At 45.7% G+C, this 72,089-nt stretch overlaps 1 protein-coding gene across 1 annotated transcript; it reads right to left on the bottom strand.

The window, feature by feature from the left end:
- Window positions 1-18,487: 18,487 nt before the first annotated feature.
- On the bottom strand, window positions 18,488-38,733 carry LOC142193996 (ecto-ADP-ribosyltransferase 5-like). Its single transcript, XM_075263022.1, has 5 exons — window positions 38,668-38,733; window positions 28,364-28,451; window positions 21,780-22,473; window positions 21,348-21,394; window positions 18,488-18,562 (listed from the first exon to the last, which is right to left on the bottom strand). Exons 2-4 carry the CDS (start codon window positions 28,424-28,426, stop codon window positions 21,357-21,359), a joined length of 795 nt encoding a protein of 264 aa, XP_075119123.1. The 5' UTR covers window positions 28,427-28,451; window positions 38,668-38,733; the 3' UTR covers window positions 18,488-18,562; window positions 21,348-21,356.
- Between the last annotated feature and the right edge of the window lie 33,356 nt (window positions 38,734-72,089).

Raw genomic sequence — 72,089 nt, forward strand, 5'->3', positions numbered from 1 at the left:
TGACATCTTCTCCTGATGATTCTAGATGTTCTCGTTCCTTTTCTTCTCCCTCCACCCCAGACCACCATAACATCTTCTCCTGATGATTCTAGATGTTCTCGTTCCTTTTCTTCTCCCTCCACCCCAGACCACCATGACATCTTCTCCTGATGATTCTAGATGTTTTCGTTCCTTTTCTTTTCTCTCCACCCTAGACCACCATGACATCTTCTCCTAATGATTCTAGATGTTCTCGTTCCTTTTCTTCTCCCTCCACCCCAGACCACCATGACATCTTCTCCTAATGATTCTAGATGTTCTCGTTCCTCTTCTTCTCCCTCCACCCCAGACCACCATGACATCTTCTCCTAATGATTCTAGATGTTCTCGTTCCTTTTCTTCTCCCTCCACCCCAGACCACCATGACACTTTCTCCTGTGATTCTAGATGTTTTCGTTCCTTTTCTTTTCTCTCCACCCCAGACCACCATGACATCTTCTCCTGATGATTCTAGATGTTCTCGTTCCTCTTCTTCTCCCTCCACCCCAGACCACCATGACAACTCCTGATTATTGTAGATTTTCTTTTTCCTCCATCTGCCCAGACCGACCACCATGACGGCCTCATCTGATGATTGTGGAGTTTCCAGCAACACAACACATTCTGACCAGATGTTATCTAAATTCGGACCTTATCTATAGCCACAGCACCGTGACCTTCAGTGCTATGTGTGTATTCTTGATAACACCCTGTAATTCTCTGTCCGTATCCTTCAAGCCCCCTTCTTCTCGCACAGCCAATACACCACATTTATCATAGGCTTTGGTCTTTGGTGTGGTCTGGTTGGTTTAGTCCTGGGCTGTCATGGTCTGCACTGGAGCATGGTCATGGTGGGCTCAAGTCTGTTGTGTACATTGACCAATGCGTGGAAAGTTGATGTAGCTAGCTGGTGTCTATCTAATATAGATGTGTCCTCACCTCTCCTCTGGTCTCGAGATATTCTGAGGTCACGACCACTGGTGAGCACACACAGACATTGATAGGAGAGACATCTCGTGACAGAGTATCAAAATCTAATTATTTCTATAGCTGGTAGGGTTGAGCGATCGGGATGGGGGAACATCGGATCCCAATCGGAGATCGAGCAAATGTTGCGATCGGGATCGGCTGAAAAATGATCGAAAATCAGATTTTAAAAACGATCCTGAAATCTCAAGATCGCCTCAACCCTAATAGATGGTTAAGCGACGCCTTCACTATGGTGCTGTGCCATTTTGTATGATTAGATAAGACATGGAAACTAATAAACAATATAATGTCCAGAATTAATCAGGCTCCCGATTTGAGATGATTTGTTCCCAATTCCAATCTCCCGATACTCTGTGTCAGTTTTCACTGTACTATCTGTCATTTTATTCCTGAACCAAGATTCTGTCCCAGGTACCTCAGTAGCCGCCCTCTATATATGAGTGCTATAGAGCAAGGAATTGTGGGAAGAGCTGAGTATACGAGGACTCTCTCCCCCCTCCCGTGTTCAGTAACGCCGCCGCCCCCCTGTGGCCGGGGGTCTCTGGAGCTCATCAAAGAAGTGAAAATGTCATAAAAATGAGTTTAAGAACAACAGACGGGAATGACGGAAATGCTAAATGTGGGTCCTGCAGACGTGAGCGGGGTCAGAGCAGAGCTGGTGTGTAGACTCTTCATATACAGAAAAGAGGCCTCTAGAATCATCTACTGTGAAACCACCGACACCCTGGGGAGGCGCAACGTCTCAGCGCAGGCACAGCCAGGCCTCTTATTGGTCAAAAAGGTGTGAAAAACTGAACGTTGTTCTATAAAAGATCTTCAAATCACACTTGAAGTTCAGGCTCGGTGAACCATGTATATAGACAACCAGGTGTATATATGTCTATACATATCCTTGTATATTGACGTCACTCACACCGCGCCTACAACTCTGTGAGTGAGACTGCGGAAAGAGCGGCGCAGGAGCGTTGGAAGGTGAGTATCAGTGTTTTTTGTGTTAAATATTGAGGGGGAACATAATGAAGGGGGCCCATGAAACTGGGGCAGATGAAGGGGGGTATGGCATGACACTGGGGGCAGAGATGGAGGGGGGACATGAAAAAGGGGGCAGAGATGGAGGGGGGACATGAAACTGGGGGCAGAGATGGAGGGGGACATGTAAATGGGGGCAGAGCTGGAGGGGGAACATGACACTGGGGGCAGAGATGGAGGGGGGACATGAAAAAGGGGGCAGAGATGGAGGGGGGTTATGAAACTAATAATCTATGTTTGTAGTGTACTGAGTGGATCACTGTTGTGATCTATTCATGCAGTGGGGTCAGCGTAGAGACAGGAGAAGAGGAGCTGAGCTGGTTACTATGTGCTGTGATCGGTTGCTATGTGCTGTGATCAGTTGCTATGCGCCATCACTGGTTGCTATGTGCTGAGATTGGTTGCTATGTGCTGTGATCGGTTGCTATGTACTGTGATCGGTTGCTATGTGCTGTGATCGGTTGCTATGTGCTGTGCTGGTTGCTATGTGCTGTGATTGGTTGCTATGTGCTGTGATTGGTTGCTATGTGCTGTGATCGGTTACTATGCGCCATCACTGGTTGCTATGTGCTGTGATCAGTTGCTATGCGCCATCACTGGTTGCTATGTGCTGTGATTGGTTGCTATGTGCTGTGATTGGTTGCTATGTGCTGTGATCGGTTGCTATGTGCTGTGATCGGTTGCTATGTGCTGTGATCAGTTGCTATGCGCCATCACTGGTTGCTATGTGCTGAGATTGGTTGCTATGTGCTGTGATCGGTTGCTATGTGCTGTGCTGGTTGCTATGTGCTGTGATTGGTTGCTATGTGCTGTGATTGGTTGCTATGTGCTGTGATCGGTTGCTATGTGCTGTGACTGGTTGCTATGCGCCATCACTGGTTGCTATGTGCTGTGATCAGTTGCTATGCGCCATCACTGGTTGCTATGTGCTGTGATTGGTTGCTATGTGCTGTGATTGGTTGCTATGTGCTGTGATCGGTTGCTATGTGCTGTGATCGGTTGCTATGTACTGTGATCGGTTGCTATGTGCTGTGATCGGTTGCTATGTACTGTGATCGGTTGCTATGTGCTGTGATCGGTTGCTATGTGCTGTGATCGGTTGCTATGTGCTGTGATCGGTTGCTATGTGCTGTGCTGGTTGCTATGTGCTGTGATTGGTTGCTATGTGCTGTGATCGGTTGCTATGTGCTGTGCTGGCTGCTATGTGCTGTGATCGGTTGCTATGTGCTGTGCTGGTTGCTATGTGCTGTGATTGGTTGCTATGTGCTGTGATCGGTTGCTATGTGCTGTGATTGGTTGCTATGTGCTGTGATCGGTTGCTATGCGCCATCACTGGTTGCTATGTGCTGTGATCGGTTGCTATGTGCTGTGATCGGTTGCTATGCGCCATCACTGGTTGCTATGTGCTGTGATCGGTTGCTATGTGCTGTGATCGGTTGCTATGCGCCATCACTGGTTGCTATGTGCTGTGATCGGTTGCTATGTGCTGTGATCGGTTGCTATGTGCTGTGATTGGTTGCTATGTGCTGTGATCGGTTGCTATGTGATGTGATCGGTTGCTATGTGCTGTGATTGGTTGCTATGCGCTGTGATCGGTTGCTATGTGATGTGATCGGTTGCTATGTGCTGTGATCGGTTGCTATGTGCTGTGACCGGTTGCTATGTGCTGTGATCGGTTGCTATGTGCTGTGACTGGTTGCTATGTGCTGTGATTGGTTGCTATGTGCTGTGCTGGTTGCTATGTGCTGTGATCGGTTGCTATGTGCTGTGATCGGTTGCTATGTGCTGTGATCGGTTGCTATGTGCTGTGATCGGTTGCTATGTGCCGTCACTGGTTGCTATGTGCTGTGATCGGTTGCTATGTGCTGTGATCGGTTGCTATGTGCTGTGATCGGTTGCTATGTGCTGTGCTGGTTGCTATGTGCTGTGATTGGTTGCTATGTGCTGTGATTGGTTGCTATGTGCTGTGCTGGTTGCTATGTGCTGTGATCGGTTGCTATGTGCTGTGATCGGTTGCTATGTGCTGTGATCGGTTGCTATGTGCTGCGATTGGTTGCTATGTGCTGTGATCGGTTGCTATGTGCTATGATTGGTTGCTATGTGCTGCGATTGGTTGCTATGTGCTGCGATCGGTTGCTATGTGCTGTGATCGGTTGCTATGCGCTGTGATCGGTTGCTATGTGCTGTGATCGGTTGCTATGCGCTGTGATCGGTTGCTATGTGCTGTGATTGGTTGCTATGTGCTGTGATTGGTTGCTATGTGCTGTGATCGGTTGCTATGTGCTGTGACTGGTTGCTATGTGCTGTGATCGGTTGCTATGTGCTGTGATCGGTTGCTATGCGCTGTGATCGGTTGCTATGTGCTGTGATTGGTTGCTATGTGCTGTGATTGGTTGCTATGTGCTGTGATCGGTTGCTATGTGCTGTGACTGGTTGCTATGTGCTGTGATCGGTTGCTATGTGCTGTGATCGGTTGCTATGCGCTGTGATCGGTTGCTATGTGCTGTGATCGGTTGCTATGTGCTGTGACTGGTTGCTATGTGCTGTGATCGGTTGCTATGTGCTGTGATCGGTTGCTATGCGCTGTGATCGGTTGCTATGTGCTGTGATTGGTTGCTATGTGCTGTGATTGGTTGCTATGTGCTGTGATCGGTTGCTATGTGCTGTGACTGGTTGCTATGTGCTGTGATCGGTTGCTATGTGCTGTGATCGGTTGCTATGTGCTGTGACTGGTTGCTATGTGCTGTGATTGGTTGCTATGTGCTGTGATCGGTTGCTATGTGCTGTGATTGGTTGCTATGTGCTGTGATCGGTTGCTATGTGCTGTGATCGGTTGCTATGTGCTGTGATTGGTTGCTATGTGCTGTGATCGGTTGCTATGTGCTGTGATCGGTTGCTATGTGCTGCGATCGGTTGCTATGTGCTGCGATCGGTTGCTATGTGCTGTGATCGGTTGCTATGTGCTGTGATCGGTTGCTATGCGCTGTGATCGGTTGCTATGTGCTGTGATCGGTTGCTATGCGCTGTGATCGGTTGCTATGTGCTGTGATTGGTTGCTATGTGCTGTGATTGGTTGCTATGTGCTATGATTGGTTGCTATGTGCTGTGATTGGTTGCTATGTGCTGTGATTGGTTGCTATGTGCTGTGATCGGTTGCTATGTGCTGTGATTGGTTGCTATGTGCTGTGATCGGTTGCTATGTGCTGTGATCGGTTGCTATGTGCTGTGATCGGTTGCTATGTGCTGTGATCGGTTGCTATGTGCTATGATTGGTTGCTATGTGCTGTGACTGGTTGCTATGCGCCATCACTGGTTGCTATGTGCTGTGACTGGTTGCTATGTGCTGTGCTGGTTGCTATGCGCCATCACTGGTTGCTATGTGCTGTGATTGGTTGCTATGTGCTGTGATTGGTTGCTATGTGCTGTGATTGGTTGCTATGTGCTGTGATTGGTTGCTATGTGTTGTGATCGGTTGCTATGTGCTGTGATTGGTTGCTATGTGCTGTGCTGGTTGCTATGTGCTGTGATTGGTTGCTATGTGCTGTGCTGGTTGCTATGTGCTGTGACTGGTTGCTATGTGCTGTGATCGGTTGCTATGTGCTGTGATCGGTTGCTATGTGCTGTGCTGGTTGCTATGTGCTGTGATCGGTTGCTATGTGCTGTGATCGGTTGCTATGTGCTGTGATTGGTTGCTATGTGCTGTGATCGGTTGCTATGTGCTGTGACTGGTTGCTATGTGCTGTGCTGGTTGCTATGTGCTGTGATCGGTTGCTATGTGCTGTGCTGGTTGCTATGCGCTGTGATCGGTTGCTATGTGCTGTGATCGGTTGCTATGTGCTGTGATTGGTTGCTATGTGCTGTGATCGGTTGCTATGTGCTGTGCTGGTTGCTATGTGCTGTGATCGGTTGCTATGTGCTGTGATTGGTTGCTATGTGCTGTGACCGGTTGCTATGTGCTGTGATTGGTTGCTATGTGCTATGATTGGTTGCTATGTGCTGTGATCGGTTGCTATGTGCCGTCACTGGTTGCTATGTGCTGTGATCGGTTGCTATGTGCTGTGATCAGTTGCTATGTGCTGTGATTGGTTGCTATGTGCTGTGATTGGTTGCTATGTGCTGTGCTGGTTGCTATGTGCTGTGATCGGTTGCTATGTGCTGTGATTGGTTGCTATGTGCTGTGCTGGTTGCTATGTGCTGTGATCGGTTGCTATGTGCTGTGATTGGTTGCTATGTGCTGTGATTGGTTGCTATGTGCTGTGATTGGTTGCTATGTGCTGTGCTGGTTGCTATGTGCTGTGATCGGTTGCTATGTGCTGTGCTGGTTGCTATGTGCTGTGATCGGTTGCTATGTGCTGTGATTGGTTGCTATGTGCTGTGATCGGTTGCTATGTGCTGTGATCGGTTGCTATGTGCTGTGATTGGTTGCTATGTGCTGTGATCGGTTGCTATGTGCTGTGATTGGTTGCTATGTGCTGTGATCGGTTGCTATGTGCTGTGATTGGTTGCTATGTGCTGTGATCGGTTGCTATGTGCTGTGATTGGTTGCTATGTGCTGTGATCGGTTGCTATGTGCTGTGATCGGTTGCTATGTGCTGTGCTGGTTGCTATGTGCTGTGATTGGTTGCTATGTGCTGTGATTGGTTGCTATGTGCTGTGATCGGTTGCTATGTGCTGTGCTGGTTGCTATGTGCTGTGATTGGTTGCTATGTGCTGTGATCGGTTGCTATGCGCTGTGATCGGTTGCTATGTGCTGTGATCGGTTGCTATGTGCTGTGATTGGTTGCTATGTGCTGTGATCGGTTGCTATGCGCTGTGATCGGTTGCTATGTGCTGTGATTGGTTGCTATGTGCTGTGATCGGTTGCTATGTGCTGTGATCGGTTGCTATGTGCTGTGATTGGTTGCTATGTGCTGTGATCGGTTGCTATGCGCTGTGATCGGTTGCTATGTGCTGTGATTGGTTGCTATGTGCTGTGATCGGTTGCTATGTGCTGTGATTGGTTGCTATGTGCTGTGATTGGTTGCTATGTGCTGTGATTGGTTGCTATGTGCTGTGATCGGTTGCTATGCGCTGTGATCGGTTGCTATGTGCTGTGATTGGTTGCTATGTGCTGTGATCGGTTGCTATGTGCTGTGATTGGTTGCTATGTGCTGTGATCGGTTGCTATGTGCTGTGATTGGTTGCTATGTGCTGTGATTGGTTGCTATGTGCTGTGATTGGTTGCTATGTGCTGTGATCGGTTGCTATGTGCTGTGATCGGTTGCTATGCGCTGTGATCGGTTGCTATGTGCTGTGATTGGTTGCTATGTGCTGTGATCGGTTGCTATGTGCTGTGATTGGTTGCTATGTGCTGTGATTGGTTGCTATGTGCTGTGATTGGTTGCTATGTGCTGTGATCGGTTGCTATGCGCTGTGATCGGTTGCTATGTGCTGTGATTGGTTGCTATGTGCTGTGATCGGTTGCTATGTGCTGTGATTGGTTGCTATGTGCTGTGATCGGTTGCTATGTGCTGTGATTGGTTGCTATGTGCTGTGATTGGTTGCTATGTGCTGTGATTGGTTGCTATGTGCTGTGATCGGTTGCTATGTGCTGTGCTGGTTGCTATGTGCTGTGATCGGTTGCTATGTGCTGTGATCGGTTGCTATGTGCTGTGATCGGTTGCTATGTGCTGTGATCGGTTGCTATGCGCTGTGATCGGTTGCTATGTGCTGTGCTGGTTGCTATGTGCTGTGATCGGTTGCTATGTGCTGTGATCGGTTGCTATGTGCTGTGATCGGTTGCTATGTGCCGTCACTGGTTGCTATGTGCTGTGATTGGTTGCTATGTGCTGTGACTGGTTGCTATGTGCTGTGATCGGTTGCTATGTGCTGTGATTGGTTGCTATGTGCTGTGATCGGTTGCTATGTGCTGTGATTGGTTGCTATGTGCTGTGATCGGTTGCTATGTGCTGTGATCGGTTGCTATGTGCTGTGATTGGTTGCTATGTGCTGTGATCGGTTGCTATGTGCTGTGATTGGTTGCTATGTGCTGTGATCGGTTGCTATGTGCTGTGATCGGTTGCTATGTGCTGTGATTGGTTGCTATGTGCCGTCACTGGTTGCTATGTGCTGTGATCGGTTGCTATGTGCTGTGATCGGTTGCTATGTGCTGTGATCGGTTGCTATGTGCTGTGATCGGTTGCTATGTGCTGTGATTGGTTGCTATGTGCCGTCACTGGTTGCTATGTGCTGTGATCGGTTGCTATGTGCTGTGATCGGTTGCTATGTGCTGTGATCGGTTGCTATGTGCTGTGATCGGTTGCTATGTGCTGTGATTGGTTGCTATGTGCTGTGATCGGTTGCTATGTGCTGTGATTGGTTGCTATGTGCTGTGATCGGTTGCTATGTGCTATGATTGGTTGCTATGTGCTGTGATCGGTTGCTATGTGCTGTGATTGGTTGCTATGTGCTGTGATCGGTTGCTATGTGCTATGATTGGTTGCTATGTGCTGTGATTGGTTGCTATGTGCTGTGATTGGTTGCTATGTGCTGTGATCGGTTGCTATGTGCTGTGATTGGTTGCTATGTGCTGTGATCGGTTGCTATGTGCTGTGATTGGTTGCTATGTGCTGTGATTGGTTGCTATGTGCTGTGATTGGTTGCTATGTGCTGTGATTGGTTGCTATGTGCTGTGATCGGTTGCTATGTGCCATCACTGGTTGCTATGTGCTGTGATCGGTTGCTATGTGCCGTCACTGGTTGCTATGTGCTGTGATTGGTTGCTATGTGCTGTGATCGGTTGCTATGTGCTGTGATCGGTTGCTATGTGCTGTGACTGGTTGCTATGTGCTGTGATCGGTTGCTATGTGCTGTGATCGGTTGCTATGTGCTGTGATCGGTTGCTATGTGCTGTGATCGGTTGCTATGTGCTGTGATCGGTTGCTATGTGATGTGATCGGTTGCTATGTGCTGTGATCGGTTGCTATGTGCTGTGATCGGTTGCTATGTGCTGTGATTGGTTGCTATGTGCTGTGATCGGTTGCTATGTGCCATCACTGGTTGCTATGTGCTGTGATCGGTTGCTATGTGCTGTGATTGGTTGCTATGTGCTGTGATTGGTTGCTATGTGCCATCACTGGTTGCTATGTGCTGTGATCGGTTGCTATGTGCTGTGATTGGTTGCTATGTGCTGTGATTGGTTGCTATGTGCCATCACTGGTTGCTATGTGCTGTGATCGGTTGCTATGTGCTGTGATCGGTTGCTATGTGCTGTGATTGGTTGCTATGTGCTGTGATTGGTTGCTATGTGCTGTGACTGGTTGCTATGTGCTGTGATCGGTTGCTATGTGCTGTGATCGGTTGCTATGTGCTGTGCTGGTTGCTATGTGCTGTGATTGGTTGCTATGTGCTGTGATCGGTTGCTATGTGCTGTGATCGGTTGCTATGTGCTGTGATCGGTTGCTATGTGCTGTGATCGGTTGCTATGTGCTGTGATCGGTTGCTATGTGCTGTGATCGGTTGCTATGTGCTGTGATCGGTTGCTATGTGCTGTGATCGGTTGCTATGTGCCGTCACTGGTTGCTATGTGATGTGATCGATTGCTATGTGCTGTGATTGGTTGCTATGTGCTGTGATTGGTTGCTATGTGCTGTGCTGGTTGCTATGTGCCGTCACTGGTTGCTATGTGCTGTGATCGGTTGCTATGTGCTGTGATTGGTTGCTATGTGCTGTGATCGGTTGCTATGTGCTGTGATCGGTTGCTATGTGCTGTGACTGGTTGCTATGTGCTGTGATTGGTTGCTATGTGCTGTGATCGGTTGCTATGTGCTGTGATCGGTTGCTATGTGCTGTGATCGGTTGCTATGTGCTGTGATTGGTTGCTATGTGCTGTGATTGGTTGCTATGTGCTGTGATTGGTTGCTATGTGCTGTGATTGGTTGCTGTGCTGTGATTGGTTGCTATGTGCTGTGATTGGTTGCTATGTGCTGTGATTGGTTGCTATGTGCTGTGATTGGTTGCTATGTGCTGTGATTGGTTGCTATGTGCTGTGATTGGTTGCTATGTGCTGTGATCGGTTGCTATGTGCTGTGATTGGTTGCTATGTGCTGTGATCGGTTGCTATGTGCTGTGATTGGTTGCTATGTGCTGTGATCGGTTGCTATGTGCTGTGATTGGTTGCTATGTGCTGTGATTGGTTGCTATGTGCTGTGATTGGTTGCTATGTGCTGTGATCGGTTGCTATGTGCTGTGATTGGTTGCTATGTGCTGTGATCGGTTGCTATGTGCTGTGATCGGTTGCTATGTGCTGTGATCGGTTGCTATGTGCTGTGATTGGTTGCTATGTGCTGTGATCGGTTGCTATGCGCTGTGATCGGTTGCTATGTGCTGTGACTGGTTGCTATGTGCTGTGCTGGTTGCTATGTGCTGTGATTGGTTGCTATGTGCTGTGATCGGTTGCTATGTGCTGTGATTGGTTGCTATGTGCTGTGATTGGTTGCTATGTGCTGTGATTGGTTGCTATGTGCTGTGATTGGTTGCTATGTGCTGTGATCGGTTGCTATGTGCTGTGATTGGTTGCTATGTGCTGTGCTGGTTGCTATGTGCTGTGATTGGTTGCTATGTGCTGTGCTGGTTGCTATGTGCTGTGACTGGTTGCTATGTGCTGTGATCGGTTGCTATGTGCTGTGATCGGTTGCTATGTGCTGTGATTGGTTGCTATGTGCTGTGATCGGTTGCTATGTGCTGTGATCGGTTGCTATGTGCTGTGATTGGTTGCTATGTGCTGTGATCGGTTGCTATGTGCTGTGACTGGTTGCTATGTGCTGTGCTGGTTGCTATGTGCTGTGATCGGTTGCTATGTGCTGTGATCGGTTGCTATGTGCTGTGATTGGTTGCTATGTGCTGTGATCGGTTGCTATGTGCTGTGATCAGTTGCTATGTGCTGTGCTGGTTGCTATGTGCTGTGATTGGTTGCTATGCGCCATCACTGGTTGCTATGTGCCGTCACTGGTTGCTATGTGCTGTGATCGGTTGCTATGTGCTGTGATTGGTTGCTATGTGCTGTGATCGGTTGCTATGTGCTGTGATCGGTTGCTATGTGCTGTGATCGGTTGCTATGCGCCGTCACTGGTTGCTATGTGCTGTGACTGGTTGCTATGTGCTGTGATCGGTTGCTATGTGCTGTGATTGGTTGCTATGTGCTGTGACTGGTTGCTATGTGCTGTGATCGGTTGCTATGTGCTGTGACTGGTTGCTATGTGCTGTGATCGGTTGCTATGTGCTGTGATTGGTTGCTATGTGCTGTGATCGGTTGCTATGTGCTGTGATTGGTTGCTATGTGCTGTGATTGGTTGCTATGTGCTGTGACTGGTTGCTATGTGCTGTGATCGGTTGCTATGTGCTGTGATCGGTTGCTATGTGCTGTGATCGGTTGCTATGTGCTGTGATCGGTTGCTATGTGCTGTGATCGGTTGCTATGTGCTGTGATCGGTTGCTATGTGCTGTGATTGGTTGCTATGTGCTGTGATTGGTTGCTATGTGCTGTGCTGGTTGCTATGTGCTGTGATCGGTTGCTATGTGCTGTGCTGGTTGCTATGTGCTGTGATCGGTTGCTATGTGCTGTGATCGGTTGCTATGTGCTGTGCTGGTTGCTATGTGCTGTGCTGGTTGCTATGCGCTGTGATCGGTTGCTATGTGCTGTGCTGGTTGCTATGTGCTGTGATTGGTTGCTATGTGCTGTGATCGGTTGCTATGTGCTGTGACTGGTTGCTATGTGCTGTGATCGGTTGCTATGTGCTGTGATTGGTTGCTATGTGCTGTGATCGGTTGCTATGTGCTGTGACTGGTTGCTATGTGCTGTGATCGGTTGCTATGTGCTGTGATCGGTTGCTATGTGCTGTGATCGGTTGCTATGTGCTGTGATCGGTTGCTATGTGCTGTGATTGGTTGCTATGTGCTGTGATCGGTTGCTATGTGCTGTGATCGGTTGCTATGTGCTGTGATCGGTTGCTATGTGCTGTGATCGGTTGCTATGTGCTGTGCTGGTTGCTATGTGCTGTGATCGGTTGCTATGTGCTGTGCTGGTTGCTATGTGCTGTGATTGGTTGCTATGTGCTGTGATCGGTTGCTATGTGCCGTCACTGGTTGCTATGTGCTGTGATCAGTTGCTATGTGCTGTGATTGGTTGCTATGTGCTGTGATCGGTTGCTATGTGCTGTGCTGGTTGCTATGTGCTGTGATCGGTTGCTATGTGCTGTGATTGGTTGCTATGTGCTGTGATCGGTTGCTATGTGCTGTGATTGGTTGCTATGTGCTGTGCTGGTTGCTATGTGCTGTGATCGGTTGCTATGTGCTGTGATCGGTTGCTATGTGCTGTGATCGGTTGCTATGTGCCGTCACTGGTTGCTATGTGCTGTGATTGGTTGCTATGTGCTGTGACTGGTTGCTATGTGCTGTGATCGGTTGCTATGTGCTGTGATTGGTTGCTATGTGCTGTGATTGGTTGCTATGTGCTGTGATCGGTTGCTATGCGCTGTGATCGGTTGCTATGTGCTGTGATTGGTTGCTATGTGCCGTCACTGGTTGCTATGTGCTGTGATCGGTTGCTATGTGCTGTGATCGGTTGCTATGTGCTGTGATTGGTTGCTATGTGCTGTGATCGGTTGCTATGCGCTGTGATCGGTTGCTATGTGCTGTGATTGGTTGCTATGTGCCGTCACTGGTTGCTATGTGCTGTGATCGGTTGCTATGTGCTGTGATCGGTTGCTATGTGCTGTGATCGGTTGCTATGTGCTGTGATTGGTTGCTATGTGCTGTGATCGGTTGCTATGTGCTGTGATTGGTTGCTATGTGCTGTGATCGGTTGCTATGTGCTATGATTGGTTGCTATGTGCTGTGATCGGTTGCTATGTGCTGTGATTGGTTGCTATGTGCTGTGATCGGTTGCTATGTGCTATGATTGGTTGCTATGTGCTGTGATTGGTTGCTATGTGCTGTGATTGGTTGCTATGTGCTGTGATTGGTTGCTATGTGCTGTGATTGGTTGCTATGTGCTGTGATTGGTTGCTATGTGCTGTGATCGGTTGCTATGTGCTGTGATCGGTTGCTATGTGCCATCACTGGTTGCTATGTGCTGTGATCGGTTGCTATGTGCCGTCACTGGTTGCTATGTGCTGTGATTGGTTGCTATGTGCTGTGATCGGTTGCTATGTGCTGTGATTGGTTGCTATGTGCTGTGATTGGTTGCTATGTGCTGTGATCGGTTGCTATGTGCTGTGATTGGTTGCTATGTGCTGTGATCGGTTGCTATGTGCTGTGATCGGTTGCTATGTGCTGTGACTGGTTGCTATGTGCTGTGATCGGTTGCTATGTGCTGTGATCGGTTGCTATGTGCTGTGATCGGTTGCTATGTGCTGTGATCGGTTGCTATGTGCTGTGATCGGTTGCTATGTGATGTGATCGGTTGCTATGTGCTGTGATCGGTTGCTATGTGCTGTGATCGGTTGCTATGTGCTGTGATCGGTTGCTATGTGCCATCACTGGTTGCTATGTGCTGTGATCGGTTGCTATGTGCTGTGATTGGTTGCTATGTGCTGTGATTGGTTGCTATGTGCCATCACTGGTTGCTATGTGCTGTGATCGGTTGCTATGTGCTGTGATTGGTTGCTATGTGCTGTGATTGGTTGCTATGTGCCATCACTGGTTGCTATGTGCTGTGATCGGTTGCTATGTGCTGTGCTGGTTGCTATGTGCTGTGATTGGTTGCTATGTGCTGTGATCGGTTGCTATGTGCTGTGATCGGTTGCTATGTGCTGTGATCGGTTGCTATGTGCTGTGATCGGTTGCTATGTGCTGTGATTGGTTGCTATGTGCTGTGATCGGTTGCTATGTGCTGTGATTGGTTGCTATGTGCTGTGATCGGTTGCTATGTGCTGTGATCGGTTGCTATGTGCTGTGATTGGTTGCTATGTGCTGTGATCGGTTGCTATGTGCTGTGATCGGTTGCTATGTGCTGTGATCGGTTGCTATGTGCTGTGATCGGTTGCTATGTGCTGTGATTGGTTGCTATGTGCTGTGATCGGTTGCTATGTGCTGTGATCGGTTGCTATGTGCTGTGACTGGTTGCTATGTGCTGTGATTGGTTGCTATGTGCTGTGATCGGTTGCTATGTGCTGTGATCGGTTGCTATGTGCTGTGATCGGTTGCTATGTGCTGTGATTGGTTGCTATGTGCTGTGATTGGTTGCTATGTGCTGTGATTGGTTGCTATGTGCTGTGATCGGTTGCTATGTGCTGTGATTGGTTGCTATGTGCTGTGATTGGTTGCTATGTGCTGTGATTGGTTGCTATGTGCTGTGATTGGTTGCTATGTGCTGTGATTGGTTGCTATGTGCTGTGATTGGTTGCTATGTGCTGTGATCGGTTGCTATGTGCTGTGATTGGTTGCTATGTGCTGTGATTGGTTGCTATGTGCTGTGATTGGTTGCTATGTGCTGTGATTGGTTGCTATGTGCTGTGATCGGTTGCTATGTGCTGTGATTGGTTGCTATGTGCTGTGATCGGTTGCTATGTGCTGTGATCGGTTGCTATGTGCTGTGATTGGTTGCTATGTGCTGTGATTGGTTGCTATGTGCTGTGATTGGTTGCTATGTGCTGTGATTGGTTGCTATGTGCTGTGATCGGTTGCTATGTGCTGTGATTGGTTGCTATGTGCTGTGATCGGTTGCTATGTGCTGTGATCGGTTGCTATGTGCTGTGCTGGTTGCTATGTGCTGTGATTGGTTGCTATGTGCTGTGATTGGTTGCTATGTGCTGTGATCGGTTGCTATGTGCTGTGATCGGTTGCTATGTGCTGTGATTGGTTGCTATGTGCCGTCACTGGTTGCTATGTGCTGTGATTGGTTGCTATGTGCCGTCACTGGTTGCTATGTGCTGTGATCGGTTGCTATGTGCTGTGATTGGTTGCTATGTGCTGTGATTGGTTGCTATGTGCTGTGATTGGTTGCTATGTGCTGTGATCGGTTGCTATGTGCTGTGATTGGTTGCTATGTGCTGTGATCGGTTGCTATGTGCTGTGATCGGTTGCTATGTGCCATCACTGGTTGCTATGTGCTGTGATCGGTTGCTATGTGCCGTCACTGGTTGCTATGTGCTGTGATCGGTTGCTATGTGCTGTGATCGGTTGCTATGTGCTGTGATCGGTTGCTATGTGCCGTCACTGGTTGCTATGTGCTGTGATCGGTTGCTATGTGCTGCGATTGGTTGCTATGTGCTGTGACTGGTTGCTATGTGCTGCGATTGGTTGCTATGTGCTGTGATCGGTTGCTATGTGCTGTGATCGGTTGCTATGTGCCGTCACTGGTTGCTATGTGCTGTGATCGGTTGCTATGTGCCGTCACTGGTTGCTATGTGCTGTGATTGGTTGCTATGCGCCATCACTGGTTGCTATGTGCTATGATTGGTTGCTATGTGCTGTGATTGGTTGCTATGTGCTGTGATTGGTTGCTATGTGCTGTGATCGGTTGCTATGTGCCATCACTGGTTGCTATGTGCTGTGATCGGTTGCTATGTGCTGTGATTGGTTGCTATGTGCTGTGATTGGTTGCTATGTGCTGTGATCGGTTGCTATGTGCTGTGATTGGTTGCTATGTGCTGTGATCGGTTGCTATGTGCTGTGATCGGTTGCTATGTGCTGTGATCGGTTGCTATGTGCTGTGATTGGTTGCTATGTGCTGTGATCGGTTGCTATGTGCTGTGATCGGTTGCTATGTGCTGTGATCGGTTGCTATGTGCTGTGATCGGTTGCTATGTGCTGTGATCGGTTGCTATGTGCTGTGATTGGTTGCTATGTGCTTTGATTGGTTGCTATGTGCCGTCACTGGTTGCTATGTGCTGTGATCGGTTGCTATGTGCCATCACTGGTTGCTATGTGCTGTGATCGGTTGCTATGTGCTGTGATCGGTTGCTATGTGCTGTGATTGGTTGCTATGTGCTGTGATTGGTTGCTATGTTCCGTCACTGGTTGCTATGTGCTGTGATCGGTTGCTATGTGCTGTGATCGGTTGCTATGTGCTGTGATCGGTTGCTATGTGCTGTGATTGGTTGCTATGTGCTGTGATTGGTTGCTATGTGCTGTGATCGGTTGCTATGTGCTGTGATCGGTTGCTATGTGCTGTGATCGGTTGCTATGTGCTGTGATTGGTTGCTATGTGCCGTCACTGGTTGCTATGTGCCATCACTGGTTGCTATGTGCTGTGATCGGTTGCTATGTGCCATCACTGGTTGCTATGTGCCATCACTGGTTGCTATGTGCTGTGATCGGTTGCTATGTGCTGTGATCGGTTGCTATGAACACATTTGCTTGTTGCCCCGCTCCCTCCTCCACAGACGCCACATTTACCCCCTGCGCTGTCCTCACACATCTGTCGCCGCCTGCTGGTTGTCATGTGATTTGCAGCCTGTCAGGGGTTTTGTTCACTTGTTGTCAAATTGCAATTGTGAGAAACGGAGCCAAAGTCACCGAAACACCGATACTGCCCCCCCCCCCACTGCACTATGTGCCCCAATATACTGTGTGTGCCCCAATATACTGTGTGTGCTCCAATATACTGTGTGTGCCCCAATATACTGTGTGTGCTCCAATATACTGTGTGTGCCCCAATATACTGTGTGTGCCCCAATATACTGTGTGTGCCCCAATATACTGTGTGTGCCCCAATATACTGTGTGTGCCCCAATATACTGTGTGTGCCCCAATATACTGTGTGTGCCCCAATATACTGTGTGTGCTCCAATATACTGTTTGTGCCCCAATATACTGTGTGTGCCCCAATATACTGTGTGTGCCCCAATATACTGTGTGTGCTCCAATATACTGTGTGTGCCCCAATATACTGTGTGTGCCCCAATATACTGTGTGTGCTCCAATATACTGTGTGTGCTCCAATATACTGTGTGTGCTCCAATATACTGTGTGTGCTCCAATATACTGTGTGTGCCCCAATATACTGTGTGTGCTCCAATATACTGTGTGTGCCCCAATATACTGTGTGTGCTCCAATATACTGTGTGTGCTCCAATATACTGTGTGTGCTCCAATATACTGTGTGTGCTCCAATATACTGTGTGTGCTCCAATATACTGTGTGTGCTCCAATATACTGTGTGTGCCCCAATATACTGTGTGTGCTCCAATATACTGTGTGTGCTCCAATATACTGTGTGTGCCCCAATATACTGTGTGTGCCCCAATATACTGTGTGTGCTCCAATATACTGTGTGTGCCCCAATATACTGTGTGTGCTCCAATATACTGTGTGTGCCCCAATATACTGTGTGTGCTCCAATATACTGTGTGTGCCCCAATATACTGTGTGTGCTCCAATATACTGTGTGTGCTCCAATATACTGTGTGTGCCCCAATATACTGTGTGTGCCCCAATATACTGTGTGTGCCCCAATATACTGTGTGTGCCCCAATATACTGTGTGTGCTCCAATATACTGTGTGTGCCCCAATATACTGTGTGTGCTCCAATATACTGTGTGTGCTCCAATATACTGTGTGTGCCCCAATATACTGTGTGTGCCCCAATATACTATGTGTGCCCCAATATACTGTGTGTGCCCCAATATACTGTGTGTGCTCCAATATACTGTGTGTGCCCCAATATACTGTGTGTGCTTCAATATACTGTGTGTGCTCCAATATACTGTGTGTGCCCCCACTGCTACTGTATCTGCCCCAATATACTGTGTGTGCTCCAATATACTGTGTGTGCCCCAATATACTGTGTGTGCCCCAATATACTGTGTGTGCCCCAATATACTGTGTGTGCCCCAATATACTGTGTGTGCCCCAATATACTGTGTGTGCCCCAATATACTGTGTGTGCTCCAATATACTGTGTGTGCTCCAATATACTGTGTGTGCTCCAATATACTGTGTGTGCCCCAATATACTGTGTGTGCCCCAATATACTGTGTGTGCTCCAATATACTGTGTGTGCTCCAATATACTGTGTGTGCCCCAATATACTGTGTGTGCTCCAATATACTGTGTGTGCCCCAATATACTGTGTGTGCCCCAATATACTGTGTGTGCTCCAATATACTGTGTGTGCCCCAATATACTGTGTGTGCTCCAATATACTGTGTGTGCCCCAATATACTGTGTGTGCCCCAATATACTGTGTGTGCCCCCACTGCTACTGTATCTGCCCCCACCAGTACAGTTTGCCCCACCCACTGTATCTGCCCCCACATACCCCCCCACACTCCACCTCCTGTGTATAGAGCTTTATTCCATAAGTACACGGCACACAAAGCAGAAGCGCCTGCAGTGTAAAGCATCAGTCCTGTCTCTGTTGCATCTTCCTGACAAATGTTTCTTGGGCGAAGCGAAGAGCGAAAACTGTGTGAGAGCCGAAGAGCCCCAAAGTATAGAAGGGTGCGGAGCCGGGGGTGCGTGTACAGTGACCTCCTCCAACATAATGTATATAGCGTGCGGCTGACCACGTCACAGTGACCACAAGGGGCGCTGCGGAGGAATCTGTGGAAATAAACGCAGGTAGATTATTAGATAGCGAGGTCATGTGATAAGATGAGGATCGGCTACATCTTCAAGTATCTAATCTGCAATTATTGTGACTTTATTCCGCTGTCTCAGTGCTGCCCCCGCTGGTCAGTGCATGTACAGAATATACCGTACTGCAGTATTTTGTGGGTCTGCAACTGAATGCACTGGACAGTGTCAACCGTGTATGGACACGCCCCCACAGTATAATGTCCCCTCCAGCTGCCCCCACAGTATACAGTCGTCCTCCAGCTGCCCCCACAGTATACAGTCGTCCTCCAGCTGCCCCCACAGTATAATGTCCCCCTCTAGCTGCCCCCACAGTATAATGTCCCCCTCCAGCTGCCCCCACAGTATAATGTCCCCCTCCAGCTGCCCCCACAGTATAATGTCCCCTCCAGCTGCCCCCACAGTATACAGTCGCCCTCCAGCTGCCCCCACAGTATAATGTCCCCCTCCAGCTGCCCCCACAGTATAATGTCCCCTCCAGCTGCCCCCACAGTATACAGTCGCCCTCCAGCTGCCCCCACAGTATAATGTCCCCCTCAGCTGCCCCCACAGTATAATGTCCCCCTCTAGCTGCCCCCACAGTATAATGTCCCCCTCTAGCTGCCCCCACAGTATAATGTCCCCCTCTAGCTGCCCCCACAGTATACAGTCGCCCTCCAGCTGCCCCCACAGTATAATGTCCCCCTCTAGCTGCCCCCACAGTATACAGTCGCCCTCCAGCTGCCCCCACAGTATAATGTCCCCCTCCAGCTGCCCCCACAGTATAATGTCCCCCTCTAGCTGCCCCCACAGTATAATGTCCCCCTCTAGCTGCCCCCACAGTATACAGTCGCCCTCCAGCTGCCCCCACAGTATACAGTCGCCCTCCAGCTGCCCCCACAGTATAATGTCCCCCTCCAGCTGCCCCCACAGTATAATGTCCCCCTCTAGCTGCCCCCACAGTATACAGTCGCCCTCCAGCTGCCCCCACAGTATAATGTCCCCCTCCAGCTGCCCCCACAGTATAATGTCCCCCTCTAGCTGCCCCCACAGTATAATGTCCCCCTCTAGCTGCCCCCACAGTATACAGTCGCCCTCCAGCTGCCCCCACAGTATAATGTCCCCCTCCAGCTGCCCCCACAGTATAATGTCCCCCTCCAGCTGCCCCCACAGTATAATGTCCCCCTCTAGCTGCCCCCACAGTATACAGTCGCCCTCCAGCTGCCCCTACAGTATAATGTCCCCCTCTAGCTGCCCCCACAGTATAATGTCCCCCTCCAGCTGCCCCCACAGTATAATGTCCCCTCTAGCTGCCCCCACAGTATAATGTCCCCCTCTAGCTGCCCCCACAGTATAATGTCCCCCTCCAGCTGCCCCTACAGTATAATGTCCCCCTCTAGCTGCCCCCACAGTATAATGTCCCCCTCCAGCTGCCCCTACAGTATAATGGACAGGAATAGGAATCTGGGATGGTTGGGAGGAAGTTATGTATCCATACCTCCCAACCATCCCGATTTACACGGGACATTCACAATTTCGGTGTCTTGTCCCGCGGTCCCGATTGGCGGGGGGTATGGACGGGCCCGGACGCACATCTGAGTTGAATACATACGTGACTAAAGCAAGGAGCTGTCACAGCTCAGCTCCTTGGTTTGCCGCGGCGCTCCGACTACCTACAACTGTGTTAGCGAGACTGCAGGAGAGAGCGGCGGGGATGAGCGAGGAGAAGGTGAGTATAAGTGGTTTTTTTGTGTTAAACATTGAGGTGGAACATAATGAAGGAGGTCCATTAAACTGGGGGCAGATGAAGGGGGGTGAGGAGAATGGCATGACACTGGGAGCAGAGATGGGGGGACATGAATCTGGGGGCAGAGATGGGGGTACATGAATCTGGGGGCAGAGATGGGGGGACATGAATCTGGGGGAAGAGATGGGGGATATGAATCTGGGGGCAGAGATGGAGGGGACATGAATCTGGGGGCAGAGATGGAGAGACATGAATCTGGGGGCAGAGATGGGGGGACATGAATCTGGGGGAAGAGATGGGGGGGACATGAATCTGGGGGCAGAGATGGAGGGGGGACATGAATCTGGGGGCAGAGATGGGGGGACATGAATCTGGGGGAAGAGATGGGGGGGACATGAATCTGGGGGCAGAGATGGAGGGGGGACATGAATCTGGGGGCAGAGATGGAGGGGACATGAATCTGGGGGCAGAGATGGAGGGGACATGAATCTGGGGGCAGAGATGGAGGGGACATGAATCTGGGGGCAGAGATGGAGGGGACATGAATCTGGGGGAAGAGATGGGGATCATGAATCTGGGGGCAGAGATGGAGGGGACATGAATCTGGGGGCAGAGATGGAGGGACATGAATCTGGGGGCAGAGATGGGGGGACATGAATCCGGGGGCAGAGATGGAGGGGGGACATGAATCTGGGGGCAGAGATGGAGGGACATGAATCTGGGGGCAGAGATGGAGGGGACATGAATCTGGGGGCAGAGATGGAGGGGACATGAATCTGGGGGCAGAGATGGAGGGGGGACATATAATTTACGGGTGACTGTAGGAGGATTATACCGTGTGGGAGGGCACGTGAAAAATGAATGAGAATGGGAGAAGTCAACATAAAAGTGGGCAGGGCTAAATTTGACGCGCGCCGCACATTTTGTTCCTCTTTCAGTTGTTAGGTATGTGTATGAGTGGTGTCACAGATGTCTTTGTAATCTGCTGACTGAGGAGTCACATGATGTTGGTGGGCGAGCGCTTACCTGCGGTGGTCATATACAGTCTGGGTTAGGTTTCTTGGGTACCTCACCTGCAAAAATAAAACAGGGGACGTTAGTGCAGGAGACCCCCGGCATATACAGATGGAAAGGCAGTATAACCCCCGTCAGCCGTCTGTAGCCTCCGAGTTAGGTATTCGTTTACTAACAGATGTGACAACGTCATGTGATGATGATGTCACACGTAGTATCGTCACATGATGTGCCGTAATCCCGGACAAACCCCCAAAATGACAAAATGCAAGAATGAGTCAGCGGGATAGCGGCGGAGAAAGAGAGAGAATAAGAAAGAGACAGTGAGAGACGTTCCAAGATGGAAGTGACAAATAAAAGCCTTAAGGGGTCTTTGAAACCAAATCATCCCTTTAATCCCTAAAATAACACAGGTCATGAAGGGGTTAATAAGGCAGTACCTACCGCTAATGTAAGCACAGTTGAAATCGCTGCAGTATTTTCTTGTCGAATTGAGCTCCATTTTCCCTGGAGACAGAGTGAACACCTCGAATCCCGGGACCAGAACTTCTTCCTCACAGGGATTTGCAGAGAAGTCTTCGATGTTGACCCCATGATAGGTGAATAGGGTTAGTACCGATTTTTCGCCCCTCAATGCGGTATGATTCTCGTTCTTCGTGGTATACAAGAAGTGGCCAAACTTGAGGCGATTGACTCCAATCAGTTGAGTCACCTCCTTGGTTCTGCCGTAGACTTTGGTAACTTTGCCCATCTCAGACTGTGCCAGGAGCTGAAGAGCCGTGGTGACGTAGAAGTGAAGCCATTTAAAGCCAAAGTTGTTCATGTAGTTTCTGTAGGACTTTCCCACCGATTTCACCGCGTTGTCGACATCTTTCCTGATGGTTTCGCTGGTGTAGGTCAGTAGAGCAATCCCATGGTCACTTTTAAACCCTGAAGGTATTTTGGATTTCAGGTCTTTCTTCCTGAACGTCCAAAGGATTTTGGCAAATTTCCAGGCTATCTTCAGTTTCTCGTTATTCTTGATTTCATTGTCGAGGACCTTGTCCTCTGCCAGTTTTATCTCCATGTCTTTCTGGCAATTTAAGTATTGGTCGTCGAAGGCTTCCCTTTTCAGGCCGAAGGTTTGAACTCCATAGGTCTAAAAGGCAATGAAGAACATCAATGAGGAAAGTGACCACAGCTCAACGTATCGGAGCAACCAAGAGGAACCCTATGGCCAAGAGGACTGACGTGGACTGAGGACTGGTTGGACGGTGGTAGATTGGAGATCACTACCATGGTGGAGTCAGATGTAGCTTCTACAAGACCCACAGGCATTGAAGAGTAGGAATCCCCTGGTTTCTAATAGGTGGTGCTTTCCCCAATTACCAACACATAACCAAAGGAGGAGAAAAGCAGACTGGGGTCAAACAAGATGGACAAATGGTAGATCTTGGAGGAGTATTGGTGGTATCAACCAGAACAAGGACATATGAGTCTATGAACAAGAGGAGATAGGAAGTCCAGTGTGGGTGCTGTGTCGACATGGAGATGACTCCACCACCCATACATCAACTTCTGGTCCTCTAGATGCTACTTCCACCATCACACCCAGAAATGGACCATAAATGTACAAGGAGGAGGTTCTGATTCTTGACTCCTCTCCCTGCTAGGACAGACAGGTTTGGGCCATGTTAGAAGACTACAGGAAAGTGTCAACTTTAGGAGTATTGTTTGGGTGTGATAAGGAGGAGACGTTCTATGTAGGTCCACACCGTCCATGGGAAAGTGTGATGTCACCAACCTAAATGAAGATTTCCTCCATGTAGCCACCGAGGTCTCCACAAGTTACATTTACACTCAGATGGAGAATATACTTCATGACTCACATGGTGGACGAGAAGCATTTTCAAGAGTGTCAGAGGAAGAAAAGAAGAAGCTGCGGCCCCTGGGATCTGCTGATCCAAGACACGTGCGAGCCAGTGACAGGAAGTCAGGAGTGACCGGTCATTTCTATAGAAAACGTCTCATACTGGAGATAAACAACGAAGCGGTCACAAGGACTGATGTCGTAATAAAGGAGATGAAGAATGTTATGTAATATCTCACAGTGACTGCACCAGCAGAATAGTGAGTGCAGCTCTGGGGTATAATACAGGATAAGTAATGTAATGTATGTACACAGTGACTGTACCAGCAGAATAGTGAGCGCAGCTCTGGGGTATAATACAGGATAAGTAATGTAATGTATGTACACAGTGACTGTACCAGCAGAATAGTGAGCGCAGCTCTGGAGTATAATACAGGATAAGTAATGTAATGTATGTACACAGTGACTGTACCAGCAGAATAGTGAGCGCAGCTCTGGGGTATAATGCAGGATAAGTAATGTATGTACACAGTGACTGTACCAGCAGAATAGTGAGCACAGCTCTGGAGTATAATACAGGATAAATAATGTAATGTATGTACACAGTGACTGCACCAGCAGAATAGTGAGCGGAGCTCTGGAGTATAATACAGGATAAGTAATGTAATGTATGTACACAGTGACTGTACCAGCAGAATAGTGAGCGCAGCTCTGGAGTATAATACAGGATAAGTAATGTAATGTATGTACACAGTGACTGTACCAGCAGAATAGTGAGCGCAGCTCTGGAGTATAATACAGGATAAGTAATGTAATGTATGTACACAGTGACTGTACCAGCAGAATAGTGAGCGCAGCTCTGGAGTATAATACAGGATAAGTAATGTAATGTATGTACACAGTGACTGTACCAGCAGAATAGTGAGCGCAGCTCTGGAGTATAATACAGGATAAGTAATGTAATGTATGTACACAGTGACTGTACCAGCAGAATAGTGAGCGCAGCTCTGGAGTATAATGCAGGATAAGTAATGTATGTACACAGTGACTGTACCAGCAGAATAGTGAGCACAGCTCTGGAGTATAATACAGGATAAATAATGTAATGTATGTACACAGTGACTGCACCAGCAGAATAGTGAGCGGAGCTCTGGAGTATAATACAGGATAAATAATGTAATGTATGTACACAGTGACTGCACCAGCAGAATAGTGAGCGGAGCTCTGGAGTATAATACAGGATAAGTAATGTAATGTATGTACACAGTGACTGTACCAGCAGAATAGTGAGCGCAGCTCTGGAGTATAATACAGGATAAGTAATGTAATGTATGTACACAGTGACTGTACCAGCAGAATAGTGAGCGCAGCTCTGGAGTATAATACAGGATAAGTAATGTAATGTATGTACACAGTGACTGTACCAGCAGAATAGTGAGCGCAGCTCTGGAGTATAATACAGGATAAGTAATGTAATGTATGTACACAGTGACTGTACCAGCAGAATAGTGAGCGCAGCTCTGGAGTATAATACAGGATAAGTAATGTAATGTATGTACACAGTGACTGTACCAGCAGAATAGTGAGCGCAGCTCTGGAGTATAATACAGGATATGTAATGTAATGTATGTACACAGTGACTGTACCAGCAGAATAGTGAGCGGAGCTCTGGAGTATAATACAGGATAAGTAATGTAATGTATGTACACAGTGACTGTACCAGCAGAATAGTGAGCGCAGCTCTGGAGTATAATACAGGATAAGTAATGTAATGTATATACACAGTGACTGTACCAGCAGAATAGTGAGCACAGCTCTGGGGTATAATACAGGATAAGTAATGTAATGTATATACACAGTGACTGTACCAGCAGAATAGTGAGCACAGCTCTGGAGTATAATACAGGATAAGTAATGTAATGTATATACACAGTGACTGCACCAGCAGAATAGTGAGCGCAGCTCTGGAGTATAATACAGGATAAGTAATGTAATGTATGTACACAGTGACTGTACCAGCAGAATAGTGAGCGCAGCTCTGGAGTATAATACAGGATAAGTAATGTAATGTATGTACACAGTGACTGTACCAGCAGAATAGTGAGCGCAGCTCTGGAGTATAATACAGGATAAGTAATGTAATGTATGTACACAGTGACTGTACCAGCAGAATAGTGAGCGCAGCTCTGGAGTATAATACAGGATAAGTAATGTAATGTACACAGTGATTGCACCAGCAGAATAGTGATCACAGCTCTGGAGTATAATACAGGATAAGTAATGTAATGTACACAGTGATTGCACCAGCAGAATAGTGAGCACAGCTCTGGAGTATAATACAGGATAAGTAATGTAATGTACACAGTGATTGCACCAGCAGAATAGTGAGCGCAGCTCTGGAGTATAATACAGGATAAGTAATGTAATGTATGTACACAGTGACTGCACCAGCAGAATAGTGAGCGCAGCTCTGGAGTATAATACAGGATAAGTAATGTAATGTATGTACAAAGTGACTGTACCAGCAGAATAGTGAGCGCAGCTCTGGGGTATAATACAGGATAAGTAATGTAATGTACACAGTGATTGCACCAGCAGAATAGTGAGCACAGCTCTGGAGTATAATACAGGATAAGTAATGTAATGTATGTACACAGTGACTGTACCAGCAGAATAGTGAGCGCAGCTCTGGGGTATAATACAGGATAAGTAATGTAATGTATGTACACAGTGACTGCACCAGCAGAATAGTGAGCGCAGCTCTGGAGTATAATACAGGATAAGTTATGTAATGTATGTACACAGTGACTGTACCAGCAGAATAGTGAGCACAGCTCTGGGGTATAATACAGGATTAGTAATGTAATGTATGTACACAGTGACTGTACCAGCAGAATAGTGAGCGCAGCTCTGGAGTATAATACAGGATAAGTAATGTAATGTATGTACACAGTGACTACCAGCAGAATAGTGAGCGCAGCTCAGGAGTATAATACAGGATAAGTAATGTAATGTATGTACACAGTGACTGCACCAGCAGAATAGTGAGCGCAGCTCTGGAGTATAATACAGGATAAGTAATGTAATGTATGTACACAGTGACTGTACCAGCAGAATAGTGAGCACAGCTCTGGGGTATAATACAGGATTAGTAATGTAATGTATGTACACAGTGACTGTACCAGCAGAATAGTGAGCGCAGCTCTGGAGTATAATACAGGATAAGTAATGTAATGTATGTACACAGTGACTGCACCAGCAGAATAGTGAGCGCAGCTCTGGAGTATAATACAGGATAAGTAATGTAATGTATGTACACAGTGACTGTACCAGCAGAATAGTGAGCGCAGCTCTGGAGTATAATACAGGATAAGTAATGTAATGTATGTACACAGTGACTACCAGCAGAATAGTGAGCGCAGCTCAGGAGTATAATACAGGATAAGTAATGTAATGTATGTACACAGTGACTGCACCAGCAGAATAGTGAGCGCAGCTCTGGAGTATAATACAGGATAAGTTATGTAATGTATGTACACAGTGACTGTACCAGCAGAATAGTGAGCACAGCTCTGGGGTATAATACAGGATTAGTAATGTAATGTATGTACACAGTGACTGTACCAGCAGAATAGTGAGCGCAGCTCTGGAGTATAATACAGGATAAGTAATGTAATGTATGTACACAGTGACTACCAGCAGAATAGTGAGCGCAGCTCAGGAGTATAATACAGGATAAGTAATGTAATGTATGTACACAGTGACTGCACCAGCAGAATAGTGAGCGCAGCTCTGGAGTATAATACAGGATAAGTAATGTAATGTATGTACACAGTGACTGTACCAGCAGAATAGTGAGCACAGCTCTGGGGTATAATACAGGATTAGTAATGTAATGTATGTACACAGTGACTGTACCAGCAGAATAGTGAGCGCAGCTCTGGAGTATAATACAGGATAAGTAATGTAATGTATGTACACAGTGACTGCACCAGCAGAATAGTGAGCGCAGCTCTGGAGTATAATACAGGATAAGTAATGTAATGTATGTACACAGTGACTGTACCAGCAGAATAGTGAGCGCAGCTCTGGAGTATAATACAGGATAAGTAATGTAATGTATGTACACAGTGACTACCAGCAGAATAGTGAGCGCAGCTCAGGAGTATAATACAGGATAAGTAATGTAATGTATGTACACAGTGACTGCACCAGCAGAATAGTGAGCGCAGCTCTGGAGTATAATACAGGATAAGTCATGTAATGTATGTACACAGTGACTGTACCAGCAGAATAGTGAGCACAGCTCTGGGGTATAATACAGGATTAGTAATGTAATGTATGTACACAGTGACTGCACCAGCAGAATAGTGAGCGCAGCTCTGGAGTATAATACAGGATAAGTAATGTAATGTATGTACACAGTGACTGTACCAGCAGAATAGTGAGCACAGCTCTGGGGTATAATACAGGATTAGTAATGTAATGTATGTACACAGTGACTGCACCAGCAGAATAGTGAGCGCAGCTCTGGAGTATAATACAGGATAAGTAATGTAATGTATGTACACAGTGACTGTACCAGCAGAATAGTGAGCGCAGCTCTGGAGTATAATACAGGATAAGTAATGTAATGTATGTACACAGTGACTGTACCAGCAGAATAGTGAGCGCAGCTCTGGAGTATAATACAGGATAAGTAATGTAATGTATGTACACAGTGACTACCAGCAGAATAGTGAGCGCAGCTCTGGAGTATAATACAGGATAAGTAATGTAATGTATGTACACAGTGACTACCAGCAGAATAGTGAGCGCAGCTCTGCAGTATAATACAGGATAAGTAATGTAATGTATGTACACAGTGACTACCAGCAGAATAGTGAGCGCAGCTCTGGAGTATAATACAGGATGTAATACCACCATCATATTACACAGGTTATTTGGTGATCAGCCTTGTAGTTACTTCTCTGCTGCCCATATTAATGTAAAAATCTGATGTTCCTTTTCTTCTGCTGTAGTTTGTTTATATGACAGGTAAGAACCTTCTCTTATAGTTTTGCTACTTAGCTCATGTATTTACCATCACGCGGTTCCTCCACCCTAAGTATTACACAGGTTGTCCATGAGCTGAGAATAACATTAACTGCACATGGAAGTCCAAATCTGAAGAACTTACCAGGAATGTCGCCATCATGACAAAGGCAAAGAGGACGGTCCGACTTCCCACCCGATGTCCCATCCTGATCAGTACAAGCTTCAGAAATCTGATGAAATGAAAAGGTAAAATCATCAATAACAATAATCAAACATTCTTTAAAATTATATATTATTATTATTATTATTATTATTATTATTATTGCTATTACAATTTATTAAGAAAAATATTAAATAATTTGGTCTATTAACCCCCCCCCCCCCAAAAAAAAAGCCAGATCTGTTCTGTTATCTCTCTATGTAACACTCAGCTAACCCTCAGTCCATTGTGTACAAGCATCTGCATATTATCTGATCTTCTCCAGGCAGTGCTGACACACTGGAGGGGGAAACCCCTTTAATCCACATTGGCAGTTTGCTAATATCAAACATGGCGGGAAAAAGAAAATCTAATTTGTCGCAAAATTCTAAAACAACGAGAGCTATGAAGGAGCCAGAAGTCACAGAATTCTCCTCAAGCGGAGCTCAGGGGGATTGAGTAAGCTAGGCGTCAAGTGGTTCTTAAAGCAGCCGAAATGCCGGAGCAGGAGGATCATCAATGCCAACAACACGCTCATTATATGGCGCCCCAGCGAGCTGCAGAGATGCCGGAACAATCACAGGCACGGCATGAGGAACAAGTTCAGCGGCAGGACAGCTTAAGAGCTGCCGAAACACCGGAGCAGGCGTATCAGTGACTGCAACAATTTGCTGAATATAGGCGGATCATCGACACCAACAACACGCAGACGAAGTCGTGGTCAGAGGCTAGTTATTGAATAATTATTATTATTGCTACTATTATTGTTATTAATTATGTATTACAATTACCATTACCTTTATTATTTATTATTATTATTATTATTATTATTATTATTATTATTATTATTATTATTTTGTTGTTTTTTATTATTATTATTATTATTATTATCAGGATTATTGCTGTGAGTCTTTTGCTCCTTGATGCCGTTCTCAGTTCTAGTGTCCATGAGGGTGATATAATAACATGTGATGTATTCTCTATAGCTCTGCTGCTGAGAGAGACTTCTGACATTTGCAGACGTTCCCCTTCGAGTTCCTCAGCTCTATGGGATAATGTTCTGTGGATCAATAACTTGAAAACAGGAGTTTTGGAGACCTGTGTCCCTTGACCGTGCTGGCCTTGGGGTTGGTATTTAATAATGTAATGTAATATCCCTTTAAGAGTGCCTTTAACTATTCATAGTGACAGTCTGTCCTGCATCAGGGTGCACAGAAGGTAGGACCGCCAGTTTTCATTTGTATAGTGGCCCCATAAGCATTGTCCAGTTTCGCTCTGATGTATTTTGTATGTCGTTTGTGTGTCCATAAGCGTCATCGGATTATGTGTATCTTAATTTGAATATCAGTGAAAAACCTGTGATCAGTTGTTATGGAGACCTGGAGTAAAGCTGTGTGTATGTGACCTTGTGTAACAGTGTCATCCACAGCGCCCTGCCTCTTTAAAGCTGAAATAAAGCAGTTAAGAAAAATGGCTGGGTTGTTACGGAAATTTGGAGTAAAGCTCTGATGTGTGATGGTATCTGCTGAGCTGTGTATCTAATCCTCCTACGTGTGATATTGTGTGCTGAGCTGTATATCTAATCCCCCGATGTGTAGTAATGTGTGCTGAGCTGTGTATCTAATCCTCGTACATGTGATATTGTGTGCTGAGCTGTATATCTAATCCCCCGATGTGTAGTACTGTGTGCTGAGCTGTGTATCTAATCCTCCTACGTGTGATATTGTGTGCTGAGCTGTATATCTAATCCCCCGATGTGTAGTAATGTGTGCTGAGCTGTGTATCTAATCCTCGTACATGTGATATTGTGTGCTGAGCTGTATATCTAATCTCCTGATGTGTAGTACTGTCTGCTGAGCTGTGTATCTAATCCCCTGATGTGTAGTACTGTCTGCTGAGCTGTGTATCTAATCCCCTGATGCATGTATCTCAGTTTGGATATCAGTGTTGGATTGTGCATTTGGAGTGACCTTGTATATGGCAGTTGAAATATGAGTAAAAGACTTGCAGACTTGTATTGGCTAATGCAGGTCATTGTTTTGGGAAAGTTGTATCTCAGCAACGGTACATCTGAGAGAACTGAGGCCTGTTCTAAAACCTTCCCGGACACCTGATGTACCTTTGTGACAAACTTGGTGAAGATCGGTCCAGCCGTTTGATCGAGTATAAAGAACAGACAGACAAACAGAAACTCATTTTTATATAAATGTGAGATAAAATCTATATCCTCTCAGCCCCCAACCCCCACCCGCCGCTGTATACCCTACTGCCCTAATTACACGCCCTGCTGACTGCGCCTCTAAATAAAGACGGATTCATCAGAAATGAGAACTTCTTGTTATATCAGAACCACTGAGTGAATCAGAGCCGGATATTAACGGGAGGGGTCGGGGGAACTTCCTCTTTCACACTAGTACCATAAATACCTTTCACGCCCCACAGCCCCGGGCACTGGTGCCCACATGCCAAGGCGCCCACCTTCTAGGGGCCTCACCAGTGCCAAGCTGACAACTTTATTTCTGCAAAGGCTAGATACCAAGTTACTGGTCGTGGGGGGTCTGGCCACTGGGACCCCCAACAGTCATGAGAATTGGGATATTTTGTGTCTCTGACTGCAGTGGGGGGGGGGGGGGTGGACAAACAAGAAAAAAAGATTGCACATAAAATGATGCCCAGTCCATGTGTTGTCTTTCTTGGGGTGGGGTATTATTTTGGTGCGGTGCCCCTTCTTACTTTCATTACCTTTTGAATGCAGCAGGGTCGGACACATGACAAGTGCCATAGAGATAATCGAGGTGATCATCGAATCTTATCAGACGCGTCTCACAATTATTCACAAGAGTCGCCCACAAGTTCTCGAAATCTACCCAGAGCCCGAAGTATAATAAGCGGAGAACGAGGGGAGGACAGACAAGTAATAACAGCTTATCCTCGCCTTTCCTCACCTCTCGGGGGCTCCATTGAGGGGTCCAGTCTCCTTTCCCGGCATCTTCTGACCTGAGGCTTATGATTGGGCTTCTTGGGTGCAAACCCCAAATTTTCAGAAACCCCACATTTTTGGAAAACTCTGAATGATCCCGGCTTGTTACGAGCGAGTTTGCTCATCCCTAGTAATGTCAGAGAGATGGAGGGAGACGAGATCCCCATTCTTAGGATTGGTGGGGCCCCCTGGTCAGACCCCCATTGCTCAGTAACGTATCACCTATCCTATGAGTAGATCATAAGTGGTCAGCGTGGCACAATCTTTTAGGATAACATTTTAGTAGTGGGGACTGTCCAAGCTCTTTATGGAACCATTTACTTCATTTTTACCTCATTTTTTCTTAGTAAATTTCTATTGTGAGCCAAGAGAAGGTCTGTAGTGGTCATGATGGGGCTCTCCCACCTCTGGGGCCTGCCCCTATCTCCTGACCAGCGGTCCTCTGTCCCTGCTCTGCCTTGCTGTGCCCTTCACTACATTCACTTCTATGGAAGTTACTGAAGCAGTCCTGAAAGTGTCCTCAGATATGGCCAAGATATGCAGAAATGCAAGATATCTCTGTGATCAGCACTCCGCCCCCCACTATATTCACTGCACCGCCCACTCTGTATTCACTGCACCGCCCCCGCTGTATTCACTGCACTGCCCCCACTGTATTCACTGCACCGCCCACACTGTATTCACTGCACCGCCCACTCTGTATTCACTGCACCGCCCCCGCTGTATTCACTGCACCGCCCCCGCTGTATTCACTGCACCGCCCACACTGTATTCACTGCACCTCCCCCACTATATTCACTGCACCGCCCACACTGTATTCACTGCACCACTCCCACTATATTCACTGCACCTCCCCCACTATATTCACTGCACCTCCCCCACTATATTCACTGCACCACCCCACTATATTCACTGCACCTCCCCCACTATATTCACTGCACCTCCCCCACTATATTCACTGCACCGCCCCCACTATATTCACTACACTGCCCCGCTGTATTCACTGCACCACCCCCACTGTATTCACTGCACCTCCCCCACTATATTCACTGCACCTCCCCCACTATATTCACTGCACCGCCCCCACTGTATTCACTGCACTGCCCATACTATATTCACTGCACCACCTCCACTATATTCACTGCACCGCCCCCACTATATTCACTGCACCGCCCCCACTGTATTCACTGCACTGCCCACACTATATTCACTGCACCACCCCCACTATATTCACTGCACCGCCCCCACTATATTCACTGCACCTCCCCCACTATATTCACTGCACCGCCCCCACTGTATTCACTGCACTGCCCACACTATATTCACTGCACCACCCCCACTATATTCACTGCACCGCCCCCACTATATTCACTGCACCGCCCCCACTGTATTCACTGCACTGCCCACACTATATTCACTGCACCACCCCACTATATTCACTGCGCCGCCCCCACTATATTCACTGCACCGCCCCCGCTGTTTTCACTGCACCGCCCACACTGTATTCACTGCACCTCCCCCTATATATTCACTGCACCGCCCACACTGTATTCACTGCACCTCCCCCACTATATTCACTGCACCGCCCACACTGTATTCACTGCACCTCCCCCACTATATTCACTGCCCCTGCTGTATTCACTGCACCACCCCCACTATATTCACTGCACCTCCCCCACTATATTCACTGCACCGCCCCCACTGTATTCACTGCACTGCCCACACTATATTCACTGCACCACCCCCAGTATATTCACTGCACCTCCCCCACTATATTCACTGCACCGCCCCCGCTGTATTCACTGAACCGCCCATACTGTATTCACTGCACCTCCCCCACTATATTCACTGCACCGCCCACACTGTATTCACTGCACCTTCCCCACTATATTTACTGCACTGCCCCCGCTGTATTCACTGCACCACCCCCACTATTTTCACTGCACCTCCCCCACTATATTCACTGCACCTCCCCCACTATATTCACTGCACCGCCCCCACTGTATTCACTGCACTGCCCACACTATATTCACTGCACCACCCCCACTATATTCACTGCACCTCCCCCACTATATTCACTGCACCTCCCGCACTATATTTACTGCACCACCCCCACTGTATTCACTGCACTGCCCCCGCTGTATTCACTGCACAGCCCACACTATATTCACTGCACCTCCCGCACTATATTCACTGCACCACCCCCACTATATTCACTGCACCGCCCCCACTATATTAACTGCACCGCCCCCACTATATTCACTGCACCGCCCCCGCTGTATTCACTGCACCTCCCCCACTATATTCACTGCACCGCCCACACTGTATTCACTGCACCTTCCCCACTATATTCACTGCACTGCCCCCGCTGTATTCACTGCACTGCCCCCACTATATTCACTGCACCTCCCCCACTATATTCACTGCACCTCCCCCACTATATTCACTGCACCGCCCCCACTGTATTCACTGCACTGCCCACACTATATTCACTGCACCACCCCCACTATATTCACTGCACCGCCCCCACTATATTCACTGCACTGCCCCCACTATATTCACTGCACCTCTCCCACTATATTCACTGCACCTCCCGCTCTATATTCACTGCACCACCCCCACTGTATTCACTGCACCACCCCCACTATATTCACTGCACCGCCCCCACTATATTCACTGCACCTCCCGCACTATATTCACTGCACCCCCCCACTATATTCACTGCACCTCCCCCACTATATTCACTGCACCTCCCCCACTATATTCACTGCACCGCCCCCACTGTATTCACTTCACTGCCCACACTATATTCACTGCACCGCCCCCACTATATTCACTGCACCACCCCCACTATATTCACTGCACCACCCCCACTATATTCACTGCACCGCCCCCACTATATTCACTGCACCTTCCCCACTATATTCACTGCACTGCCCCCGCTGTATTCACTGCACTGCCCCCACTATATTCACTGCACCTCCCCCACTATATTCACTGCACCTCCCACACTATATTCACTGCACCACCCCCACTATATTCACTGCACCGCCCCCACTATATTCACTGCACTGCCCCCACTATATTCACTGCACCTCCCCCACTATATTCACTGCACCTCCCGCTCTATATTCACTGCACCACCCCCACTGTATTCACTGCACCACCCCCACTATATTCACTGCACTGCCCCCACTATATTCACTGCACCTCCCGCACTATATTCACTGAACCCCTACACTATATTCACTGCACCTCCCCCACTATATTCACTGCACCTCCCCCACTATATTCACTGCACCGCCCCCACTATATTCACTGCACCCCCCCACTATATTCACTGCACTGCCCCCGCTGTATTCACTGCACTGCCCCCACTATATTCACTGCACCTCCCCCACTATATTCACTGCACCTCCCCCACTATATTCACTGCACCGCCCCCAGTATATTCACTGCACCTCCCCCACTATATTCACTGCACCTCCCACTCTATATTCACTGCACCTCCCCCACTATATTCACTGCACCACCCCTGCTGTATTCACTGCACCACCCCCACTATATTCACTGCACTGCCCCTGCTGTATTCACTGCACCGCCCTCACTGTATTCACTGCACTGCCCCTGCTGTATTCACTGCACCGCCCCCACTGTATTCACTGCACTGCCCACACTATATTCACTGCACCACCCCCACTATATTCACTGCACCGCCCCCAGTATATTCACTGCACCTCCCCCACTATATTCACTGCACCTCTCACTCTATATTCACTGCACCACCCCCACTATATTCACTGCACCACCCCCACTATATTCACTGCACCGCCCCCACTATATTCACTGCACCTCCCCCACTATATTCACTGCACCACCCCCGCTGTATTCACTGCACCACCCCCACTATATTCACTGCACCACCCCCACTATATTCACTGCACCTCCCCCACTATATTCACTGCACTGCCCCCAGTATATTCACTGCACCTCCCCCACTATATTCACTGCACCTCCCGCACTATATTCACTGCACCACCCCCACTATATTCACTGCACCTCCCGCACTATATTCACTGCACCACCCCCACTATATTCACTGCACCTCCCCCACTATATTCACTGCACCACCCCTGCTGTATTCACTGCACCACCCCCACTATATTCACTGCACTGCCCCTGCTGTATTCACTGCACCGCCCTCACTGTATTCACTGCACTGCCCCTGCTGTATTCACTGCACCGCCCCCACTGTATTCACTGCACTGCCCCTGCTGTATTCACTGCACCGCCCCCACTGTATTCACTGCACCGCCCCTGCTGTATTCACTGCACCGCCCCCACTGTATTCACTGCACTGCCCCTGCAGTATTCACTGCACTGCCCCCACTGTATTCACTGCACTGCCCCTGCTGTATTCACTGGACCGCCCACACTATATTCACTGCCCCGCCCCCACTATATTCACTGCACCTCCCCCACTATATTCACTGCACCACCCCCGCTGTATTCACTGCACCGCCGCCACTATATTCACTGTACCGCCCCCACTGTATTCACTGCACAGCCCCCACTGTATTCACTGTACCACCCCCACTGTATTCACTGCACAGCCCACACTATATTCAGTGCACCGCCCCCACTATATTCACTGCACCACCTCCGCTGTATTCACTGCACCGCCCCCACTATATTCACTGCACCTCTCCACTATATTTACTGCACCACTCCCGCTGTATTCACTGCACCGCCCCCACTGTATTCACTGCACCGCCCCCACTGTATTCACTGCACAGCCCACACTATATTCAGTGCACCTCCCCCACTATATTCACTGCACCTCTCCACTATATTTACTGCACCACTCCCGCTGTATTCACTGCACCGCCCCCACTGTATTCACTGCACCGCCCCCACTGTATTCACTGCACAGCCCACACTATATTCAGTGCACCTCCCCCACTATATTCACTGCACTGCCACTTCTGTATTAATTGCACTGCAACCACTGTGATCACTGCACAAACCTCTGAGTTCAATGCACCCCCCCCCCCCCCCTTTGTATTCACTGCATCTCCCACACTGTATTCACTGCTCTGCCAACTTTGTGGTCACTGCACACACCTCTCTGTAATCAATGCACCACTCCCTTTGTATTCACATCCCCGCCATCTCTGCGATCCCTTTGTGATCACTGCACCGTTCCTTCTGCGATCACTGAACTGCTATCTCTGTATTCACTGTACTGTCATCTCTGTGTTCACACTCCACTGGGATGTGGTGATCCCCGATGTAAGATAGGTGAGGTCCATGAGACAATTATAGGATATAATACACACCTCCCAACTTACAAAGAACAGAAAGAGGGACAAAATTTGTGGCAAATTTAGCCCCACCCACTTCAATGCTGACTCCGCCCATTCTCATCCATTTTTCTTTGTGCCCCCACACAGTATATTGCTCCTACAGTCACCCTAACATTATATACCCCTCACATTATAATGTTCCCCTCCAATTTCCCCATAGTAAACTGGGGACAAATATGGGGGACATTAAACTGGGGCAGCTGGAGGGGGACGTTAAACAGTGGGGGTAGTTGGAGGGGGACAATAAATTAATGGCAGCTGGAGTGGAACATTACACTGGGGGCCACTATAGGGGAACATTAAACTGGGGCAGCTGGAAGGGGACATTAAACTGGAGGCAACTAGAGGCGGACATGTTGTCCCCAGTTTAATGTCCCTTTCCAATTTCCCCCAGCAGAATGTGTCTGTCCAGTGACCCCATTTTTTTAATGTCTCCTCCGGCTGTCCTCAGTTTAATGCCCCTCTTAATCCCCCCTATTTAATGTCCCCACCCCCTTCATCTGCCACCAGATTAATGTTCCCCCTCCATCACTGCCACCAGTTTCATGCCTCCTTACATCTGTCCCCAATTTCATATCTCCCCTGTTTTTGCTCCTAGTTTCATGTCCCCCCTATGTCTGCCCCAGTTTCTTCTCCCCCCCCCCCTTCATCAGCCTCCAGTTTCAAGTCTCCCCTTCATCAGCCTCCAGTTAAATGTGCCCCTAGTTTCATGTTCCCCCTCAATTAGCCAGCACAGTTTAACATAAAACCCTGCCCCCCTCCTCGCTCCCCTGCCGCTGTGTCCTGGAGCATTCTAGGAGCTGTAGGTGCAATGTCAGTGACGTCATCACATCGCACCTACAGCAACCCGGGCCGGAGTGCACAGGGAGCGCAGCGGGGAGCAGGAGCAGTATGCCGAGCCTCCTACTTCATTCGTTATTGAAACCAGGACATACCTCCCACCGATGGGACTGCGAGACACGACCCAGAGGCGGGACTATCCTGCAGAGTCCGGGGCAGTCGGGAGGTATGGATAGTATGGATTCTCTTATTTATGATACATACAAATTATTGCACCTGTTGACATGTTCACATCACTGTGTCTTGGCCCTAAAACTCGGTCCATGTTCTGGATTTATGGTGTGTTTCAGATTATCTGGTCTGAATGCTATATGGAGGCCGGGCACTATGTGTGATGTCAGGGGTGCAGTAGTGACTATATAATGGGGACCCTATAGCGGAGGGGCTGCTGTCACCAGACATTACTGTAGGGGGCAGTCACTACCACTCACTGACTGCCCCGCTACATTTACCATACGTGCGCCATTACTTGTGTACAGGTTATTATTCTGAAGTTATTGATAAACTACAACTCCCAGCATGCCCCGAGAGCTGCAGACGGGGTAATGGGCGGCTGAGCACAGAACAAGACTAAGAAGACAAAATAAAGAATCAACAATAAACCTTGTAAGCGACGGCGCAGGACTGGTGTATAGGTATATACAGTCTATGTGTGTGAGTATATAGCAGTGTGTCCGGGTATATGTACAGTATGTATCTACCTATTCTATATGTATATATGTGAGTATATAGCGCTGTGTCTGGGTATATGTACAGTATGTATCTACCTATTCTATATGTATATATGTGAGTATATAGCGCTGTGTCTGGGTATATGTACAGTATGTATCTACCTATTCTATATGTATATATGTGAGTATATAGCAGTGTGTCCGGGTATATGTACAGTATGTATCTACCTATTCTATATGTATATATGTGAGTATATAGCGCTGTGTCTGGGTATATGTACAGTATGTATCTACCTATTCTATATGTATATATGTGAGTATATAGCGCTGTATCCGGGTATATATACAGTATGTATCTACCTATTCTCTCAGTATGTGGCTGGTACTTACAGGTGCAGCAGACTTTGGTGCAGGATCTCTGTTCCCCGGTGACTTCCCCTCTGCAGTTTCGCTCTGATGGAGCGATGTTGTCTCTGCTGCCGCTCAGATCTGATATCATTTCCATCAGCCACGATATAAATACTGGCTGGGTCACATCCCCGAACACCCCCGACCAATCCTACAACACCCTGTAATGAATATTGTCTATGGGTGGGGGACACATAGTGGGGGGTGGTCTGTACAAGAAGGAGATTGCCCAGTGTATTGTACCAGAGTCCTGACAGAGGCGACAAACCCCTTATACATGGGTGTAGCCGATAAGATGGTGGGGTCCTATAGATTATGAGAACGGGGTCAGCAGATACAGTGAGCAGGTTTTATGGAGGGGGTGCAGCTATATGGGGTGCAGCTATAGCCGTCACTACCAGGCCCTAGACCCTCAGCGGCCCCTCTGCCACATATAATACACCACTAGTCTATATAGAACAAGGTAGGTGGGGGCCCCACTACAGATTCTGCCCCAGGGCCCAGGTAGTATGGCAGTGTGTGCTTCACCAATCATGTGGGGGAAATGGCTCCCCATTATATTACATAGTCTGGCTGAATCCCGGCGTCCACCCGGAGCAGACTATTGTCCTGCAATGGTGATCCAGAGGAAGGCAAAAGCCCAAGAGGTAGAGGCCTGGGTCCCTCATATTAGGGCAAAACCAACATGACCGACCCATCTCCTAAAATCTCACAACTATACCCTGTAATATTATAATTCCCCATCACAATGTCCTCAGGCAGAGATCTCCAGAGAGTCCTATAGTCTCCCCGCTCTTACAGGAGAGAATCCTTCTATGTCAGTGTAGGTAAGACGCCCCCTTGTCACAGTCATGGCTATAAGAACATCCAGGGAGAGTCCTATAGTCTCACCGCTCTTACAGGAGAGAATCCTTCTATGTTGTGTATAAACCTTCTTTCCTATACATTTCGTGGTCACCTCTTTGTTACAGGTGCATTTCCTATGATCTCAGCGCTCTTACAGCAGAGAATCCTTCTATGTTGTGTATAAACCTTCTTTCCTATACATTTCGTGGTCACCTCTTTGTTACAGGTGCATTTCCTATGATCTCAGCGCTCTTACAGGAGAGAATCCCTCTATGTTGTGTATAAACCTTCTTTCCTATACATTTCGTGGTCGTCTCCTTGTTATAGGTGCATTTCCTATGATCTCAGCGCTCTTACAGCAGAGAATCCTTCTATGTTGTGTATAAACCTTCTTTCCTATACATTTCGTGGTCACCTCTTTGTTACAGGTGCATTTCCTATGATCTCAGCGCTCTTACAGGAGAGAATCCCTCTATGTTGTGTATAAACCTTCTTTCCTATACATTTCGTGGTCGTCTCCTTGTTATAGGTGCATTTCCTATGATCTCAGCGCTCTTACAGCAGAGAATCCTTCTATGTTGTGTATAAACCTTCTTTCCTATACATTTCGTGGTCGCCTTTTTGTTACAGGTGCATTTCCTATGATCTCAGCGCTCTTACAGCAGAGAATCCCTTCTATCTCTATGTAGAACAGTGACGCCCCTTGTCAGACCCCTATAGAGCTGTTTCTTTTTTTTATTTTTAGATGTTTTCTGTTTTTTTCGGTTAAATGTGAATAAAGGGGGAATGTTTCTGTTTTTCTTGTTGTTCCTGTTTTTTCTCTCAATAACACAAAGTGCTGTAAATATTCTGTGACATCATTTTCCCTTTCTGTTATGGCCGCCGGGGGCGGGGCTACAATCTCTGATATTATTTTACTTATTTTATCTTAATTTTTTTAAACACTTTTGGGGTGTTTGACTCGGCCCATATAGGACAGGGCTCATATATAAAAGATACATTGTTGTTGTTGTTGGAGACATTTGTAACATTTGATTAACCCCATCAGGACTGGCACTTTTTTTTTTCAGTTCCTTACTCCTACTTGGAAGAAAATGACCCCTGTTTTGGCTGAAGAGACCGAGCAGAGTGTTCCAGCCTAGGATCTGAGGACAAGTGTTATATGGGCCCCGAGTAACAACCCTGCACAGGACAGACTGAGCGCCCTGCCAACCTATGGAGCACCCTGCTAACCTGTGGGGCACACTGATAACCTGTGGGGCACTCTGCTAACCTGTGGGGCACACTGATAACCTATGGGGCACCCTGCTAACCTATGGAGCACCCTGCTACCTATGGACACCCTACTTACCTATGGGGCACTCTGCTAAACTGTGGGGCACCTTGCTAACCTGTGGAGCGCCCTGCTAACCTGTGGAGCACCCTGCTAACCTATGCGGCACCCTGCTAACCTGTGTGGCACCCTGCTAACCTGTGGAGCACCCTGCTAACCTGTGGAGCACCCTGCTAACCTGTGGAGCACCCTGCTAACCTGTGGGCACCCTGCTGACCTGTGGGACGCACTGCTAATCTGCGGGGCGCTCTATTAACCTATGGGGCACCCTGCTAACATGGGGGACACCCTGCTAACCTGTGGGGCACCCTGCTAACCTATGGGGCACCCTGCTAACCTGTGGGGCACCCTGCTAACCTGTGGGGCATCCTGCTAACCTATGGGGCACCCTGCTAACCTGTGGGGCACCCTGCTAACCTATGGGGCACCCTACTAACCTGTGGGGCACCCTGTTAACCTATGGGGTACCCTGCTAACCTGTGGGGCACCCTGCTAACCTATGGGGCACTCTGCTAAACTGTGGGGCACCCTGCTAACCTGAGGGGCACCCTGCTAACCTGTGGGGCACCCTGCTAACCTGTGGGGCACCCTGCTAACCTATGGGGCACTCTGCTAAACTGTGGGGCACCCTGCTAACCTGTGGAGCACCCTGCTAACCTGCGGGCACCCTGCTAACCTATGGGGCACTCTGCTAAACTGTGGGGCACCCTGCTAACCTGTGGAGCACCTTGCTAACCTGCGGGCACCCTGCTAACCTGTGGGACGCACTGCTAATCTGCGGGGCGCCCTGTTAACCTGTGGGGCACTCTGCTTACCTACACCCTTTTGTGAGAGAGAATGTGACACACCTATTACAGTAACCATCCTTAACAAGGGAAGTACAGACTGGCAATGGGTGTAGCAGCCGCCCGCTCAGCCCTGGCGTACAGTAAATGTTGCAGAAATGTATCCTCCATACTTGTATGCCGTTCTGCTGAGTTCTAACCTCAAGTAAAAGGGCAAGTTACCCGCCCACCTCAAGTCTCCTTAGTCTGATTCCTACATGACCACCATGGACACTCCAATTCCCATCAGGCTCAGGAATGCTAACAATTGGGACATGGCCCAGGGAAAAGACAACCACCGCTATCAGGAACATGGCAGGTCCTCCCAGCACTGCACCAGCCCGGGAGGAGAGCTGGAGGAAGTGGTTGGGTTCATAGCCACCTTGACAAGTCCAAAAATTACTAATCTCATCCTCCTGGATAACTGCAACAGGTTACTGCAAGATGACACGGCATGAGAAAATAGAACCACATGGCCGGGGGGGGGAGTTTGTGTGTGCACCGTAAAGAGTAGAGAGTCCTGCACTGGGGGACATCAATGAGAGACAGCCCTGACAGGCGCCAGCTCGCCCTGAGAGGAGGGGCAGGAATCCTAAAGTGGCAAACCCACCTGAGTCCTGAGAGTCCCCCAGTGCACCTTAATCTGCCTCCTCAGAGGAACCCACCTGAGTCCTGAGAGTTCCCCAGTGCACCTTAATCTGCCTCCTCAGAGGAACCCGCCTGAGTCCTGAGAGTCCCCCAGTGCACCTTAATCTGCCTCCTCAGAGGAACCGGCCTGAGTCCTGAGAGTCCCCCAGGGCACCTTAATCTGCCTCCTCAGAGGAACCGGCCTGAGTCCTGAGAGTCCCCCAGTGCACCTTAATCTGCCCTATCGGAGGAACCTGCCTGAGTCCTGAGAGTCCCCCAGGGCACCTTAGTCTGCCTCCTCAGAGGAACCTGCCTGAGTCCTGAGAGTCCCCCAGTGCACCTTAATCTGCCTCCTCAGAGGAACCGGCCTGAGTCCTGAGAGTCCCCCAGTGCACCTTAATCTGCCTCCTCAGAGGAACCTGCCTGAGTCCTGAGAGTCCCCCAGTGCACCTTAATCTGCCTCCTCAGAGGAACCTGCCTGAGTCCTGAGAGTCCCCCAGTGCACCTTAATCTGCCTCCTCAGAGGAACCTGCCTGAGTCCTGAGAGTCCCCCAGTGCACCTTAATCTGCCTCCTCAGAGGAACCTGCCTGAGTCCTGAGAGTCCCCCAGTGCACCTTAATCTTCCTCCTCGGAGGAACCCGCCTGAGTCCTGAGAGTTCCCCAGTGCACCTTAATCTGCCTCCTCAGAGGAACCCGCCTGAGTCCTGAGAGTCCCCCAGTGCACCTTAATCTGCCTCCTCAGAGGAACCTGCCTGAGTCCTGAGAGTCCCCCAGTGCACCTTAATCTGCCTCCTCAGAGGAACCGGCCTGAGTCCTGAGAGTCCCCCAGTGCACCTTAATCTGCCCTATCGGAGGAACCTGCCTGAGTCCTGAGAGTCCCCCAGGGCACCTTAGTCTGCCTCCTCAGAGGAACCTGCCTGAGTCCTGAGAGTCCCCCAGTGCACCTTAATCTGCCTCCTCAGAGGAATCTGCCTGAGTCCTGAGAGTCCCCCAGTGCACCTTAATCTGCCTCCTCAGAGGAACCTGCCTGAGTCCTGAGAGTCCCCCAGTGCACCTTAATCTTCCTCGGAGGAACCCGCCTGAGTCCTGAGAGTCCCCCAGTGCACCTTAATCTGCCTCCTCAGAGGAACCGGCCTTAGTCCTGAGAGTCCCCCAGGGCACCTTAATCTGCCTCCTCAGAGGAACCGGCCTGAGTCCTGAGAGTCCCCCAGTGCACCTTAATCTGCCCTATCGGAGGAACCGGCCTGAGTCCTGAGAGTCCCCCAGGGCACCTTAATCTGCCCTCTCGGAGGAACCTGCCTGAGTCCTGAGAGTCCCCCAGTGCACCTTAATCTGCCTCCTCAGAGGAACCGGCCTGAGTCCTGAGAGTCCCCCAGTGCACCTTAATCTGCCTCCTCAGAGGAACCTGCCTGAGTCCTGAGAGTCCCCCAGTGCACCTTAATCTGCCTCCTCGGAGGAACCCGCCTGAGTCCTGAGAGTCCCCCAGTGCACCTTAATCTGCCTCCTCGGAGGAACCCGCCTGAGTCCTGAGAGTCCCCCAGTGCACCTTAGTCTTATATTACAGGCGTATGATCAGGGCTGTTCCCTGCAGACACACTTTGGGCCTATCCATAGGGTCCTGTATGTCATACATGTGTGATAGATGCCGGTGTGGATTCTGCCCAGGTCCGCGCCCTTAGTCATATATAAGGAAGTCTCAGTTATCTTTGTAACTCCCATAGACATGAATGGAGACGGCCGTACATGCCCAGACATGGCTCCACTTTCAGTATCTGTCAGTAGGGGTCAGGGGCCGGGTGCAGGTCCCATAGGAGCACATTCATAACACATCCTGTGTACATATCACATAGATGTGTCAGAGGTGACTTCCCCTTTAACACCGATGTCTCTCTCTGGTCGGCCACTATGAAGCTCCTTGAGATTTCACAAATGTAAAAATGCCACTGGGAAAAAAAAGAAAAATCTCTCCTATAAGTCACATAAGGATAAATATGGATCCTGCAGACACGGCGGCCATCGCCATCAGAGCGAAACTGTGGTGTAATGTCTTTATTTCTGGGCTGATGATATGATGTCATTGTGTAGGGAAGGAAGAAGCTAAAACCATCTGCTGTGAAACCGCTGACGTCCGGGGCACAAGAGAAAGTGGATGATGTAGCAGTGCTAGCCCGAACTTCTGCAACTGCTTAGACCACTGCAGCCGAAGACAAGGAGAAACATTTCACAAGACGTGATAGCACAAAGCACTACCTAAACCAACTGGGGTTAACTCTGCTACATATGTATGTAAGGTGTAGCGCAGGATGGGTGTAAGGTGCAGCGTGCGATGGGTGTAAGTGTAGCGCGGGATGGGTGTAAGGTGTAGCGTGCGATGGGTGTAAGTGTAGCGCGGGATGGGTGTAAGGTGTAGCGCAGGATGGGTGTAAGGTGTAGCGCAGGATGGGTGTAAGGTGCAGCGTGCGATGGGTGTAAGTGTAGCGCGGGATGGGTGTAAGGTGTAGCGCGGGACGGGTGTAAGGTGTAGCTTGCGATGGGTGTAAGTGTAGCGCGGGATGGGTGTAAGGTGTAGCGCGGGACGGGTGTAAGGTGTAGCGTGCGATGGGTGTAAGTGTAGCGCAGGACGGGTGTAAGGTGTAGCGCGGGACGGGTGTAAGGTGTAGCGCGGGACGGGTGTAAGGTGTAGCGTGCGATGGGTGTAAGTGTAGCGCAGGACGGGTGTAAGGTGTAGCGCGGGACGGGTGTAAGGTGTAGCGCGGGACGGGTGTAAGGTGTAGCGTGCGATGGGTGTAAGTGTAGCGCGGGATGGGTGTAAGGTGTAGCGCGGGACGGGTGTAAGGTGTAGCGTGCGATGGGTGTAAGTGTAGCGCGGGATGGGTGTAAGGTGTAGCGCGGGACGGGTGTAAGGTGTAGCGCGGGATGGGTGTAAGGTGTAGCGCGGGACGGGTGTAAGGTGTAGCGCGGGACGGGTGTAAGGTGTAGCGCGGGACGGGTGTAAGGTGTAGCGCGGGATGGGTGTAAGGTGTAGCGCAGGACGGGTGTAAGGTGTAGCGCGGGATGGGTGTAAGGTGTAGCGCGGGATGGGTGTAAGGTGTAGCGCAGGACGGGTGTAAGGTGTAGCGCGGGACGGGTGTAAGGTGTAGCGCGGGATGGGTGTAAGGTGTAGCATGTTCTATTAGCCCCTTTTCTCTTGTTTCTTCCAGACTCATTTGCACCCATCACAGTCCAGTCTATTGACTTTCATCTCAGTCATTTCAACTTCTACTCTCCACTTTTCGTATTTTTTTACAAAGTTGAGCCAATGCTTCACTAATGACTGTGACACAGGAGGAGATGAGGGGACACTAATGACTGTGACACAGGGGCAGATGAGGGGACACTAATGACTGTGACACAGGGGCAGATGAGGGGACACTAATGACTGTGACACAGGAGGAGGTGAGGGGACACTAATGACTGTGACACATGGGGAGGTGAGGGGACACTAATGACTGTGACACAGGGGGAGATGAGGGGACACTAATGACTGTGACACAGGAGGAGATGAGGGGACACTAATGAGAGTGATACAGGGGCAGATGAGGAGACACTAATGACTGTGACACAGGGGCAGATGAGGGGACACTAATGACTGTGACACAGGAGGAGGTGAGGGGACACTAATGACTGTGACACATGGGGAGGTGAGGGGACACTAATGACTGTGACACAGGGGGAGATGAGGGGACACTAATGACTGTGACACAGGGGGAGATGAGGGGACACTAATGACTGTGACACATGGGGAGATGAGGGGACACTAATGACTGTGACACATGGGGAGATGAGGGGACACTAATGACTGTGACACAGGGGGAGATGAGGGGACACTAATGACTGTGACACAGGGGGAGATGAGGGGACACTAATGACTGTGACACATGGGGAGATGAGGGGACACTAATGACTGTGACACAGGGGCAGATGAGAGGACACTAATGACTGTGACACAGGAGGAGATGAGGGGACACTAATGACTGTGACACAGGGGCAGATGAGGGGACACTAATGACTGTGACACAGGGGGAGATGAGGGGACACTAATGACTGTGACACAGGAGGAGATGAGGGGACACTAATGACTGTGACACAGGGGCAGATGAGGGGACACTAATGACTGTGACACAGGGGCAGATGAGGGGACACTAATGACTGTGACACAGGAGGAGATGAGGGGACACTAATGACTGTGACAGAGGAGGAGGTGAGGGGACACTAATGACTGTGACACAGCGGGAGATGAGGGGACACTAATGACTGTGACACAGGGGGAGATGAGGGGACACTAATGACTGTGACACAGGAGGAGGTGAGGGGACACTAATGAATGTGACACAGGAGGAGATGAGGGGACACTAATGACTGTGACACAGGAGGAGATGAGGGGACACTAATGACTGTGACACAGCGGGAGATGAGGGGACACTAATGACTGTGACACAGGGGGAGATGAGGGGACACTAATGACTGTGACACAGGGGGAGATGAGGGGACACTAATGACTGTGACACAGGGGGAGATGAGGGGACACTAATGACTGTGACACAGGGGGAGATGAGGGGACAGTAATGACTGTGACACAGGGGGAGATGAGGGGACACTAATGACTGTGACACAGGAGGAGATGAGGGGACACTAATGACTGTGACACAGGAGGAGATGAGGGGACACTAATGACTGTGATACGCGGGTTACCAAAACGGTTGTGACTAAATACTAGACGCCGTAAGGACCTGGTCCTTACAGTGTCTAGTATTTAGCCGGCTCAGTGTGAGCTGTATATTTCCCATTACTGGTAAGGACCTTTTTGCCCCCTAGTGGTCGGGTCCTTAACTGATATAGTATTTAGCCATCTCACACTGAACTGGCTATTTACTATAATCCGTAAGGACCTTTTCCATGTTTCCTATACTTACAAGGTTTCATACCAATGAGGTCCTTTCCAGTGATAGTATTTAGCTGTCTCACACTGAACTGGCTATTTACTATACTCCGTAAGGACCTTTTCCATCTTTCATGTACTTACAAGGTTTCATCCTGGTGAGGTCCTTTCCAGTGATAGTATTTAGCCGTCTCACACTGAACTGGCTATTTACTATACTCCGTAAGGACCTTTTCGATCAGGTCCTTTCCAGTGATAGTATTTAGTCGTCTCACACTGAACTGGCTATTTACTATACTCCGTAAGGACCTTTTCCATCTTTTATATACTTACAAGGTTTCATACCGGCGAGGTCCTTTCCAGTGATAGTATTTAGCCGTCTCACACTGAACTGGCTATTTACTATACTCCGTAAGGACCTTTTCTATGTTTCATATACTTACAAGGTTTCATACCGGTGAGGTCCTTTCCAGTGATAGTATTTAGCCGTCTCACACTGAACTGGCTATTTACTATACTCCGTAAGGACCTTTTCGATCAGGTCCTTTCCAGTGATAGTATTTAGCTGTCTCACACTGAACTGTCTATTTACTATAGTCCGTAAGGACCTTTTCTATGTTTCATATACTTACAAGGTTTCATACTGGTGAGGTCCTTTCCAGTGATAGTATTTAGCCGTCTCACACTGAACTGGCTATTTACTATACTCCGTAAGGACCTTTTCCATCTTTCATGTACTTACAAGGTTTCATACCGGTGAGGTCCTTTCCAGTGATAGTATTTAGCCATCTCACACTGAACTGGCTATTTACTATACTCCGTAAGGACCTTTTCTATGTATCCTATACTTACAAGGTTTCATACCAGTGAGGTCCTTTCCAGTGATAGTATTTAGCCGTCTCACACTGAACTGGCTATTTACTATACTCCGTAAGGACCTTTTCTATGTTTCATATACTTACAAGGTTTCATACCAGTGAGGTCCTTTCCAGTGATAGTATTTAGCCGTCTCACACTGAACTGGCTATTTACTATACTCCGTAAGAACCTTTTCTATGTATCCTATACTTACAAGGTTTCATACCAGTGAGGTCCTTTCCAGTGATAGTATTTAGCCGTCTCACACTGAACTGGCTATTTACTATACTCCGTAAGGACCTTTTCTATGTTTCATATACTTACAAGGTTTCATACTGGTGAGGTCCTTTCCAGTGATAGTATTTAGCTGTCTCACACTGAACTGGCTATTTACTATACTCCGTAAGGACCTTTTCGATCAGGTCCTTTCCAGTGATAGTATTTAGCTGTCTCACACTGAACTGTCTATTTACTATAGTCCGTAAGGACCTTTTCTATGTTTCATATACTTACAAGGTTTCATACCGGTGAGGTCCTTTCCAGTGATAGTATTTAGCCGTCTCACACTGAACTGGCTATTTACTATACTCCGTAAGGACCTTTTCGATCAGGTCCTTTCCAGTGATAGTATTTAGCTGTCTCAAACTGAACTGTCTATTTACTATAGTCCGTAAGGACCTTTTCTATGTTTCATATACTTACAAGGTTTCATACTGGTGAGGTCCTTTCCAGTGATAGTATTTAGCCGTCTCACACTGAACTGGCTATTTACTATACTCCGTAAGGACCTTTTCTATGTATCCTATACTTACAAGGTTTCATACCAGTGAGGTCCTTTCCAGTGATAGTATTTAGCCGTCTCACACTGAACTGGCTATTTACTATACTCCGTAAGGACCTTTTCTATGTTTCATATACATACAAGGTTTCATACCAGTGAGGTCCTTTCCAGTGATAGTATTTAGCCGTCTCACACTGAACTGGCTATTTACTATACTCCGTAAAAACCTTTTCTATGTATCCTATACTTACAAGGTTTCATACCAGTGAGGTCCTTTCCAGTGATAGTATTTAGCCGTCTCACACTGAACTGGCTATTTACTATACTCCGTAAGGACCTTTTCTATGTTTCATATACTTACAAGGTTTCATACTGGTGAGGTCCTTTCCAGTGATAGTATTTAGCTGTCTCACACTGAACTGGCTATTTACTATACTCCGTAAGAACCTTTTCTATGTATCCTATACTTACAAGGTTTCATAATGGTGAGGTCCTTTCCAGTGATAGTATTTAGTCGTCTCACACTGAACTGGCTATTTACTATACTCCGTAAGGACCTTTTCCATCTTTCATATACTTACAAGGTTTCATACCAGTGAGGTCCTTTCCAGTGATAGTATTTAGCTGTCTCACACTGAACTGGCTATTTACTATACTCCGTAAGGACCTTTTCTATGTATCCTATACTTACAAGGTTTCATACTGGTGAGGTCCTTTCCAGTGATAGTATTTAGCTGTCTCACACTGAACTGGCTATTTACTATACTCCGTAAGGACCTTTTCCATCTTTTATATACTTACAAGGTTTCATACCGGCGAGGTCCTTTCCAGTGATAGTATTTAGCCGTCTCACACTGAACTGGCTATTTACTATACTCCGTAAGGACCTTTTCTATGTATCCTATACTTACAAGGTTTCATACCAGTGAGGTCCTTTCCAGTGATAGTATTTAGCCGTCTCACACTGAACTGGCTATTTACTATACTCCGTAAGGACCTTTTCTATGTTTCATATACTTACAAGGTTTCATACCAGTGAGGTCCTTTCCAGTGATAGTATTTAGCCGTCTCACACTGAACTGGCTATTTACTATACTCCGTAAAAACCTTTTCTATGTATCCTATACTTACAAGGTTTCATACCAGTGAGGTCCTTTCCAGTGATAGTATTTAGCCGTCTCACACTGAACTGGCTATTTACTATACTCCGTAAGGACCTTTTCTATGTTTCATATACTTACAAGGTTTCATACTGGTGAGGTCCTTTCCAGTGATAGTATTTAGCTGTCTCACACTGAACTGGCTATTTACTATACTCCGTAAGGACCTTTTCGATCAGGTCCTTTCCAGTGATAGTATTTAGCTGTCTCACACTGAACTGTCTATTTACTATAGTCCGTAAGGACCTTTTCTATGTTTCATATACTTACAAGGTTTCATACCGGTGAGGTCCTTTCCAGTGATAGTATTTAGCCGTCTCACACTGAACTGGCTATTTACTATACTCCGTAAGGACCTTTTCGATCAGGTCCTTTCCAGTGATAGTATTTAGCTGTCTCAAACTGAACTGTCTATTTACTATAGTCCGTAAGGACCTTTTCTATGTTTCATATACTTACAAGGTTTCATACTGGTGAGGTCCTTTCCAGTGATAGTATTTAGCCGTCTCACACTGAACTGGCTATTTACTATACTCCGTAAGGACCTTTTCCATCTTTCATGTACTTACAAGGTTTCATACCGGTGAGGTCCTTTCCAGTGATAGTATTTAGCCATCTCACACTGAACTGGCTATTTACTATACTCCGTAAGAACCTTTTCTATGTATCCTATACTTACAAGGTTTCATACTGGTGAGGTCCTTTCCAGTGATTGTATTTAGCCATCTCACACTGAACTGGCTATTTACTATACTCCGGAAGAACCTTTTCTATGTATCCTATACTTACAAGGTTTCATACTGGTGAGGTCCTTTCCAGTGATAGTATTTAGTCGTCTCACACTGAACTGGCTATTTACTATACTCCGTAAGGACCTTTTCCATCTTTCATGTACTTACAAGGTTTCATACCGGTGAGGTCCTTTCCAGTGATAGTATTTAGCCATCTCACACTGAACTGGCTATTTACTATACTCCGTAAGAACCTTTTCTATGTATCCTATACTTACAAGGTTTCATACTGGTGAGGTCCTTTCCAGTGATTGTATTTAGCCGTCTCACACTGAACTGGCTATTTACTATACTCCGTAAGGACCTTTTCGATCAGGTCCTTTCCAGTGATAGTATTTAGTCGTCTCACACTGAACTGGCTATTTACTATACTCCGTAAGGACCTTTTCCATCTTTTATATACTTACAAGGTTTCATACCGGCGAGGTCCTTTCCAGTGATAGTATTTAGCCGTCTCACACTGAACTGGCTATTTACTATACTCCGTAAGGACCTTTTCCATCTTTCATGTACTTACAAGGTTTCATACTGGTGAGGTCCTTTCCAGTGATAGTATTTAGCCATCTCACACTGAACTGGCTATTTACTATACTCCGTAAGGACCTTTTCCATCTTTCATGTACTTACAAGGTTTCATACTGGTGAGGTCCTTTCCAGTGATAGTATTTAGCTGTCTCACACTGAACTGGCTATTTACTATACTCCGTAAGGACCTTTTCCATCTTTCATGTACTTACAAGGTTTCATACCAGTGAGGTCCTTTCCAGTGATAGTATTTAGCCATCTCACACAGAACTGGCTATTTACTATACTCCGTAAGAACCTTTTCTATGTATCCTATACTTACAAGGTTTCATACTGGTGAGGTCCTTTCCAGTGATAGTATTTAGTCGTCTCACACTGAACTGGCTATTTACTATACTCCGTAAGGACCTTTTCCATCTTTTATATACTTACAAGGTTTCATACCGGCGAGGTCCTTTCCAGTGATAGTATTTAGCCGTCTCACACTGAACTGGCTATTTACTATAGTCCGTAAGGACCTTTTCTATGTTTCATATACTTACAAGGTTTCATACTGGTGAGGTCCTTTCCAGTGATAGTATTTAGCCATCTCACACTGAACTGGCTATTTACTATACTCCGTAAGGACCTTTTCCATCTTTCATGTACTTACAAGGTTTCATACTGGTGAGGTCCTTTCCAGTGATAGTATTTAGCCATCTCACACTGAACTGGCTATTTACTATACTCCGTAAGGACCTTTTCCATCTTTCATGTACTTACAAGGTTTCATACTGGTGAGGTCCTTTCCAGTGATAGTATTTAGCTGTCTCACACTGAACTGGCTATTTACTATACTCCGTAAGGACCTTTTCTATGTATCCTATACTTACAAGGTTTCATACCAGTGAGGTCCTTTCCAGTGATAGTATTTAGCCGTCTCACACTGAACTGGCTATTTACTATACTCCATAAGGACCTTTTCTATGTTTCCTATAATTACAAGGTTTCATACCGGTGAGGTCCTTTCCAGTGATAGTATTTAGCTGTCTCACACTGAACTGGCTATTTACTATACTCCGTAAGGACCTTTTCGATCAGGTCTTTTCCAGTGATAGTATTTAGCTGTCTCACACTGAACTGTCTATTTACTATAGTCCGTAAGGACCTTTTCTATGTTTCATATACTTACAAGGTTTCATACCGGTGAGGTCCTTTCCAGTGATAGTATTTAGCCGTCTCACACTGAACTGGCTATTTACTATACTCCGTAAGGACCTTTTCCATCTTTCATGTACTTACAAGGTTTCATACTGGTGAGGTCCTTTCCAGTGATAGTATTTAGCCATCTCACACTAAACTGGCTATTTACTATACTCCGTAAGAACCTTTTCCATCTTTCATGTACTTACAAGGTTTCATACTGGTGAGGTCCTTTCCAGTGATAGTATTTAGCTGTCTCACACTGAACTGGCTATTTACTATACTCCTTAAGGACCTTTTCGATCAGGTCCTTTCCAGTGATAGTATTTAGCTGTCTCACACTGAACTGTCTATTTACTATAGTCCGTAAGGACCTTTTCTATGTTTCATATACTTACAAGGTTTCATACTGGTGAGGTCCTTTCCAGTGATAGTATTTAGCCGTCTCACACTGAACTGGCTATTTACTATACTCCGTAAGGACCTTTTCCATCTTTCATGTACTTACAAGGTTTCATACTGGTGAGGTCCTTTCCAGTGATAGTATTTAGCCATCTCACACTGAACTGGCTATTTACTATACTCCGTAAGGACCTTTTCCATCTTTCATGTACTTACAAGGTTTCATACTGGTGAGGTCCTTTCCAGTGATAGTATTTAGCCGTCTCACACTGAACTGGCTATTTACTATACTCCGTAAGGACCTTTTCTATGTTTCATATACTTACAAGGTTTCATACCAGTGAGGTCCTTTCCAGTGATAGTATTTAGCCGTTTTACACTGAACTGGCTGTTTACTATACTCCGTAAGGACCTTTTCTATGTTTCATATACTTACAAGGTTTCATACTGGTGAGGTCCTTTCCAGTGATAGTATTTAGCTGTCTCACACTGAACTGGCTATTTACTATACTCCGTAAGGACCTTTTCGATCAGGTCCTTTCCAGTGATAGTATTTAGCTGTCTCACACTGAACTGTCTATTTACTATAGTCCGTAAGGACCTTTTCTATGTTTCATATACTTACAAGGTTTCATACCGGTGAGGTCCTTTCCAGTGATAGTATTTAGCCGTCTCACACTGAACTGGCTATTTACTATACTCCGTAAGGACCTTTTCGATCAGGTCCTTTCCAGTGATAGTATTTAGCTGTCTCACACTGAACTGTCTATTTACTATACTCCGTAAGGACCTTTTCCATCTTTCATGTACTTACAAGGTTTCATACTGGTGAGGTCCTTTCCAGTGATAATATTTAGCCATCTCACACTGAACTGGCTATTTACTATACTCCGTAAGGACCTTTTCCATCTTTCATGTACTTACAAGGTTTCATACCAGTGAGGTCCTTTCCAGTGATAGTATTTAGCCGTCTCACACTGAACTGGCTATTTACTATACTCCGTAAGGACCTTTTCTATGTTTCATATACTTACAAGGTTTCATACCGGTGAGGTCCTTTCCAGTGATAGTATTTAGCCGTCTCACACTGAACTGGCTATTTACTATACTCCGTAAGGACCTTTTCGATCAGGTCCTTTCCAGTGATAGTATTTAGCTGTCTCACACTGAACTGTCTATTTACTATAGTCCGTAAGGACCTTTTCTATGTTTCATATACTTACAAGGTTTCATACTGGTGAGGTCCTTTCCAGTGATAGTATTTAGTCGTCTCACACTGAACTGGCTATTTACTATACTCCGTAAGGACCTTTTCCATCTTTTATATACTTACAAGGTTTCATACCGGCGAGGTCCTTTCCAGTGATAGTATTTAGCCGTCTCACACTGAACTGGCTATTTACTATACTCCGTAAGGACCTTTTCGATCAGGTCCTTTCCAGTGATAGTATTTAGTCGTCTCACACTGAACTGGCTATTTACTATACTCCGTAAGGACCTTTTCCATCTTTTATATACTTACAAGGTTTCATACCGGCGAGGTCCTTTCCAGTGATAGTATTTAGCCGTCTCACACTGAACTGGCTATTTACTATACTCCTTAAGGACCTTTTCCATCTTTCATGTACTTACAAGGTTTCATACTGGTGAGGTCCTTTCCAGTGATAGTATTTAGCCATCTCACACTGAACTGGCTATTTACTATACTCCGTAAGGACCTTTTCCATCTTTCATGTACTTACAAGGTTTCATACTGGTGAGGTCCTTTCCAGTGATAGTATTTAGCTGTCTCACACTGAACTGGCTATTTACTATACTCCGTAAGGACCTTTTCCATCTTTCATGTACTTACAAGGTTTCATACCAGTGAGGTCCTTTCCAGTGATAGTATTTAGCCATCTCACACTGAACTGGCTATTTACTTTACTCCGTAAGAACCTTTTCTATGTATCCTATACTTACAAGGTTTCATACTGGTGAGGTCCTTTCCAGTGATAGTATTTAGTCGTCTCACACTGAACTGGCTATTTACTATACTCCGTAAGGACCTTTTCCATCTTTTATATACTTACAAGGTTTCATACCGGCGAGGTCCTTTCCAGTGATAGTATTTAGCCGTCTCACACTGAACTGGCTATTTACTATACTCCGTAAGGACCTTTTCCATCTTTCATGTACTTACAAGGTTTCATACTGGTGAGGTCCTTTCCAGTGATAGTATTTAGCCATCTCACACTGAACTGGCTATTTACTATACTCCGTAAGGACCTTTTCCATCTTTCATGTACTTACAAGGTTTCATACTGGTGAGGTCCTTTCCAGTGATAGTATTTAGCCATCTCACACTGAACTGGCTATTTACTATACTCCGTAAGAACCTTTTCTATGTATCCTATACTTACAAGGTTTCATACTGGTGAGGTCCTTTCCAGTGATAGTATTTAGTCGTCTCACACTGAACTGGCTATTTACTATACTCCGTAAGGACCTTTTCCATCTTTTATATACTTACAAGGTTTCATACCGGCGAGGTCCTTTCCAGTGATAGTATTTAGCCGTCTCACACTGAACTGGCTATTTACTATAGTCCGTAAGGACCTATTCTATGTTTCATATACTTACAAGGTTTCATACTGGTGAGGTCCTTTCCAGTGAAAGTATTTAGCCGTCTCACACTGAACTGGCTATTTACTATACTCCGTAAGGACCTTTTCCATCTTTCATGTACTTACAAGGTTTCATACCGGTGAGGTCCTTTCCAGTGATAGTATTTAGCCATCTCACACTGAACTGGCTATTTACTATACTCCGTAAGGACCTTTTCTATGTATCCTATACTTACAAGGTTTCATACTGGTGAGGTCCTTTCCAGTGATAATATTTAGCTGTCTCACACTGAACTGGCTATTTACTATACTCCGTAAGGACCTTTTCGATCAGGTCCTTTCCAGTGATAGTATTTAGTCGTCTCACACTGAACTGGCTATTTACTATACTCCGTAAGGACCTTTTCCATCTTTTATATACTTACAAGGTTTCATACCGGCGAGGTCCTTTCCAGTGATAGTATTTAGCCGTCTCACACTGAACTGGCTATTTACTATACTCCGTAAGGACCTTTTCCATCTTTCATGTACTTACAAGGTTTCATACTGGTGAGGTCCTTTCCAGTGATAGTATTTAGCTGTCTCACACTGAACTGGCTATTTACTATACTCCGTAAGGAAATTTTCTATGTTTCATATACTTACAAGGTTTCATACCAGTGAGGTCCTTTCCAGTGATAGTATTTAGCTGTCTCACACTGAACTGGCTATTTACTATACTCCGTAAGGACCTTTTCGATCAGGTCCTTTCCAGTGATAGTATTTAGCCATCTCACACTGAACTGGCTATTTACTATACTCCGTAAGGACCTTTTCCATCTTTCATGTACTTACAAGGTTTCATACTGGTGAGGTCCTTTCCAGTGATAATATTTAGCCATCTCACACTGAACTGGCTATTTACTATACTCCGTAAGGACCTTTTCCATCTTTCATGTACTTACAAGGTTTCATACCAGTGAGGTCCTTTCCAGTGATAGTATTTAGCCGTCTCACACTGAACTGGCTATTTACTATACTCCGTAAGGACCTTTTCTATGTTTCATATACTTACAAGGTTTCATACCGGTGAGGTCCTTTCCAGTGATAGTATTTAGCCGTCTCACACTGAACTGGCTATTTACTATACTCCGTAAGGACCTTTTCGATCAGGTCCTTTCCAGTGATAGTATTTAGCTGTCTCACACTGAACTGTCTATTTACTATAGTCCGTAAGGACCTTTTCTATGTTTCATATACTTACAAGGTTTCATACTGGTGAGGTCCTTTCCAGTGATAGTATTTAGTCGTCTCACACTGAACTGGCTATTTACTATACTCCGTAAGGACCTTTTCCATCTTTTATATACTTACAAGGTTTCATACCGGCGAGGTCCTTTCCAGTGATAGTATTTAGCCGTCTCACACTGAACTGGCTATTTACTATACTCCGTAAGGACCTTTTCCATCTTTCATGTACTTACAAGGTTTCATACTGGTGAGGTCCTTTCCAGTGATAGTATTTAGCCATCTCACACTGAACTGGCTATTTACTATACTCCGTAAGGACCTTTTCCATCTTTCATGTACTTACAAGGTTTCATACTGGTGAGGTCCTTTCCAGTGATAGTATTTAGCTGTCTCACACTGAACTGGCTATTTACTATACTCCGTAAGGACCTTTTCTATGTATCCTATACTTACACGGTATCATACCAGTGAGGTCCTTTCCAGTGATAGTATTAGCCGTCTCACACTGAACTGGCTATTTACTATACTCCGTAAGGACCTTTTCTATGTTTCATATAATTACAAGGTTTCATACCGGTGAGGTCCTTTCCAGTGATAGTATTTAGCTGTCTTACACTGAACTGTCTATTTACTATAGTCCGTAAGGACCTTTTCTATGTTTCATATACTTACAAGGTTTCATACTGGTGAGGTCCTTTCCAGTGATAGTATTTAGTCGTCTCACACTGAACTGGCTATTTACTATACTCCGTAAGGACCTTTTCGATCAGGTCCTTTCCAGTGATAGTATTTAGCTGTCTCACACTGAACTGTCTATTTACTATAGTCCGTAAGGACCTTTTCTATGTTTCATATACTTACAAGGTTTCATACTGGTGAGGTCCTTTCCAGTGATAGTATTTAGTCGTCTCACACTGAACTGGCTATTTACTATACTCCGTAAGGACCTTTTCCATCTTTTATATACTTACAAGGTTTCATACCGGCGAGGTCCTTTCCAGTGATAGTATTTAGCCGTCTCACACTGAACTGGCTATTTACTATACTCCTTAAGGACCTTTTCCATCTTTCATGTACTTACAAGGTTTCATACTGGTGAGGTCCTTTCCAGTGATAGTATTTAGCCATCTCACACTGAACTGGCTATTTACTATACTCCGTAAGGACCTTTTCCATCTTTCATGTACTTACAAGGTTTCATACTGGTGAGGTCCTTTCCAGTGATAGTATTTAGCTGTCTCACACTGAACTGGCTATTTACTATACTCCGTAAGGACCTTTTCCATCTTTCATGTACTTACAAGGTTTCATACCAGTGAGGTCCTTTCCAGTGATAGTATTTAGCCATCTCACACTGAACTGGCTATTTACTTTACTCCGTAAGAACCTTTTCTATGTATCCTATACTTACAAGGTTTCATACTGGTGAGGTCCTTTCCAGTGATAGTATTTAGTCGTCTCACACTGAACTGGCTATTTACTATACTCCGTAAGGACCTTTTCCATCTTTTATATACTTACAAGGTTTCATACCGGCGAGGTCCTTTCCAGTGATAGTATTTAGCCGTCTCACACTGAACTGGCTATTTACTATACTCCGTAAGGACCTTTTCCATCTTTCATGTACTTACAAGGTTTCATACTGGTGAGGTCCTTTCCAGTGATAGTATTTAGCCATCTCACACTGAACTGGCTATTTACTATACTCCGTAAGGACCTTTTCCATCTTTCATGTACTTACAAGGTTTCATACTGGTGAGGTCCTTTCCAGTGATAGTATTTAGCTGTCTCACACTGAACTGGCTATTTACTATACTCCGTAAGGACCTTTTCCATCTTTCATGTACTTACAAGGTTTCATACCAGTGAGGTCCTTTCCAGTGATAGTATTTAGCCATCTCACACTGAACTGGCTATTTACTTTACTCCGTAAGAACCTTTTCTATGTATCCTATACTTACAAGGTTTCATACTGGTGAGGTCCTTTCCAGTGATAGTATTTAGTCGTCTCACACTGAACTGGCTATTTACTATACTCCGTAAGGACCTTTTCCATCTTTTATATACTTACAAGGTTTCATACCGGCGAGGTCCTTTCCAGTGATAGTATTTAGCCGTCTCACACTGAACTGGCTATTTACTATACTCCGTAAGGACCTTTTCCATCTTTCATGTACTTACAAGGTTTCATACTGGTGAGGTCCTTTCCAGTGATAGTATTTAGCTGTCTCACACTGAACTGGCTATTTACTATACTCCGTAAGGACCTTTTCTATGTATCCTATACTTACACGGTATCATACCAGTGAGGTCCTTTCCAGTGATAGTATTAGCCGTCTCACACTGAACTGGCTATTTACTATACTCCGTAAGGACCTTTTCTATGTTTCATATAATTACAAGGTTTCATACCGGTGAGGTCCTTTCCAGTGATAGTATTTAGCCGTCTCACACTGAACTGGCTATTTACTATACTCCGTAAGGACCTTTTCGATCAGGTCCTTTCCAGTGATAGTATTTAGCTGTCTCACACTGAACTGTCTACTTACTATAGTCCGTAAGGACCTTTTCTATGTTTCATATACTTACAAGGTTTTATACCGGTGAGGTCCTTTCCAGTGATAGTATTTAGCCGTCTCACACTGAACTGGCTATTTACTATACTCCGTAAGGACCTTTTCGATCAGGTCCTTTCCAGTGATAGTATTTAGCTGTCTCACACTGAACTGTCTATTTACTATAGTCCGTAAGGACCTATTCTATGTTTCATATACTTACAAGGTTTCATACTGGTGAGGTCCTTTCCAGTGAAAGTATTTAGCCGTCTCACACTGAACTGGCTATTTACTATACTCCGTAAGGACCTTTTCCATCTTTCATGTACTTACAAGGTTTCATACTGGTAAGGTCCTTTCCGGTGATAGTATTTAGCTGTCTCACACTGAACTGGCTATTTACTATACTCCGTAAGGACCTTTTCTATGTTTCATATACTTACAAGGTTTCATACCGGTGAGGTCCTTTCCAGTGATAGTATTTAGCCGTCTCACACTGAACTGGCTATTTACTATACTCGGTAAGGACCTTTTCGATCAGGTCCTTTCCAGTGATAGTATTTAGCTGTCTCACACTGAACTGTCTATTTACTATAGTCCGTAAGGACCTTTTCCATCTTTCATATACTTACAAGGTTTCATACCAGTGAGGTCCTTTCCAGTGATAGTATTTAGCTGTCTCACACTGAACTGGCTATTTACTATACTCCGTAAGGACCTTTTCGATCAGGTCCTTTCCAGTGATAGTATTTAGCTGTCTCACACTGAACTGTCTATTTACTATAGTCCGTAAGGACCTTTTCTATGTATCCTATACTTACAAGGTTTCATACTGGTGAGGTCCTTTCCAGTGATAGTATTTAGCCATCTCACACTGAACTGGCTATTTACTATACTCCGTAAAAACCTTTTCTATGTATCCTATACTTACAAGGTTTCATACTGGTGAGGTCCTTTCCAGTGATAGTATTTAGTCGTCTCACACTGAACTGGCTATTTAGTATACTCCGTAAGGACCTTTTCCATCTTTCATGTACTTACAAGGTTTCATACTGGTGAGGTCCTTTCCAGTGATAGTATTTAGCCATCTCACACTGAACTGGCTATTTACTATACTCCGTAAGGACCTTTTCCATCTTTCATGTACTTACAAGGTTTCATACTGGTGAGGTCCTTTCCAGTGATAGTATTTAGCCGTCTCACACTGAACTGGCTATTTACTATACTCCGTAAGGACCTTTTCTATGTTTCATATACTTACAAGGTTTCATACAAGTGAGGTCCTTTCCAGTGATAGTATTTAGCCGTCTCACACTGAACTGGCTATTTACTATACTCCGTAAGAACCTTTTCTATGTATCCTATACTTACAAGGTTTCATACCAGTGAGGTCCTTTCCAGTGATAGTATTTAGCCGTCTCACACTGAACTGGCTATTTACTATACTCCGTAAGGACCTTTTCTATGTTTCATATACTTACAAGGTTTCATACTGGTGAGGTCCTTTCCAGTGATAGTATTTAGCTGTCTCACACTGAACTGGCTATTTACTATACTCCGTAAGGACCTTTTCGATCAGGTCCTTTCCAGTGATAGTATTTAGCTGTCTCACACTGAACTGTCTATTTACTATAGTCCGTAAGGACCTTTTCTATGTTTCATATACTTACAAGGTTTCATACCGGTGAGGTCCTTTCCAGTGATAGTATTTAGCCGTCTCACACTGAACTGGCTATTTACTATACTCCGTAAGGACCTTTTCGATCAGGTCCTTTCCAGTGATAGTATTTAGCTGTCTCACACTGAACTGTCTATTTACTATAGTCCGTAAGGACCTTTTCTATGTTTCATATACTTACAAGGTTTCATACTGGTGAGGTCCATTCCAGTGATAGTATTTAGCCGTCTCACACTGAACTGGCTATTTACTATACTCCGTAAGGACCTTTTCCATCTTTCATGTACTTACAAGGTTTCATACCGGTGAGGTCCTTTCCAGTGATAGTATTTAGCCATCTCACACTGAACTGGCTATTTACTATACTCCGTAAGAACCTTTTCTATGTATCCTATACTTACAAGGTTTCATACTGGTGAGGTCCTTTCCAGTGATAGTATTTAGTCGTCTCACACTGAACTGGCTATTTACTATACTCCGTAAGGACCTTTTCCATCTTTCATGTACTTACAAGGTTTCATACCGGTGAGGTCCTTTCCAGTGATAGTATTTAGCCATCTCACACTGAACTGGCTATTTACTATACTCCGTAAGGACCTTTTCTATGTATCCTATACTTACAAGGTTTCATACTGGTGAGGTCCTTTCCAGTGATAGTATTTAGCTGTCTCACACTGAACTGGCTATTTACTATACTCCGTAAGGACCTTTTCGATCAGGTCCTTTCCAGTGATAGTATTTAGTCGTCTCACACTGAACTGGCTATTTACTATACTCCGTAAGGACCTTTTCCATCTTTTATATACTTACAAGGTTTCATACCGGCGATGTCCTTTCCAGTGATAGTATTTAGCCGTCTCACACTGAACTGGCTATTTACTATACTCCGTAAGGACCTTTTCCATCTTTCATGTACTTACAAGGTTTCATACTGGTGAGGTCCTTTCCAGTGATAATATTTAGCCATCTCACACTGAACTGGCAATTTACTATACTCCGTAAGGACCTTTTCCATCTTTCATGTACTTACAAGGTTTCATACCAGTGAGGTCCTTTCCAGTGATAGTATTTAGCCGTCACACACTGAACTGGCTATTTACTATACTCCGTAAGGACCTTTTCGATCAGGTCCTTTCCAGTGATAGTATTTAGCTGTCTCACACTGAACTGTCTATTTACTATAGTCCGTAAGGACCTTTTCTATGTTTCATATACTTACAAGGTTTCATACTGGTGAGGTCCATTCCAGTGATAGTATTTAGCCGTCTCACACTGAACTGGCTATTTACTATACTCCGTAAGGACCTTTTCCATCTTTCATGTACTTACAAGGTTTCATACCGGTGAGGTCCTTTCCAGTGATAGTATTTAGCCATCTCACACTGAACTGGCTATTTACTATACTCCGTAAGAACCTTTTCTATGTATCCTATACTTACAAGGTTTCATACTGGTGAGGTCCTTTCCAGTGATAGTATTTAGTCGTCTCACACTGAACTGGCTATTTACTATACTCCGTAAGGACCTTTTCCATCTTTCATGTACTTACAAGGTTTCATACCGGTGAGGTCCTTTCCAGTGATAGTATTTAGCCATCTCACACTGAACTGGCTATTTACTATACTCCGTAAGGACCTTTTCTATGTATCCTATACTTACAAGGTTTCATACTGGTGAGGTCCTTTCCAGTGATAGTATTTAGCTGTCTCACACTGAACTGGCTATTTACTATACTCCGTAAGGACCTTTTCGATCAGGTCCTTTCCAGTGATAGTATTTAGTCGTCTCACACTGAACTGGCTATTTACTATACTCCGTAAGGACCTTTTCCATCTTTTATATACTTACAAGGTTTCATACCGGCGATGTCCTTTCCAGTGATAGTATTTAGCCGTCTCACACTGAACTGGCTATTTACTATACTCCGTAAGGACCTTTTCCATCTTTCATGTACTTACAAGGTTTCATACTGGTGAGGTCCTTTCCAGTGATAGTATTTAGCCATCTCACACTTAACTGGCTATTTACTATACTCCGTAAGGACCTTTTCCATCTTTCATGTACTTACAAGGTTTCATACTGGTGAGGTCCTTTCCAGTGATAATATTTAGCCATCTCACACTGAACTGGCAATTTACTATACTCCGTAAGGACCTTTTCCATCTTTCATGTACTTACAAGGTTTCATACCAGTGAGGTCCTTTCCAGTGATAGTATTTAGCCGTCTCACACTGAACTGGCTATTTACTATACTCCGTAAGGACCTTTTCTATGTTTCATATACTTACAAGGTTTCATACCGGTGAGGTCCTTTCCAGTGATAGTATTTAGCCGTCTCACACTGAACTGGCTATTTACTATACTCCGTAAGGACCTTTTCGATCAGGTCCTTTCCAGTGATAGTATTTAGCTGTCTCACACTGAACTGTCTATTTACTATAGTCCGTAAGGACCTTTTCTATGTTTCATATACTTACAAGGTTTCATACTGGTGAGGTCCTTTCCAGTGATAGTATTTAGTCGTCTCACACTGAACTGGCTATTTACTATACTCCGTAAGGACCTTTTCCATCTTTTATATACTTACAAGGTTTCATACCGGCGAGGTCCTTTCCAGTGATAGTATTTAGCCGTCTCACACTGAACTAGCTATTTACTATACTCCGTAAGGACCTTTTCGATCAGGTCCTTTCCAGTGATAGTATTTAGTCGTCTCACACTGAACTGGCTATTTACTATACTCCGTAAGGACCTTTTCCATCTTTTATATACTTACAAGGTTTCATACCGGCGAGGTCCTTTCCAGTGATAGTATTTAGCCGTCTCACACTGAACTGGCTATTTACTATACTCCTTAAGGACCTTTTCCATCTTTCATGTACTTACAAGGTTTCATACTGGTGAGGTCCTTTCCAGTGATAGTATTTAGCCATCTCACACTGAACTGGCTATTTACTATACTCCGTAAGGACCTTTTCCATCTTTCATGTACTTACAAGGTTTCATACTGGTGAGGTCCTTTCCAGTGATAGTATTTAGCTGTCTCACACTGAACTGGCTATTTACTATACTCCGTAAGGACCTTTTCCATCTTTCATGTACTTACAAGGTTTCATACCAGTGAGGTCCTTTCCAGTGATAGTATTTAGCCATCTCACACTGAACTGGCTATTTACTTTACTCCGTAAGAACCTTTTCTATGTATCCTATACTTACAAGGTTTCATACTGGTGAGGTCCTTTCCAGTGATAGTATTTAGTCGTCTCACACTGAACTGGCTATTTACTATACTCCGTAAGGACCTTTTCCATCTTTTATATACTTACAAGGTTTCATACCGGCGAGGTCCTTTCCAGTGATAGTATTTAGCCGTCTCACACTGAACTGGCTATTTACTATACTCCGTAAGGACCTTTTCCATCTTTGATGTACTTACAAGGTTTCATACTGGTGAGGTCCTTTCCAGTGATAGTATTTAGCCATCTCACACTGAACTGGCTATTTACTATACTCCGTAAGGACCTTTTCCATCTTTCATGTACTTACAAGGTTTCATACTGGTGAGGTCCTTTCCAGTGATAGTATTTAGCTGTCTCACACTGAACTGGCTATTTACTATACTCCGTAAGGACCTTTTCTATGTATCCTATACTTACACGGTATCATACCAGTGAGGTCCTTTCCAGTGATAGTATTAGCCGTCTCACACTGAACTGGCTATTTACTATACTCCGTAAGGACCTTTTCTATGTTTCATATAATTACAAGGTTTCATACCGGTGAGGTCCTTTCCAGTGATAGTATTTAGCCGTCTCACACTGAACTGGCTATTTACTATACTCCGTAAGGACCTTTTCGATCAGGTCCTTTCCAGTGATAGTATTTAGCTGTCTCACACTGAACTGTCTACTTACTATAGTCCGTAAGGACCTTTTCTATGTTTCATATACTTACAAGGTTTTATACCGGTGAGGTCCTTTCCAGTGATAGTATTTAGCCGTCTCACACTGAACTGGCTGTTTACTATACTCCGTAAGGACCTTTTCGATCAGGTCCTTTCCAGTGATAGTATTTAGCTGTCTCACACTGAACTGTCTATTTACTATAGTCCGTAAGGACCTATTCTATGTTTCATATACTTACAAGGTTTCATACTGGTGAGGTCCTTTCCAGTGAAAGTATTTAGCCGTCTCACACTGAACTGGCTATTTACTATACTCCGTAAGGACCTTTTCCATCTTTCATGTACTTACAAGGTTTCATACTGGTGAGGTCCTTTCCAGTGATAGTATTTAGCCATCTCACACTGAACTGGCTATTTACTATACTCCGTAAGAACCTTTTCTATGTATCCTATACTTACAAGGTTTCATACTGGTGAGGTCCTTTCCAGTGATAGTATTTAGTCGTCTCACACTGAACTGGCTATTTACTATACTCCGTAAGGACCTTTTCCATCTTTCATGTACTTACAAGGTTTCATACCGGTGAGGTCCTTTCCAGTGATAGTATTTAGCCATCTCACACTGAACTGGCTATTTACTATACTCCGTAAGGACCTTTTCTATGTATCCTATACTTACAAGGTTTCATACTGGTGAGGTCCTTTCCAGTGATAATATTTAGCTGTCTCACACTGAACTGGCTATTTACTATACTCCGTAAGGACCTTTTCGATCAGGTCCTTTCCAGTGATAGTATTTAGTCGTCTCACACTGAACTGGCTATTTACTATACTCCGTAAGGACCTTTTCCATCTTTTATATACTTACAAGGTTTCATACCGGCGAGGTCCTTTCCAGTGATAGTATTTAGCCGTCTCACACTGAACTGGCTATTTACTATACTCCGTAAGGACCTTTTCCATCTTTCATGTACTTACAAGGTTTCATACTGGTGAGGTCCTTTCCAGTGATAGTATTTAGCTGTCTCACACTGAACTGGCTATTTACTATACTCCGTAAGGACCTTTTCTATGTTTCATATACTTACAAGGTTTCATACCGGCGAGGTCCTTTCCAGTGATAGTATTTAGCCGTCTCACACTGAACTGGCTATTTACTATACTCCGTAAGGACCTTTTCCATCTTTCATGTACTTACAAGGTTTCATACTGGTGAGGTCCTTTCCAGTGATAGTATTTAGCTGTCTCACACTGAACTGGCTATTTACTATACTCCGTAAGGACCTTTTCCATCTTTTATATACTTACAAGGTTTCATACCGGCGAGGTCCTTTCCAGTGATAGTATTTAGCCGTCTCACACTGAACTGGCTATTTACTATACTCCGTAAGGACCTTTTCCATCTTTCATGTACTTACAAGGTTTCATACTGGTGAGGTCCTTTCCAGTGATAGTATTTAGCCATCTCACACTGAACTGGCTATTTACTATACTCCGTAAGGACCTTTTCCATCTTTCATGTACTTACAAGGTTTCATACTGGTGAGGTCCTTTCCAGTGATAGTATTTAGCTGTCTCACACTGAACTGGCTATTTACTATACTCCGTAAGGACCTTTTCTATGTATCCTATACTTACAAGGTTTCATACCAGTGAGGTCCTTTCCAGTGATAGTATTAGCCGTCTCACACTGAACTGGCTATTTACTATACTCCGTAAGGACCTTTTCTATGTTTCATATAATTACAAGGTTTCATACCGGTGAGGTCCTTTCCAGTGATAGTATTTAGCCGTCTCACACTGAACTGGCTATTTACTATACTCCGTAAGGACCTTTTCGATCAGGTCCTTTCCAGTGATAGTATTTAGCTGTCTCACACTGAACTGTCTACTTACTATAGTCCGTAAGGACCTTTTCTATGTTTCATATACTTACAAGGTTTTATACCGGTGAGGTCCTTTCCAGTGATAGTATTTAGCCGTCTCACACTGAACTGGCTATTTACTATACTCCGTAAGGACCTTTTCGATCAGGTCCTTTCCAGTGATAGTATTTAGCTGTCTCACACTGAACTGTCTATTTACTATAGTCCGTAAGGACCTTTTCTATGTTTCATATACTTACAAGGTTTCATACTGGTGAGGTCCTTTCCAGTGAAAGTATTTAGCCGTCTCACACTGAACTGGCTATTTACTATACTCCGTAAGGACCTTTTCCATCTTTCATGTACTTACAAGGTTTCATACTGGTGAGGTCCTTTCCAGTGATAGTATTTAGCCATCTCACACTGAACTGGCTATTTACTATACTCCGTAAGAACCTTTTCTATGTATCCTATACTTACAAGGTTTCATACTGGTGAGGTCCTTTCCAGTGATAGTATTTAGTCGTCTCACACTGAACTGGCTATTTACTATACTCCGTAAGGACCTTTTCCATCTTTCATGTACTTACAAGGTTTCATACCGGTGAGGTCCTTTCCAGTGATAGTATTTAGCCATCTCACACTGAACTGGCTTTTTACTATACTCCGTAAGGACCTTTTCTATGTATCCTATACTTACAAGGTTTCATACTGGTGAGGTCCTTTCCAGTGATAATATTTAGCTGTCTCACACTGAACTGGCTATTTACTATACTCCGTAAGGACCTTTTCGATCAGGTCCTTTCCAGTGATAGTATTTAGTCGTCTCACACTGAACTGGCTATTTACTATACTCCGTAAGGACCTTTTCCATCTTTTATATACTTACAAGGTTTCATACCGGCGAGGTCCTTTCCAGTGATAGTATTTAGCCGTCTCACACTGAACTGGCTATTTACTATACTCCGTAAGGACCTTTTCCATCTTTCATGTACTTACAAGGTTTCATACTGGTGAGGTCCTTTCCAGTGATAGTATTTAGCCATCTCACACTGAACTGGCTATTTACTATACTCCGTAAGGACCTTTTCCATCTTTCATGTACTTACAAGGTTTCATACTGGTGAGGTCCTTTCCAGTGATAGTATTTAGCTGTCTCACACTGAACTGGCTATTTACTATACTCCGTAAGGACCTTTTCTATGTTTCATATACTTACAAGGTTTCATACCGGTGAGGTCCTTTCCAGTGATAGTATTTAGCCGTCTCACACTGAACTGGCTATTTACTATACTCGGTAAGGACCTTTTCGATCAGGTCCTTTCCAGTGATAGTATTTAGCTGTCTCACACTGAACTGTCTATTTACTATAGTCCGTAAGGACCTTTTCCATCTTTCATATACTTACAAGGTTTCATACCAGTGAGGTCCTTTCCAGTGATAGTATTTAGCTGTCTCACACTGAACTGGCTATTTACTATACTCCGTAAGGACCTTTTCGATCAGGTCCTTTCCAGTGATAGTATTTAGTCGTCTCACACTGAACTGGCTATTTACTATACTCCGTAAGGACCTTTTCCATCTTTTATATACTTACAAGGTTTCATACCGGCGAGGTCCTTTCCAGTGATAGTATTTAGCCGTCTCACACTGAACTGGCTATTTACTATACTCCGTAAGGACCTTTTCGATCAGGTCCTTTCCAGTGATAGTATTTAGCTGTCTCACACTGAACTGTCTATTTACTATAGTCCGTAAGGACCTTTTCTATGTATCCTATACTTACAAGGTTTCATACTGGTGAGGTCCTTTCCAGTGATAGTATTTAGCCATCTCACACTGAACTGGCTATTTACTATACTCCGTAAAAACCTTTTCTATGTATCCTATACTTAGAAGGTTTCATACTGGTGAGGTCCTTTCCAGTGATAGTATTTAGTCGTCTCACACTGAACTGGCTATTTACTATACTCCGTAAGGACCTTTTCCATCTTTCATGTACTTACAAGGTTTCATACCGGTGAGGTCCTTTCCAGTGATAGTATTTAGCCATCTCACACTGAACTGGCTATTTACTATACTCCGTAAGGACCTTTTCTATGTATCCTATACTTACAAGGTTTCATACTGGTGAGGTCCTATCCAGTGATAGTATTTAGCTGTCTCACACTGAACTGGCTATTTACTATACTCCGTAAGGACCTTTTCGATCAGGTCCTTTCCAGTGATAGTATTTAGTCGTCTCACACTGAACTGGCTATTTACTATACTCCGTAAGGTCCTTTTCCATCTTTTATATACTTACAAGGTTTCATACCGGCGAGGTCCTTTCCAGTGATAGTATTTAGCTGTCTCACACTGAACTGGCTATTTACTATACTCCGTAAGGACCTTTTCCATCTTTCATGTACTTACAAGGTTTCATACTGGTGAGGTCCTTTCCAGTGATAGTATTTAGCCATCTCACACTGAACTGGCTATTTACTATACTCCGTAAGGACCTTTTCCATCGTTCATGTACTTACAAGGTTTCATACTGGTGAGGTCCTTTCCAGTGATAGTATTTAGCTGTCTCACACTGAACTGGCTATTTACTATACTCCGTAAGGACCTTTTCTATCTTTCATGTACTTACAAGGTTTCATACCAGTGAGGTCCTTTCCAGTGATAGTATTTAGCCGTCTCACACTGAACTGGCTATTTACTATACTCCGTAAGGACCTTTTCTATGTTTCATATACTTACAAGGTTTCATACCGGTGAGGTCCTTTCCAGTGATAGTATTTAGCCGTCTCACACTGAACTGGCTATTTACTATACTCCGTAAGGACCTTTTCGATCAGGTCCTTTCCAGTGATAGTATTTAGCTGTCTCACACTGAACTGTCTATTTACTATAGTCCGTAAGGACCTTTTCTATGTTTCATATACTTACAAGGTTTCATACTGGTGAGGTCCTTTCCAGTGATAGTATTTAGCCGTCTCACACTAAACTGGCTATTTACTATACTCCGTAAGGACCTTTTCCATCTTTCATGTACTTACAAGGTTTCATACCGGCGAGGTCCTTTCCAGTGATAGTATTTAGCCGTCTCACACTGAACTGGCTATTTACTATACTCCGTAAGGACCTTTTCCATCTTTCATGTACTTACAAGGTTTCATACTGGTGAGGTCCTTTCCAGTGATAGTATTTAGCTGTCTCACACTGAACTGGCTATTTACTATACTCCGTAAGGACCTTTTCCATCTTTCATGTACTTACAAGGTTTCATACCAGTGAGGTCCTTTCCAGTGATAGTATTTAGCCATCTCACACTGAACTGGCTATTTACTATACTCCGTAAGAACCTTTTCTATGTATCCTATACTTACAAGGTTTCATACTGGTGAGGTCCTTTCCAGTGATAGTATTTAGTCGTCTCACACTGAACTGGCTATTTACTATACTCCGTAAGGACCTTTTCCATCTTTTATATACTTACAAGGTTTCATACCGGCGAGGTCCTTTCCAGTGATAGTATTTAGCCGTCTCACACTGAACTGGCTATTTACTATACTCCGTAAGGATCTTTTCCATCTTTCATGTACTTACAAGGTTTCATACTGGTGAGGTCCTTTCCAGTGATAGTATTTAGCCATCTCACACTGAACTGGCTATTTACTATACTCCGTAAGGACCTTTTCCATCTTTCATGTACTTACAAGGTTTCATACTGGTGAGGTCCTTTCCAGTGATAGTATTTAGCTGTCTCACACTGAACTGGCTATTTACTATACTCCGTAAGGACCTTTTCTATGTATCCTATACTTACAAGGTTTCATACCAGTGAGGTCCTTTCCAGTGATAGTATTTAGCCGTCTCACACTGAACTGGCTATTTACTATACTCCGTAAGGACTTTTTCTATGTTTCATATAATTACAAGGTTTCATACCGGTGAGGTCCTTTCCAGTGATAGTATTTAGCCGTCTCACACTGAACTGGCTATTTACTATACTCCGTAAGGACCTTTTCGATCAGGTCCTTTCCAGTGATAGTATTTAGCTGTCTCACACTGAACTGTCTATTTACTATAGTCCGTAAGGACCTTTTTCTATGTTTCATATACTTACAAGGTTTCATACCGGTGAGGTCCTTTCCAGTGATAGTATTTAGCCGTCTCACACTGAACTGGCTATTTACTATACTCCGTAAGGACCTTTTCGATCAGGTCCTTTCCAGTGATAGTATTTAGCTGTCTCACACTGAACTGTCTATTTACTATAGTCCGTAAGGACCTTTTCTATGTTTCATATACTTACAAGGTTTCATACTGGTGAGGTCCTTTCCAGTGATAGTATTTAGCCGTCTCACACTGAACTGGCTATTTACTATACTCCGTAAGGACCTTTTCCATCTTTCATGTACTTACAAGGTTTCATACCGGTGAGGTGCTTTCCAGTGATAGTATTTAGCCATCTCACACTGAACTGGCTATTTACTATACTCCGTAAGGACCTTTTCCATCTTTCATATACTTACAAGGTTTCATACTGGTGAGGTCCTTTCCAGTGATAGTATTTAGCTGTCTCACACTGAACTGGCTATTTACTATACTCCGTAAGGACCTTTTCGATCAGGTCCTTTCCAGTGATAGTATTTAGTCGTCTCACACTGAACTGTCTATTTACTATACTCCGTAAGGACCTTTTCCATCTTTTATATACTTACAAGGTTTCATACCGGCGAGGTCCTTTCCAGTGATAGTATTTAGCCGTCTCACACTGAACTGGCTATTTACTATACTCCGTAAGGACCTTTTCCATCTTTCATGTACTTACAAGGTTTCATACTGGTGAGGTCCTTTCCAGTGATAGTATTTAGCTGTCTCACACTGAACTGGCTATTTACTATACTCCGTAAGGACCTTTTCTATGTTTCATATACTTACAAGGTTTCATACCGGTGAGGTCCTTTCCAGTGATAGTATTTAGCCGTCTCACACTGAACTGGCTATTTACTATACTCGGTAAGGACCTTTTCGATCAGGTCCTTTCCAGTGATAGTATTTAGCTGTCTCACACTGAACTGTCTATTTACTATAGTCCGTAAGGACCTTTTCCATCTTTCATATACTTACAAGGTTTCATACCAGTGAGGTCCTTTCCAGTGATAGTATTTAGCTGTCTCACACTGAACTGGCTATTTACTATACTCCGTAAGGACCTTTTCGATCAGGTCCTTTCCAGTGATAGTATTTAGTCGTCTCACACTGAACTGGCTATTTACTATACTCCGTAAGGACCTTTTCCATCTTTTATATACTTACAAGGTTTC

Source organism: Leptodactylus fuscus, chromosome 2 (assembly GCF_031893055.1).
Source record: "Leptodactylus fuscus isolate aLepFus1 chromosome 2, aLepFus1.hap2, whole genome shotgun sequence".
Classification (NCBI taxonomy): domain Eukaryota; kingdom Metazoa; phylum Chordata; class Amphibia; order Anura; family Leptodactylidae; genus Leptodactylus; species Leptodactylus fuscus.

What these genes read in the sequence shown, in the direction of transcription:
- LOC142193996 (XM_075263022.1), bottom strand. Translation starts at nt 28,426, where the DNA reads ATGGGACATCGGGTGGGAAGTCGGACCGTCCTCTTTGCCTTTGTCATG. An exon ending in TCATGATGGCGACATTCCTG is followed by an intron (nt 22,474 to 28,363) that starts GTAAGTTCTTCA and finishes ATTGCCTTTTAG; the next exon opens with ACCTATGGAGTTCAAACCTT. An exon ending in CAACTGTGCTTACATTAGCG is followed by an intron (nt 21,395 to 21,779) that starts GTAGGTACTGCC and finishes TTATTTTTGCAG; the next exon opens with GTGAGGTACCCAAGAAACCT.